This window comes from Gossypium raimondii, chromosome 8 (genome assembly GCF_025698545.1).
Source record: "Gossypium raimondii isolate GPD5lz chromosome 8, ASM2569854v1, whole genome shotgun sequence".
Lineage (NCBI taxonomy): Eukaryota > Viridiplantae > Streptophyta > Magnoliopsida > Malvales > Malvaceae > Gossypium > Gossypium raimondii.
The window spans coordinates 56,456,750-56,526,753 of record NC_068572.1 but is presented as its reverse complement, the minus strand read 5'-3'; the positions used below and the strand labels follow the sequence as shown (position 1 = coordinate 56,526,753).

Below are 70,004 nucleotides of genomic sequence, written 5' to 3'. Positions count from 1 at the left end.
TACATGAAGTATGTTAGGTCTTATATGCTGCATATTGGTTTTTATATTTTTATTTGAAGAATACATCTATAAGATATTCATTGTTGCCATTCACAGTGATCCAGATGCGCCTGGTGGGACACCTGTTATGCAGCAACCAATACCGGTATGCTATAATTATTGTTGTTTGGTTTTATGATTGCTCAGAGTGCTTTTCTAATTTCACTTTCCCCCTTTTTCTCATAATTTGTATCTTCTTGCAGAAGGACAAGCCTCAGAGACGTAAAGTAATGGAAAATCGCTTGAAAGATGAACGTGGCTTACGCAGAGAACGTGATAATCGAGCTAATGGTAGTGACAGATTTGATAGATCTGAGAACCCTCAATCAAGTGATTTTCCGTCCAACAATGATGGTCCTGATGGGGGGAATCATGATGATCCTATGTTTGACGCTTTTGGTGGACAAGGGATGCATGTTGCAGCTCCATTTTCTTCAGATATTGCACCTCCACCAGTATTGATGCCTGTTCCCGGTGCTGGGTAAGTCTTGTGCTGTTCTGCAGGGAGTGGTAGTTAGCTTATTATTTTTGTGATAACTTATATGTGTGTGATCGCAGTCCATTGGGGCCCTTCGTTCCAGCTCCACCTGAACTTGCAATGCAAGTGTTCAGAGAGCGGGGTGGTCCTCCTTTTGAAGGCAATAGTAGAAGTGGACGCCCTGGACCAAATTTAAGTGGACCAGCCCCCTTTCTTTTGCCTCCTGGCTTCCGACAAGATCCTCGGCGCTTACGAAGGTAAGCATGCTTACTACTGTTTCCAATCCAATAGGATGTTGCAGCCATTTAACTTGCAGAGCATAAACTTAACTAAAATTTATAATTTGATAAATTCAGAAAATGTATGTTTATCATAAATGGTGTTGGGATGTATGCTGTTATTCCAGCAGTGTTTTTTTCAAAAATAGGTGGGAAACTTGTTATTTATAAATTTCGAGGTGGCTCTAACTATGGAATACAAATGGCCTTATTAAATCTATATTCACATCGCAAGGGGCTCGCATAACTCCCCTCCCCTCTTCACTTTGACTCGTCGTTTCTTTCTCATAAAATCCGGTTACCTATACTGATCAATGCAACAAGAGCGATATCCATTTTGATTTGTTTTAGTTTGGAAAGAGAGAGGTACTATGTTAACTCTGCATCAGCTCAGATGAAGATTGTGCATGTTATTTTGGTTACAGTCAGATTAACAAACCTTCCCCTTTTTTTCTTTCATGCAGTTACCAAGACTTAGATGCACCTGAGGACGAAGTCACAGTTATAGACTATCGGAGTTTGTAGGTACAAGCAATGGAAGGAACGATGCACCTGACTGAATCAGCGAGTTAATTCGTCAAACAATCCAAGGTCAAATGCTGTTATTTCACGATTCAAATGCTGAATCAGCGAGTAGCATATTGACATTGCAGCATTTTCTTAAACTTCACCGGTGGGTGGGTAATATAGCTGTGCGATTAAGAGTAGTCCAAGTCTTGTCTGTAATTGCTGCGACCAATCTTATATATTTTTTTGTCCCATATTAACCTACTTGAAAAAAGAGATATATGAACAGTGGGATAGCGTGGGACATACAATGGTTAACAAATTTGTATTTGTTGTAAAATGAATTTTTTTTTCTTTTTTTTTTTTGAGCCGAGTAGGATTTCTCAGGTAGAGGTAGCTGCTTATTTGTTTGGTCTTTGGATCTTCGTAGTGTTTAAATAGAGGTGATCATTTTATATGCTTGATAATAAAATGGTTCCTGCCTTTGTTTATATTTTGCTGGCTGTTTCTTACTTTTTATGAAACTAAAATCTTAAATAAATGCATAATCACGATTCACAGTTCAGCTTCCCAAAATGGAAAAAAAACCTAATCCTTAAAGTAACGGTTGTATTCACTAAACTAGTTAAAGCAAAGATTAAACATTATGATTGATTCACCTTTTTTCTTGTTTTCTACATGTATGTTGTATGTTGCACAACGTGCTTACCCAAACAGGAACAAATTACAGAGAAAGGGCAAAAAAATTCCATTCAATACACAAGCAGGAGCACTCCCATTATCATCATCATCATCATCACCTTGCTGCTATCTATCACTGACGCACGATGGCATGGCATGTAGACGACCACTCATCCCCAACTTCATTGCCCTTTTTATTTCCTATGCTTCTTTGGTAGAGGCTCTGCTTGTGGCTCGCACTGCTAAAAAAAAAAAGGGTAAAAAATAGTTGAGATTATAATATGATGGTACATCAAGATTTAGTAAGGGCCGGAGGATCCTACAATGAAATAATACCACGTATCCATTGCGTCGTTTACCCCTATGAAATTATAGGGTAAATTGCAAGTAGTTAGAAAAAAAGAGGATGCTTACAACACTCGAAAGCTGCTCCCGGATGTATGCCATTGATCTCAACATTGCTCCTAATGTATCCCTGGACACCTGGAATTTAACCTCCGACTCTCCTGTACTAGTCTCGGTGTCTTGAAGCTGTAAGCAAAGATGAAATAAAGGAAATTCTAGTAAGCAATAAGACAAAGGATTATCAAGAAAACCATCTTTTGTTGTCCAAGGGACAAAGAATTTATGCACTAGAAGCAACAAAAGTAACAAATCTTCGAGACATGTTAATTGCCACTACATCATGAACAGAAATGTCAAAGCAAGACTCATATCGTAGATTCAACATAAATCTGTTTGAAACCCATAGATTAGTACACAGTACACAACACCAGAAAATGAATCGTAAAATATCATAATCATTATGGAAGATTATGGCTTAACTATGGATTAACATACCTTCAAATTGATGACGGCAACCCTGTTAGCTGGGGTAGAAAGCTGTTCACTGATATAAGCCATTGACCTCAACATGGGTTCTAAAGTAATCCTTGAGAGCTGAAACTTAACATCCATTTCAGCTGATGGACTATTGCTATAATCTTGCAACTGTATCAATTATATATCAGATATGCATAAGAAAATAGCTTGACACAAGTAAAAAATTAAGTTGCAACTCAGGATTTTATGTACTCACTGACTATTAGAATTCTACCATGCATATACCTTTAAAATAATGACTGCCAACCTATTTCCAGGTTTAGAATTCTTGTTCTCCATTAACCATCTCATTGACTTCAAACAAGGAAGAACCGGCTACATCAAAGATACCCATAAAGGTTTATTCAGTATACTGTTCTTCAATTCAAAACCAATGGATAAATGAATGACATTAAAGCAAAATGAATAATCAGTTATTGTACCATGTTATCAGGATGAGTATCATCCCGATGAAGGGAAACAGGTGCCATGCGTGGCAGATTCAAATCTGAGACAGATTGAGCTGGAGTACCAGTGTCATTAAGATTGAAATGACGTGTAATTTCATCTTGCTGTGGCCATAGCGAAGGGGCTGTATCTGGTGCTGATGTTGAGCTCTTCTTGTCATCATAGGCAGCACCAGTGGCCAGTGAGTCGGGAGGTGCAAGTTTTGCAACAGTTTTCTTTACAACAGAAACCTTCTTCCCAACTTCGTTAAGAGCCGCCATTGCAACATTGAAAGTCTCAGTAGCTATTGCCCCATCTTCTGCATATTTGATTGCTTCTTGACACAAACTATTATACCTTGATGTCAAGGACTCCTGACCATGCAAGTCGCCACCACATTCATCTGTTCCAACCCCAGACTTTGCATTTCGTGTCCATCGTTTCAGAATGTAATGCGGTGGTAATGTAAGTACATTTGTCACAGTGAAGACCGTTAAAATATGTCTACAAAGGATGCCAGAATACTCAAACATTTGGCAGCTACAATTAGCTCTTATTTCAGGGTAGTTTAATGTTACCATGTACACTTTGTTGACATCCTCATACTTTGCAACTCTGAATGTGCTGATAGCTCCATCACCTTCAATTCTATTAGCAGTGTAAACAAAAGTTTCAACTAGTTCTTCTTGAAATTTTGTGAAAATTTTCCTTGTATATAGATCAGCTGCCTGTTTCTCCATAGGTGATGGTGTCCGCAGGACTGGTGTGGTGCATATTGTGTCAAAATCAGCTTCAATCTCCCTTTCAAACCAGTTCTCTATTGCTAGTTCATACTGTCTAAAGAAGATAGGTAACGTGGTCTGTTGATTTACATATCCATCAAAAAAAGAGCCATCAAATCCTTGATTGGGAGTTATTGCAGCAAAAAAGGAATCCCGAAAATAAGCAGGGACCCATTGAGCTCGGGCATTATATAGTGAGTGAAGCCAATCATGTGCCCCAAGATTATACTTTTCAATAATAGAACTCCAAGATAATTCAAACTCCTCAATAGTTTCAGTCAAATTTATGCAATTATACAGTTCTGCCTGAAAATTAGGATGCACATGAAAAATATGTGCCAACTTCTCTGGGCCTTCTCTTAAAACATGCCACTTATTAATACAGTGCCGAACACCAGGAAACACCTGAGACATTGCTGTTTGTATGGCTCTGTCTTGATCAGTGATTAAGGAGACAGGTCGACGATCGTTCATTGCCGTAAGAAATGTCTTGAAAAGCCAAACAAAAGATGCCTCAGAGTCATCAAATAGTAATGCACAACCGAATAAAATCATCTGACCATGATGGTTCAGCCCTGTAAATGGAGCAAATGGCACCCTATACCGATTTACCCTGTAACTTGTATCCAGTTTAACAGCATCACCGAAATGCATGTAGGCTGTCCTTGACCTTGCATCGGCCCAAAACACATTAGCCATACGATTATCCTCATCCAGCTGTATTGCATAAAAGAAACCAGGGTTCTCAGCCTGCATTTTCTTGAAATAATCAAGCAGATTTTGAGCATCCCTCCCCAGCATTCTCTTTCTGTTAACTGGCCTAAGTGCATAGTTCAGTGTCCCAACATTCTTGCCTGAGCAATTTGCTTCTGCTGGAGGAGTTTTCCTAATGCCACGGTTGTTTGCATCCATGGAGACATGGCTTCCATCCATAGAAACATACATCATACCACTAGGTACAACTCCAACTCCTTGGTAACTATCAGCCATGGTCTTTGCAGCACCAGCAAAGTGCCTGCGGGGACGAAGGTAATGCACTTTCCTGGAAGTCATCACTGAATGGCTATGCTCCTTCACAAACTTTATAACAACCCACTTTTCTCCTTTTAACTCTATCCTAATCATTGCACTGCAGCTTTCAGCGGACCTTTTCAAACCCTCTCTGCCACAGACAAACTCCCTAGCAACTATTGTCCCATCAGTTTTATACTGTGAAGAAAAATGACCGGCTTTGGAGCTAAATCCCATACATCTAGCATACTCATCATAGAAAGTTCTAGCAGCATCTTCAGAATTAAATTCCATGCCCACATATGGTTCAGAAATCCCATCTTCTTCACAAGCTAAAGAATTCTCTACATGATTTGCTTCTCCACCTTCACCAGGTTCAGCATCCCCATCATCTGACATTCCATGATGGCTCAAGCCCCCTTCTGAATCAATCACATGGAAATCCATACTAATCCAGCATTTAACACTATCTCACCATAGTGCATTACATTATCCCTTGGCCCTTAGAATATTCTATTATTTTTTTAAGCATTCTTCATTTGTTTTCTGTCAGGCAATAAGAGGCAATTGAGAACAACATAATCAAAAGCCAGCCCTCTCACAAACACACACAAAGACACAAAACTAACATTTAATGCAAAACACTAAATGGGAACTCGCAATGAGTAACAGCTACCTAATCAACAAAATGGTATGAACGCAACTTTCAAATAGAATAATGGCCCTAAAGTATCACTAAAAAATTGTTCTGTGCATAACTATGATGCAAATGAACACCAGTATTCACATAAAATGTATGAAAACCAAGGAATTGATATTTTTTTATATAAAGTTCTTTCCTATTTACCAAAAAAAAAAAGTCCTTTCGTCATAAATAACAGCAAAGAAACCAATCAAAGTGCTGAAAACTGAAACTCCATGGATAAAGCATGAAAGCTAAATTCTGATGAAAACCCATTCATCAGAATCATCTACAACAAAAACCCACATCGAGAAAGAGCAGAAAGTTGATAAAATTTTCCATGGAAGGAAATGAAGAGCGTTAGGCAGTACCTGGAAATGTAAATCTCGAGAATCCTGAATGACAAAACTGTGAGTTGAAAGGGGAGAGGAAAGATCTTCAAGTACAAATAAAAATAAAAAAGGAGCCTTCGAAGGTTTGGGAGTGAAATTCTTTTTTCAAAGTTAGAAAACCCTAAACTCAGGCTTGTTTAAACATTTCAAATTTGCAAAAACAACCTCTAAGTTCTCTCGCAAAATTATAATGATATTGCTAAACAACCTTCAACAACAACAACAACAAAAAAAAAGCCCGTTATTCTCGACCCGGTACCTATCTTTCCGGATCATTCCTACCCGGTTGCATTGAGTTAAAAAAACAAGTTTTCTTGATGAGTGTACAACATTCCATTTGAGTCGTCCTATTCAGTGATGTTATTATAAGTTATTAAAAAAATTTAAAGCTGAAGAAGTCTTGGTATTGATGGAAACATGATTTTAAGCTGTGGTCTTCAAATGGTAGATTCAGTTAATACTCGACTCGAATTATTATTAATTGAATTATTTGAAATATAAAAGTTTTTAACCATTAATTGAATCGAAGTTTTTTTCAAATACATTAATCGAATCGAAATATTTTGATTAATTTAATCAGTTAATTGAATTAATCGAAATTGATATTTTTTGTCTTTTGATTAAAATAAGTATAAAAGATATAAAAATACACGCTAATATTCATTTTCTTTTTAATAGTTAAAAAAAACTTTAAAGAGGTGAAAACAACAAATATAACATTAGAAACACTATAAAATTTTGAAAGTTAACAACTAAGAAAAAGTTAATATTATATATAATATATATGATTTATTTTGGCTAATTACCCGATTTCAAACTAAATTAACCGATAACCGAAATTTCAAAAAGTCATTAATCAATCTCTGATCAAACTAAATTCGGCCACCGAAGGATTAACCGAATTAGATCAGTTCGGTTTTAACAGAATTGTGAACACCTTTAGAGCATGTTTGGTTGGGGGAATATGTATGCATTCCCCCCAATTCTGAAGGCCCACCACCAAACGGGCGTTTGGTTGACTATAATAACATTACAACCCGATTCAGTTCCGCCCCTATTACCCCCATTGGTTGTAATAGTCATTCCCCCCATTCAACGCCGATTAAGGATTCCATTCCCGTTTCTTATTTTCTATTCCATTTTTTGCCCTCATCAATTTTATCCTCTCAGACGTTTCTAATGCGGTCGTTGAAAGCACTAAAAATATCCTGTCCCTAATAAATAATGAAAAAGAATAGTAAAAGGGAAAAGAATAGTAAAAGAGAAGTAGGGTCAAATCCTCAGGGACTGGATTTGCACAATATCTTCTTCTGTGAAATCCCAGGCAGAATCTTGCCCAAGAAAACCTGCATTCCTGAAAAAAATAAGAAAATAACAGTATTAAAGGTTTGGATCTGGAAACGAAAAATAAAATAAAAACAGAATTAAGAATATTGAATCGAAAATTTGAGAAATTAAAAATAAAGTTGAGAGAAAGGAAATTCTTATGGGAGATTCCAGCCTCCAGTTGTCTCGTTTTGCCTTGGGTTCAATCCTCGGCTTTTAGATGATCCTTCCCAAACCGAATAAGCCAGTTATAGTGGAAGAGGACGCCTACGACCACCAGCTCCAAGGATTTAGACTTACGATTTGGTGAAACCTGACTCTAGCCAACAATCGTTTCAGTGGGATCGTCTTATGCTAGATCATCGCTTCTCAATGGCAAATCACACGCCATTTTGTCTCTTGGGCTCGCCAACCTCTAACGCAATAAGCTAACGAACCGACTATGCAACCTTCCCAAAACATACAAAGTAGCCGCCTTTGCATACATTGAAAAGCTTACTTCTTAAGGGACATGGACGGAAGCGTTAGCCCCGTAGTGCAGAGAAACGATGAATACTCGTTGAGAAGGCTAAGTATGGATTCTAAGCCTCATGAACCCTTTTGGGGATTTTCGACAACCTTTGGCTAAATGAGTTTAGTGGCTCATGGTTGTGGTAGAAAAGAAAATAAATAAAATAAAAATAGAAATTTTATTAAAAGGAAATATGAGAAGAACAAAAGCCTAAACTTTTGGGAAGAGAGTGTTTACAGAAAAAGAAAAGATGTGATCCATTTTAAGTTACTTCACCCCCTATTTATAGTGCTAAGGGAGATAGTCTAATCCTACTTAAACTCTCAAAAGATAAATACATTTAATTGAAGATAAATAAAGATAAATAAAATAAAATCCTAAAATTAGATAATCCTTAATAATTATCTTAATATTAATTATCCTAATATAATTAAAATAGATTTTGATAGAATAAAATCTCTTCTTTTTGCATTTCAACCCTTGTGTCCTCTATGCTTGCACTTTTGGTACCAACTTTTCTTTGTGTCGCTCATTGGCCTATTTTATCTCTAAATTCACACTTTTGGCCCTTAATTTTACTTTTGCCTCAAATTTAGTCCCTATGAGATAAAAGATCATAAATAGCTCAAATTAGTAGGATCATACTCAGAATAAATATATAATTAATACATAAAAATACATTATTCTAAAGTGTTATCAGTTTTCCTTCCATATTACAAGGTAATTTTTTTCTCTTCCATCGATTTCTGCTTCTTCTTCTCGTACGTTTCTTTTCTTCTCTTTACGTTTTTTTTTCTTTTCTCCATTTTATCAAGAACGAAAAATGCTCGCACTCTTTCCCTATTTTTCTTTTCTTTTCTGTAAAATCGATTTCATTTTTCTTTCTACTCCTAACTCTACAGCAGCCTGACAGGTCGTTACTATCACTCTTTTAGCAACTCGCACTCTTCCCCTGTTTATTTTATAGGTTAGTTTTCCTTTTGCTCAAATCTGCAATATTTGTTTTTGTTCTCCTAATTTTGATTCTTTTCTTATGATTTCCATTGGGCTTTTCTTTGACTGTTTCTATTGCATGTTCGATTGAACAGATGAAAAGTTTTTCAATGTGGTTCTATACTTGTTTATTCTATTGCATGTTTGATTGATTCTATTGTTTTCCGAATGGCTTGTGATTTTGACGAGTTGAGTTCTGTTTATTTTCATTTCTTGAAATTTCCTAATGTTAACATGGAGTTCATGTTTTAGGATATCTTTCTGGTTCTGGAGGTAGCATCCAGCTTACCTCTTGATTTTCAGTATTTCACTAGTTATTTTAGTGGATGTTTCCCAGTTTGATATGATGTGTTTGTAGTATCGTGAATTTAAGTTATTTTCTTGCTATTGAGTTACGGGTGCTTAAATTTTATAAAATTTTCAAGGTGAACTTGTTTCTTGATTCTAGGTTCAAATCAAACCTTCTGGACAAACTGATTCATGCGTGGTTACAATAAGTAATTTCAAGAACCTGTAGGGATTCCACTTCACTGTTGCTCTTATTCTTTTGAAAGTCCTTTCAGATGATAGATGTTTTTTCCCTTATGATGTTATGAAAGATAGAATCAAATTGTTTTATTATTTGATGTTGGGAGAAAATTTGAGGATTTTTTGAACTTGAAGATGTTGCATCTCTTGTTGTACTTAATATACTGATTTGTTGCTTTTCAAATATATACTGATTTTTGTTGAACTCTTCTAACAGATATTGGACAGTGACTCAACAAGTAGCACACCACACTGGGACCATTAGTGGGCCTGTATGTTTAGTACATTACCTTTCACTTTTATATCCTTTTTGTTTTGTATGTATGTATCTACCAATCCAAACACAAACATGCACAAGTAATGAATGTGTTTATGTGTTAGAAATTTCCCAACTTAATCAATTGCTCCTAGCCTCTGGTGTTCTTTCAATGCACTGAATAAGACAGCCAAATGGGTCTTTGGACATTACATTTGGCCATTCCCTGAGAAAAGCTCATTTAAACCAATTCTCTTAATTATTTATTGCAACTACCTTTAAAGCAAAGTATGAGATGGAAAAGTTGCATTGATTTTTTTTGGAAAACTAAGAGTTGATTTTTTATTGAATAGAATGGTTATGCTACTGAGAGTTGGGTTAAAAAGTGATGCATGTAATCCTTCCTAGAATATTCCAATATTTTTCTGTATTTATGTTAATTGCCTTGGATGAAGTGAAAAATAACTGAGAGTCAGTTCTGGTATAGTGTTGATCATGCTGCTTGTTTGGTATGCGAGTCACAATATGATGATTATTCTGTCATATTGCGTCTGATTTTTTTATTCTTCAAGCAATAACTATAACTGAGTCCGGTACTGTTTGCTTAAAGTTTAGCCTCTTATATTTTGGGCAGGAATGGGACAACTCGAAAATTCTTAAAAGATGGAGATGAAGTAATCTTCTTGTATTCCACGTGGTTTTTAAAACTAAGTTGCAAACTCATTTATCTCCCTATCATGCAATTTATAGATAGGCTCGAGTCTTTGGCCTTGAAGGAATTTTAAACAGCTGAAATGAAACCACAATATTTTAGGATATCTTTCTGGTTCTGGGTTATTGGTTGAAGTTTTGGTAGTGATGGGGTTTAAAATTATGGAATTTAGAAGCTTAGTATAGTGGGGTTTAGAATCTAAGGTTTGAGCTCAAGGAGAATTTAAATTTGTTTATCTCCAAATCCGTGCTGAAAGTGAAAGTTACTATATAGAATGTGGAGTCATTTGATGTTAAAGTCATGGTCATGTATTGTTTCCCAAAATCTTTTACCTCCAATAGGAGGAACAGGAACATGTGGAGTAGTATAGAGTGATTGATTTCTGAATTATAAATTGCATACAGGGAGATGGTTACAATGTTGGTTTTGGAACCTGTGCTGGTAAGATTATCCCACCACGCGATTGAGGAAACTTTTTTACTTTGGAGATAAAAGAAGATCACGTGCCACTCACTCAAGTCATCGTTGATTTAAGAGTGATCATATTGGAAATTCAGAGAGCTGACGAAATAGTGTGTTTGTTGTATATGTGTTGACTGATCTCTCCTACAATGTTAATATAGTTGTAGCACTTGATGGTATGCTGGAACTTGGGTTTGCCCATTAAGTAATAATATTTACTAGCTAGTAGAGCCAACTTTTTTATTTATTAATTTTGAAGGAAAACTAAGCACTTAAACACACTAGGGCCTTATACTACAGTTGAAGTTGAAGGACCTTTCGTTGGCTGGTTGATTCCATACCTCAACATGGCACATAAATTCGCAATGATCAAACCACTTTTACATCCCCTACATTGAAGTCTACCTTTGCACTTGAACCCTTTCCCATTTCATTTATTTGAATCCCACATCCACAGATCCAACGCAAATCCTACTTCTTTATGGTAACTAAATTTATAGAGTGAAATAATTAGTTACGCAAATTTTCACCAAATATTCCTGATTGATGGGTCATGGAGTTTATGATTTGGGAACAAAAATCCATTTTCCTTCATATATTTTCTAGGTCAAGTTGCGTAAAGTGTTCCATTAATCCTGAAAAGTGGAAACTAGATCATATAAATTGGAGTTGATTGAGAAGATTAATTAAGATGTAAAAAGAATTGGCAAATTACCAATAAAAGCCCTTGGCGACCAACTCAGTAGGAGTATTGCCTCCGATGTGGTAGTTCAACAAAAGTTAGAAGAATTTTAGGTTATCTGAGAAGAATCTATAAATTTATATCCAACATTATGTGAAATAGAATGTTTAACTGTGGATGAGCGCTATCGAGCATTGAGCAAAATTTCAGATCATCCAACTTAAATGTTCATTTTCTTCAGTTTACCTTCTTCTGTTCGATTGGAATGGGTCAGAAGATGTCTTGCTGACCATTAAAAATCGTGGTTCTGTTGATGATATTTTAGGGACTTTTTGTGTTTGTAATATATGGATTATGACATAAAAACTAATGAAGTCATGTAACCTTTTGTTAATATATGAATATTTATGTTTACGTAAAATTTAATTCTTAAGTTATTTATTACTTCTAATATTTTTAATTGTAGAATAATTAAATTATTTGTTTCATTAATGATATTTTAGCACATTAAATATGTATTACGGTTTAAAAATAATAAAGTAGGTTATATATTATTTTATATTATTATATATTATGATTTTAGTAAATTCATATAAGAATTATTATATTAAGAATTTTATTAAATTATATATTTTTATTAAATTATATTTAATAATAATTATGTTAAAATATGGTTAAAATATTTATTATTTATATTAATAATCTTATTATAATTTAATAACAATAACAATAATCATCTACATCATATGTAAGTAAAATCATGAAATCCTGTACCAAAGACCCTAATGTTCCCACCAATGCTGCACAGAGGAACAAAAAAATGAAAGAGGCAAGTGTGCCCAATATACTAGCTGATGCTATTAAAGCAGCCAGAAGACGGGAAGAACGAATAAGTGTTCTGAGACCCTAGCTGCTTCAAATGTTATGTCAAGTTGATCCTTAAAGAATTCATAAATGAACAGAAGATAAATGTGGGGTCATTTGGAGATCATAGAATTGATCAAAATTTTCACAATGCAGGCTTGTTTGGTTCAGTCTGCTATGTAGAGGAATTATAGTTGAAGGCCAACCCTTCTACCACAAGATGTTTGTCCAAGGCAAGCGTCTTAACTTTGGACCTGAATAGATTCAGATGGCATCAAAATTGTCATACTCCTAATCCGGTTGAACTTGATGAAACTGTAGACCAAACTGCAGCAGCCCTCACAGACAACCTTCATCCCACTTGGCCTGTAAAAGAAATTGTCAAGCATGCTTATTCTACCCCTCTAATCTTCCAAGTGTTAGTTCTCTCAAAATCCGAAGACAGTTAGAGCCAATGAACAACAAGAGAAACGAGTTCATATACTCAAGTGTTCTCGTAAGTGGCTTGAGGAAAACATGTCCTAAACGAGTAGCAAGAAGCTTCTGACCATGAAGAAAAACAACTTGCTGAAGAAGTTCTTCCCCCAAAAGTGTTCACTGCTACAGACACTACTCCTATGTCTAAGGGGATGAAAGCTAGAACCATTGTTAAACTCAGTGCCGCCATAGACTTCAATCAACAATTATGTGACAGACTACGAGCAGAGGCCAAAGCGGTCTGGGTGAATATAGACAAACAAAGGGCTCTTTTATCTGACCTACTAGCCCAGGATGATGAAAATTGATTTGACAGATTTGTTAAACAAAAAGGGGGAAGAGAAAGTTGAAGGGAAGGCTGGAATTCAGCGGGAGGAAGATATTTTTGTGAACACTCTTATTTTGGTTAGTTTTTTTATTACAGGTGCTGGATAATTGTATGTTGTTAATACTCTGATACCTTACCTTTCGCTATGATAGTTTTTGGAGCTAATATGGACTATCTTAATTTTGATGCTTAATGTTTTATCTCATATTTACTTAGTGATGCATCTTCATTAATAGTTAATTCACTAAGTTATTTGCCAACTAATAATGAGAACATGCTAGGGCGAGCAGCTAATTCATGTTGATATAATTTCTTGGATTGTATAAGTTTTGTTTAACAAATTGCCAAAGGGGGAGAATGTTGAAAAATATGAAATTGGCCAGCTTCCCAAGCATTAGAGTTGAGTGGCAATTTCCATATTTGAGTATTGACAATTTATTAAACAGTTTGAATGAATTGTGCTAATTGTTTAGAGGATGTATAAGCCAGCAATGATCATATTAGTTAAGAAATTCACATGGAAGATTAGATCGAATTAAATCACCCTCTTGCAACATAGAAATTTGGATTGGATTGACACGCAATGAAATTAGTTGCTAAGAGTCCATATTTGGTTTATTCTCTATTATTCTAAATATATTATTATATTATTGTTTAAATGGAATTGTTATAAACCTTTTACGTTAGCAAGTCTCAAACATAGATCTATTTAAGGGAGATTTGTATAGGTTTTTGTATTAAGAACTTTTAGCACTTATCTTATTTATGTTAGGGAACTTTTCTTCGAGTGCAAATTGTTAGTAAAATCGGTTGAGTTGTAATTTTACTTTTTGATTTCACTGGGATAAACTTAGTGGTGAAAGTATTGTTTTTCAAGATTCAAAAGTGAGAAGAATTATCACGGAATATGTGATAGATTAGATTTACTTCTTGTTACTGTTGGAGAGAATGAATATTTCTCACTAAATTAAGTTTCGCAATCATAGAGAAACCAAATTGTGTAAACAATTCTTATGTTCTTTGTGTTTTCGATTTCCAGATTTGGAGTCAAAAAAGTATTCACTATCCTGTCACTCTTCAAATATAAAATCACTGCCAACGATTTAATAATTACAATCTAGATTGCATTTTACATTTAATATTAAAAAATTGTACAAACTAACCTTTATAAGATAAATAAGTGTAAATTAATATTTTTATTAAATATTCCATCAATTTGTGTTTTTTAAAATAATGTGGAATTAAATGATGATTAAGATTGAAAATTTATATTTTCAATTACCCATTTATCTTTTTAAAAGATTTTTCCATAAAATGAAAAATTAGATTTAATTTTTTTCAAATAAAAATTAATTCAACCTTGAATATTACCTTTCATCATTGTTTAACAGTGAATTTTATTAACAAAAGAACTAATTTGCATTTTTCTTTCTAGCATACAAAAATGTAATCCTAAGCCTCCAAGTACATATAGCATGGAAATGGATCTTGCTCAAACAGAAAAGTAGGTAACATTGCTACAAACGAGTGGTAACCGATTATAATGGTTCTCAAGTAACCAATTTGATACTGAAATAAGCATATCGAGTCACACCTCTTTTCCAGTTATTTTCATCACTGGTGTATCATCTAATTTATACTCCACAAATCATTCCAAAAACGGATAACAAGTTTCAACACAATGTCTACTTTAAGGAATGCATTCACCAAACATATCTATGGAGCATCCACTAAGAAAGAAAATGCAAGAGCTACGAACAACAAGATGGGGAATGTGAGTTTAGAATAAAATTATCGAAAAAAGCTTGTCTTGGAAACCTCCCCAAATTCATTCCTTAAGCCAACTTTGGAGAGAAAACAAAACCTAAAACATCTGTGTGTCGTTGGCTTCTTCCTATTTTTGCAATCATCAGCTTATGCATCAGCAAATCTGGAAGTAAACAGAATAGATACTATCAGTACTTCTCATAAACAAAATTGAAATCAAGTACAACATAACTGAGCGTAGAGTAGAAATGAATGCAAAGATTACCCTAGCTCAGAGAGCTTCAGGTGAGCTTCAGTGTAATCAGCAAAGAAAGCATCCTCATCCTGCAAATAAGAGATGATAATCAGAATTAACATTTAACTTTTTAATTGGTGGTTGTATAAAAATCTTGATTCGTTGTAATGGAAAGAAAAGATGTCAGAAGGAAAGAGTTACGTACAGCCGCATATTTGTCGGCCAATGGACGGAAAACAGGGTCGGAAAGGAGAACTTTGTCAGTTGGCAACTGTAACAGGCCATCCTTCTCTCCAGTCAAGAGCTCCCTATAATATATTATCCGATTAGCATAAACTTAAATCGATTCTAGGACAAATTGTTCATCACAACACAAGAGAGAAACGCACAACTCATAAAAACAGAAACTCACTTGAAGTAAGAGTTGTCAAAGATAAGAGGGTTGGTAGTCCATGGTCCCTCAAATCCAGACCTCTCCTTGTGGCACCTTCCCTGCATCCAAAGCAAAGAAAACATATATCATTGTAAGTGGATAGGAAATTTCAACATTGCAAACTTCAAGAAAACAAGACGATTTGATATTTTAGAACAGACCAGGGTGTGGCCACCAGAAAGAGCAACAATGTCCTGGTCGCTAAGACCCATTTGATGACTAAACACCTGCCTCAAGTGATCAGCTCCTGCAAAATATTTTTCAAAAGATTAAACCAAGATCATTACAGACACTGAGCCGTGTTTTAATTCTCAATAGAACAACAACATTAAAAGACAAATCGTATAGACTAACCCTCAGTAGCATTGGGAAGACGACCCTCAGGTGGTGGGTAAGGCTTGTCCTGCATTTATTTCCAAACACCTTTAGGTAAATACAGTAACATTGAAATATACAGTTAAGAGTTGACTACACTATTAAGAACAATTGAACAACTCAATTAAAATCCATTCAAGTGTTGTTGCTCAAAAGAATAAACCATGCTCTAACATTTAACCATTTTATAATGAAGAAAATCTACAGAAACTAACTGACAAATCCCAAAACTAACTTTGATTCATTGTATAATGTGATACAAAAACATTGATTTGGAGCAACTGCATACAAAAAATTTTGGTACCATTTATCCAGTTACTTATGTGCCATCGTTTTATCATATGAACAAATAAGAATATTCATCCGACATGACAATAATTTATTTATTTGTCGTTTAAATGTCTATGCTCTATAATTAAATTAAAATCAAAGTTTTATGGGTATAACTACACCAAATCAAAAGTATCACATTGCATATTGAGTCGAAGATAATATGTAATTTGGGGATATATCCTAAAAGCACAGCATCATACACTAACCAGACCACATCATTGAATAATACATTAACTGTTGCTGAAAGTAGTGTGTATTAGAGATTAAGACTCACCACTCTTCCAGGATGGAATGGAATTTCAGGCCCACCGGTGATCTCAACAGCAACAACACCAGCAACCTACAAATTTTAAAACCCCAAAAAGAATACAGTCAAAACCAGTCAAACCCTCAAACATAAATCGGTTAAATCTGAAAGCAAGAACAGAAAATCCGATCAAGAGTTAGATACCTGATAGAAGTCAGCGTATGAAAGGATAGGGAACTGCTCCTTGATCGGCTCGAGAAGCCTGACTGCAATATCGAGACCGTTGTTAGCAGCATGAGCGAGCTCAGCAGGTTGCTTCATGGTTCCGAATGGACCTCCGGTCTTGGTCTTGACATCAAAAGTTCCAGCTGAGTGCCACCTGTCCCCACCCATCACCGTAAGGCCTATCAGCTTCACGGATCGCAATACCAAATTTCAAATCAGACGATAGAAAAAAAGAGAAGCTTACGCTAGACGGAGCATGAGTGGAGCACAGTTCTTCTCAGCGATGAGAGCTCTTAGCTTCCTCTTAGCCTTTTGAACGGCGTTTTGGTACTCCTCGCTAACGGTTGGGTAACACTTGGTCATTTTTCTCTGGTTTCTACAACAACAAAAAAAAAATTCAAATAAACAATAAAATTTCAAATCATATCAACAATTTCCAAAACAGGGTCCAAACTCAGATCGAAAACGAACCTTTCGTCGGAGAGTGTGAAGAAATGAAGATAGGAAAGCCACGCGATGGACACGAGTTGAGCACAAGCACACTCTGGTGAAAAGGAGGAGGATATCTATGGGGGAGTGAAGAGCGGAGATGGTGTTTGTTTTGAGAATGGACGGCTTTGATGTGGGTTGAAAATTAATGATGTACGGCTGTGATTGTGAGTTAGGTGGGCTGATTTTTGTTTTTTCTTTTTCTTATTCGAAAAGTTGATTGGTCAATATTTTTCCTTACAAAAAAACTATTTATTTTATTTGAAAATTCCGACGGGAATTAGGGAGAGCGAATTTAATACAACATACATAGATAACCCATTCAATTATCAATTTTTTTATTTTAGATATTCATTTTATACAGTTTATTTATTTTAGTATTTTTGTTAAAAGTTTTATCGAAAATATAAAATGATATTTTTTTATCACATAAACTAATAATTAACTACCTTATAAATGTTGTTTTACATTTTGAAGGACTAAAAGTCAATACTAATTATTAACCAAAATAAAAGGAAAAAAAAAAAAAGGAATTATCAGTGTGAACACATTCAACTAGAGAAGATGCCTTTGGAATTGAAGCGATGATTACAACACTGGTAGTAGGTACGCCAACATTTATGACCCATTTTTCTCTATGGTGGTAATATCTTGCAAATACATCGCGTTGAAAAAACTTATTTTTTTTAAAATCAATTCCATACAGTAAGAAATATTACTAATAGTTAATTTAGTATGGGTATTATTAGCAAGACTATATCAGTTTAAGTAATTCTTTGAACCAGAAATATTGAATCAATAATTAAAATAAAAATTTTAATTAGTATTTTTTTTATTTACTTTTTTTAATAAAAAATATTGACCAAACTTTTTGAAAACCAGCCCACCTAACTCACAGAGTCACAGTACAGCCATACAGCATTAACCAAACCGTCCTCTCCCAAAACAAACGCCGTCCTCTCACTCTTCACTCTCCCATTTATACTCCTCCCCTTGGCCAGAGTGTGCCATCAAATTTTCGGTTCAAGTCGTGTCCATCGTCAGGCCAAAAAGAAAAAAAAAGAACTCGTGTCCATCGCGTGGTTTTCCTATCTTCATTTCATTGCACCCTCCGTCGAAAGGTTCATTTTCGTTCCAAGTTTGGATCCTGTTTGGAAATTGTTAATATGATTTGAAATTTTATTGTTTATTTGACTTGTTTTTGGGTTGAAACCAGAGAAAATGACCAAGTGTTACCCAACTGTTAGCGAGGAGTACCAAAACGCCGTTCAGAAGGCTAAGAGGAAGCTAAGAGCTCTCATCGCTGAGAAGAACTGTGCTCCACTCATGCTCCGTCTAGCGTAAGCTTCTCTTTTTTCTATCGTCTGATTTGGAAGTTGGTATTGAGATCCGTGAAGTTGATAGGCCTTACGGTGATGGGTGGGGACAGGTGGCACTCAGCTGGAACTTTTGATGTCAAGACCAAGACCGGAGGTCCATTCGGAACCATGAAGCAACCTGCTGAGCTCGCTCATGCTGCTAACAACGGTCTCGATATTGCAGTCAGGCTTCTCGAGCCGATCAAGGAGCAGTTCCCTATACTTTCATACGCTGACTTCTATCAGGTATCGGATTTTCTGTTCTTGCTTTCAGATTTAACCGATTTATTTTTGAGGGTTTGACTGGTTTTGACTGTACTCTTTTTGGGGTTTTAAAATTTGTAGCTTGCTGGTGTTGCTGCTGTTGAGGTCACCGGTGGACCTGAAGTTCCCTTCCATCCTGGAAGAGAAGTGAGTCTTAATCTATGATACACACTACTTTCAGCATCGGTTAATGTATGATTCAATGATGTGGTCTGGATTGGTTAGTCTATAATGCTGTGCTTTTAGGATAAATCCCCAAATTACATATTATCTTCTACTCAATATGCAATGTGATACTGACAACTTTGTTTTGGTGTTGTACACATAAAACTTTGATTTTAATTTAATTACAGACATTTAAACGACAAATAAATAAATTATTGTCATGTCGGATGAATATTATTATTTGTTTACATGGTAAAACGATGGCACATAGGTAACTGGATAAATGGTACCTAAATTTTATGAATGCAGTTGCTCCAAATCAATGTTTTTGTATCACATTGTACATTGAATCAAATTTTAGTTTTGGGATTTGCCAGTTAGTTTCTATAGATTTTCTTCATTATAAAATGGTTAAATGTTGGAGCATGGTTTATTGTTTTGAGCAACAACACTTAAATGAATTTTAATTGAGTTGTTGAATTGTTCTTAAGAGTGTTGTCAACTCTTAACTGTATATATCAATGTTACTGTATTTACCTAAAGGTGTTTGGAAATAAATGCAGGACAAGCCTCACCCACCACCTGAGGGTCGTCTTCCCAATGCTACTAAGGGTTAGTCTATACGATTTGTCTTCTAATGTTGTTGTTCTATTGAGAATTAAAACACGGCTCAGTGTCGGTGATGATCTTGGTTTAATCTTTTGAAAAATATTTTGCAGGAGCTGATCACTTGAGGCAGGTGTTTAGTAATCAAATGGGTCTTAGCGACCAGGACATTGTTGCTCTTTCTGGTGGCCACACCCTGGTCTGTTCTAAAATATCAAATTGTCTTGTTTTCTTGAAGTTTGAAATGTTAAAATTTCCTTTCCACTTACAACGATATGTATTTTCTTTGCATTCGATGCAGGGAAGGTGCCACAAGGAGAGGTCTGGATTTGAGGGACCATGGACTACCAACCCTCTTATCTTCGACAACTCTTACTTCAAGTGAGTTTCTGTTTTTATGAGTTGTGTGTATCCGTCATTGTTCCAAATACAAATCCATTGAGTTGTGATGAGCAATTGTCCCAAAATCGATTTAAGTTTATGCTAATTGGATAATACGTTATAGGGAGCTCTTGACTGGAGAGAAGGACCGCTTGTTGCAGTTGCCAACTGACAAAGTTCTCCTTTCTGACCCTGTTTTCCGTCCATTGGTTGACAAATACGCGGCTGTACATAACTCTTTCTTTCCGACCTTTTTTCTTTTCATTCAACGAATCAAGATTTTGATACAATCACCAATTGGAAAAGTCAAATGTTAATTCTGAATATCATCTCTTATTTGCAGGATGAGGATGCTTTCTTTGCTGATTATGCTGAAGCTCACCTGAAGCTCTCTGAGCTAGGGTAATCTTTGCATTCATTTCTACTCAGACGCTCAGTTATGTTGTACTTGATTTCAATTTTGTTTATGAGAAGTACTGATAGTATCAATTCCGTCTACTTCCAGATTTGCTGATGCATAAGCTGATGATTGCAAAAGAGGAAAGCCAAATACACATGCCTACACAGATGTTTTAGGTTTTGTTTTCTCTCTAAAGTTGGCTAAGGAATGAATTTGGGTGGTTTTATTTGGGGAGATTTCCGAGACAAGCTTTTTTGGATAATTTCATCTAAACTCACATTCCCCATCTTGGTCATTTATCGTTGTTCGTAGCTCTTCCATTGATATGTTTGGTGAATGCATTCCTAAACTTGTCATCCGTTGTTGGAATGATTTAAGGAATATAAATTAGATGATACACAATTGATGAAAATAACTGGAAAAGAGGTCAGTGACTTGATATGCTTATTTCAACATCAAATTGGTAATTAGAGAGCCATTACAATCGGTTACCGCCCGTTTCTAGCCGTGTTACCTACTTTTTTGCTTGAACAAAATCCATTCCCATTTTCATGCAAATTTGGAGTATAGCGAATGAAAAGAAAAAGTGCCCACCTAACGTAAATTTGCAAGTGAAAATTGAAGGAAAAATGGAGAGAAGTAAAAAATCTAAGGTCTCTTTTTGCGGTCTTTTTTATCTTAAAAATACAAAAAATATATATTTATCAAAATGCTATCAATTTAGAATTATTTACTGAAATAATACAAAAGGAATAATGTTTCTCGAGTCTTATGCTGTATTGTTTTCGACAGAAGCGATTTACTTTTATTTTCCTTGTCGATTTTCAGATATCGACAAGTCACATTGTCAAAAAAATTCTATATCTTAGAAACATTAAATTACTGCTGGTTACATATTTTAACATTTTTGTAATGTTTTTAAAGAGATCGTCATTTCCCTCTTCTTCTTTTTTTTTAAGATAAACATTCATATCGCAAGAAAAGGCTCCAGTAGAAACCGCCAAAAGATGCTAAAAAAAATACAAGCATGAAAATCTGGCATTAGAGGCTCTTATCACTACTATGCATGTGAACTTAGGAGGGAAATCAAACTCAAGGTTTGTCAGCCATGGGAATCCATTCGTTGTTTTCGGCTCCCCTAAGGGGTCCTTAGTTCACTAGAGATGGTGAGGCACAAATGATCGTCCGATCCACAACAAAAGAAAGAAAACTAAATGCTATAGACTAGTCTACTAAAGGTGGGCTTTAAAAGCGAATGCCAATAATTGTCAACTCCGAGGCGTTTATCATCTCATGTGATCATACATACTTCGAGGAGCCCTAAATATGTTCCCCAGACTTGTAGATTTCAACAATGCGAGACATTTCATCTAATTCTAAAGTGGGATTCCGGGTATTGAGATGATGAGAAGATTCTTTGAAACTTGTCCAAAAGTTGTGGGAAGTGAGGTCAATTCTGAATTTCCCTTTCTGGAGTAGATTCACTCGACTATGACTCTTGCCTATTAGTAGGGTCTCTCACTCTGTGAAGAGGCTTGAGTCACTTGACAGGGTTTCCATTAGAATAAGGCCTTCAATGGCCACCTCTGTGATCGTTCCATGCTTAGGAAACTTGGTGCTACCCATTACTGCTCGCCACACTGTACCAAACACCCACTTTCCACATCAAGCTTGGATTTTCTTTTCACAACCTTAGTTCGGCCTCCAACTTCCCCTGGGCTTATTAGGCGTTTAAGGCCCATTCAGATTATTACCTCGTCTTGATCCTGAGTGGGCTCAAGTGCCCGCGACCCACATCTCTTCCATAAATGCTTGGCATGCTTGACTTCCCTTTAGTTGGACTAAGAAGATTTTCCACGGATGTAATGTTTGCATTAATTACTCTAGAATTGGTAGTTGGCTCGTGTATAAGAGATTTAAAAGTCTCTTGATTTTTTGCTGTGTGCACCTTTACTTGCGTCTTTATCCTCTTCTTCAATAAGAAAATTTCCTTTTTTCCAATTCCATTTCCTTGATGTTACAATTTTCTCGTAACCTGCTTTTGCTTTTGTCCTCAATCAGGGTCCAAATATCTTAGCATCTTTTCCATCTAATTTGACAAGCATTTTCATTCATCATATCCTAGGCGACCACAAATATGGTAAAAGTTCGAGAGCCTCTCGTATTGAAACGAGATGTTGATGCATAGATCCGAAGCCAACCTTAAGTGGTTCGTCAAATGGATTGCCACTTTAATACTTATGACTCCTCCACGTTTGACATTCTTGAAGTTATCAACGTCTGTTTCAATGAGTTAAGGAAAAAATTCACCGATCTTGTAGAGTATGCTTCACATTTTGGTCAAATTAGGGCACAAACAGAGAGTGACGTCGCAACGAGGAAGAGCTCTTCATTCTGATGAGCTGCCGAAGTCACAACAAGAAGAAGACCGTCATCTTGACGACACAATGCCACCTCGTTCCAACAATGCGAATTTCACATCACGACGTGGTGACGTGTCATGCAATTTTTTTGATTTTCTTCTTCTAGTTAAACTCTATTATTTCTTCCAGTAGAACTTCGATTAATATAAATTACTTTAATATTATTTAGCCTACAAATAAGCTTTTTTCTACCTTAGATAGATTGAACCCATTACACATTTAAATTTTGTGTTTACGTTTTGAAGATTATTATTTTCAGGGTTTAGTTTTATCTTCATTTTTGTACTATTCGTTTTTGCCACGACAGTGAAATTATCTTTGCTAGTGATTTTTTATCCTCTTCGAAAGAATTTTTCCACGTAAAATATATAGATTCGTTCTTCTCCACTTTTATTATCTCGTATACATGTCGATCCCAACATATCCTAATAGCATTCTCATTTAAAATCATCTAAATAGGGATATTGTTAATGAAAACCCAAAACTTGGAGGTCGAAAAAAACTCTCTTCAAGTGTAGCTCCTACCAACTATTCTTTGAAAAGGTGGGATGGTTCATATTTTGGTAAAATTTTAGGCCTATATTTTAGGTTGGATTGAATTTAGACAAATAAAAAATATGTTAATATTATATTTAAGTCTGGCCCGAATCTAACCCAACTCGGTCCATGAGCACCTTGTGTATCAGATATTTAAACATCTCTTGATTTTTTGTTGTGTGCACCTTTATGTGTGTCTTTATTGTCTTCTTCCATAAGAAATTTTCCTTTTTCCAATTCCATTTCCCTGATGTCACAATTTTCTGGTAACTTGCATTTGCCCTCAACCCTGGTCCAAATATCTTATCACCTTTTCCATCTAATTTGACAAGCATTTTCGTTCATTATATCCTAGCGGCCACAAATATAATAAAAGTGTGAGAGCCTCTCATATTGAAACGAGATGTTGATACATAGATCCAAAGCCAACCATAAGTGGTTCGTCGAATGGATTGTCATTTTAATACTTATAACTCCTCTACATTTGACATTCTTCAAGTTATCAACATTTATTTCAATGAGTTAAGAAAAGAATTGGCCGATCTTAATAGCATTCTCATTTGAAATTATCTAGATAGGGATATTGTTAATGAAAATCCAGAACTCAAGTGTAACTCCTACCGACTATTCTAAATCATTAATTTATCCACTTTCATTGAACCTTGAAAGGGCTAAGCTTTAGAAAGGATCGCCTTGAATGGACCAATCCTAACATGTTTCTCTGCAATGACTTTCCCCACCAAGGAGAGTTCTTTTATTTTTTAAGATCCATTCATTAAGACGGAGTTCCAACATTTCCATGTCAAAGAAAAATATATTGTTTTCCGTGGTTGCTACTTGGGTAGACTTGTTCAATGCTCATGCTTTCTTAGAGATGCTTAAATACCTTTTGAATTCTCAACAAAGAAATCCAGGCAAAATATTATGAGAGAGAAAGTTGTAAAAACCTTTAAAATCTTAAACCATAAAAGTGACTGATCCTGTAACAATAGAGAAAGACATCAACAAAGAAGCAAGATGACAATGGAAAATGTGAGATCTCTCTTAGACTTGAACTCTTACGGATTCAGATTTTTCTCTAACTTGAGTTTTTATGGATTCTAGCTTTTTTCGAGATAAAAAAGTGTTATTGTCTCAGGCTTTCTTTGACTTTGATCATCACAGGCAAGCTTTTGGCTCGGGTGTATTTTGATAGCTTTAGAAATTAACCCTCAACATTTATAATTTTTTTTAATTTCGTCTTGATTTTAAAAGAATTAAAAAAACTCACGAAAACCAAACAAAAAATAGTGATTTGGTCATACCCACTAACGGCGAAGCAACTAGTTATGACAATCGATTTTCGCCTCATTGGAACTTCGTACGTTGCTGTCGGAGCTTACCTTTCTGATACGAGCCAAGGAGGTGACACTCAAAGGGTTGTCTTTCCTAGTGGTCCAATCACTCGAAGCAAGGCACGACAATTAAAATCAAAGATGAATGCTTTTGTCTAAGACTTTGTTGCGACAAATTTAATTCATCATGTTCGTGACATTGATAAATACGGGAATGCAATTCACTGGACCAATCTTGGAATAGTAAAAGCCCATAAATTGGTGGATTAATTTTTTATGTATCTTATTATTATTATTATTTACTTAATTCTCATTGGTTGGGACACATCATTTATGAGTTAAGTAATTTTATTGGTTAGGTTATTATTTATTTATTTTCTTAGATAATTTTAAAGAGTTTTATTAGGATTCAATTACTCTTTAAAGAGTTTTTATTAGGATTCAATTACTCTTGAAAGAGTTTTATTAGGATTCAATTACTCTTGTAATTTGCCTATAAATAGACTTGTTTTCTACACATTGAAGGGGAATAAAAGAAGAGTATTTGTTTTCTTTCAAATTTGTGTGAGGCAAATTTTTTTAGAGTAGAGTGATTCTTCTCTTGCTATTTAGTTTGGAGTTTGTTACTTTTCGAGGGTATTTCAGAGTTGCAAATATTCAAATTTCTTTCCCGTTCATCGGTGTTTCTAGAGGTTCTTCTTCTAGGGGTTTCGTAGGGAGCCGCTCAATCATTGGCGTTTTTGGTTACAAGTTAACCAAGGGTTCCATAGGGCAAATCTATCCTTTTTATTTATTTATTTATTTATTTATTTATTATTTAAATAATTTTATTTATTCTCGTTTTATTTCTAATTTGTGTTTCTCTTGTGTCTAGATCCGGGTTTCGCATCGGTTGGTATCGATTCAGCCATTCGATTGTTATTTTGAAGCTAAAATCAAATCCGAAACGAGTCAAAATACCTAAAACACTTTTCATCGGTTTCTTCGATTCTCTTTTTTGTGAAGTTTGTGTTTATTCTCCTCTTATTCTTTAAAAAAAAAAAAGCAAAAAAGCGCAAAAAAAATAGAGTAAAAAGCGCAAAAAAAAAAGCAAAAAGCAAAAAAAAACGCAAAAAAAAAGTTGCCTACCTTTCATACGTAGGTTTCTTCTTTTCCTATTATTGTTATTATTTTTATTTTATTTTTCCCAAAATTGATTTTTTTCCCCTTCTTTCTTGACTCAAGTATAATTAAAGCTTCAATTTTTGAAAATCTTAAGACACCAAACGTTTCCGATTTTTTGTTTTCCTTTAAATTGGGTAGAGTTTTCTTAAGTTTTCTTCTTATTAAAGCTTTTTTTTGACTCTAGAGTTAGGGATCGTTGCAGGTCTACGTTTTTTTTTTGTTTCTCTTACGTTTTCTAACACTTTGTTTCTTCTTGTGTTAGCAGATATTAAAGGCACGCACAATTCCTTCATCCGTGTAGCCTCCATTACAAATTGCTTCGTCAAGTTTATTGGCCTCTTAAAGCAATTAGGATCTTCATTGTTTCTTTGAAGTTTGCACCTCCATTATTTGATCTTGATTAGTAACTCTCCAAACATATTTACAAGTTTTGAATCATTCGAGAGTTATTCTTTTGAGAGCTAACGAGTGAGATTATTATTATTTTTCTTGTTCTGTTTGTGTGATTTTTCACAGATACCATGCCGATCACTAGATCTCAAACTAGTAAAATGAAGAGGATGAGCAAAAAAGAGATAACGATCATTTGGTCGAGTTGTTACAAAAAGAGATGAAAAAGTTGCAAACTCAAGTCGAACATCGCATGACCCAGATGATACAAGAGCAAAGGGAGTATCTTGATGCAAAACTTACAACTCAAGAGAGATACATTGCTGATAATTACAAGAAGTTGAACGAAGCCTTTATAAGCCGATCAAATTCGCGCGATCGAACTTTTAAACGAAGGGAGGACCATGTTTTTTATGATAACTTTGAGTCTGAGTATGTACCTAGAGAAAGGGTGGAACGAAACAATGACACCCCCAAACCAAAATTTCCTTCTTTCTCATGGAAGAATGATCCTGATGCTTACCTTGATTGGGAGGAAAAGATGGAAGAAATCTTTGCTTGTTACAATTACTCTGATGAGAAAAAGGTAACATACGCTGTCGCTGAGTTCATTAATTATGCACTAACATGGTAGAATCAATTATGTAAAAGCAGGATTCTTTATAGAGAGCAACCTGTTACTACTTGGGTTGAAATGAAGCGCATCTTACTAAAACGGTTTGTTCCACCATACTATTATCGAGAACTCCATCAAAGACTCCAACATCTTGTTCAAGGAGATAGATCTGTGGATGACTACTACAAAGAGATGGAGACTATTCAAATTAGAGCCAATCTTGTTGAAGAGGCTGAGGTGACTATGGCTAGATTCCTTGCGGCCTAAAGCACGAGATTGCAAATCGAGTTGAGTTACAACACTACATGGATGTTGAAGAGATGCTTCAAACCGCACTCACCATTGAAAAGCAATTACGAAAGCATGGGACATCGAGGGGTGCTAGTTCAGTTTCTAATCCTGCTTGGAAAGAAAATTGGCAAAAACAAGATGATAGATTGTGGAATGGGAGAGATGCACGGTTCAAGCCAAATGAGCCTAAAACTTACTCCAAAGACAGAGGTATGCCTAATTCATTTAAAGGTTCTATTTCTACTAATCGAGCTCCATCTTCTTCTTCTACTTCTCCTAGTGCCATTAAGCAGCCAAAAGATATTACCTGCTTCAAATGCCAAGGAAAGGGTCACATGCTCGAGAATGCCCTAATAAAAAGTCTTTGGTGATTCGAGAAGATGGCGAGGTTGATTTTGAGTCTGATAACGAAGATGAGATGCCTCCTTTGGAAGATGCTGATGATGTGCATACTCATGATGAATATGAAGAATACTTGGAGTATGGTGAGAAAACTCTTGTTGCTCGAAGGGCTTTAAATGTCCAGTTTAAAGAGGAAGGGCGCGAACAAAGAAATAACATTTTCCACACGAGATGTCTGATTGGTGGTCAACCTAGTTCATTAATCATTGATAGTGGAAGTTGCACCAATGTGGTGAGTTCTTCCCTTGTTGAGAAACTTGGCCTACCTTGTGTGAAGCATCCAAGGTCATACCGCTTGCAATGGCTAAATGATAGTGGGGAGGTAAAAGTATCTAAACAATGCTTAGTTTCATTTTCCATTGGTAGATACTCTGATAAAGTTTTGTGTGATGTTGTTCCAATGTAAGCTAGGCACATATTACTTGGACGGCCATGGCAGTTTGATCGACGAGTAAATCATGATGGGTTCCTTAACCAATATACCTTTGTGTTCCTTGGAAAGAAGTTTACTTTGGCTCCACTTCCTCCTCAAGAAGTCTACAATGATCAACTCAAACTTGCTAGTGAGATGGGTAAGGGAAGTGAGGTAAAATCATTGAAAAAGGCTGAGAGTAAAGAGGCCATTAGTGTTAAAAACCAACTTAAAGGCCCAACATTGGTGAGTGATTGCACACACAAGTCACGAGATGAGAAAGTGAGTTTATTCGCTAGGTTTTGAGATATCAAATTTGCTCTTTGTACAAAACAAACATTTGTAATAATTAGGTTTAGGAAAACTTTGTTTTGACTAACCCTAATACACATTTGCCTAGTTGTTTTGTTGATCTTTTGCAGATTTTGAGGATGTATTTCCTACGAAATGCCTAAGGATTACCTCCTTTACGAGGATTGAACATCAAATAGATTTTGTGCACGGTTCGAGTATTAGAATAGACCCGTCTATCGAAGCAATCTGAAGAAACTAAGGAGTTGCAAAGACAAGTTGAAGATCTCTTAGAGAAAGGGTTGATTCGTGAGAGTCTAAGCCCTTGTGCGGTTCCTGTACTTCTCGTCCCAAAAAAAGATGGTTCTTGGAGAATGTGTGTTGATTGTCGTGCTATCAACAAGATTACGGTAAAGTATCGATATCCAATTCCTCGATTAGATGACATGTTGGATGAGCTTAATGGTGTATGCATTTTCTCTAAAATTGACTTAAAAAGTGGTTACCATCAAATAAGAATGAAACAATGTGATGAATGGAAAACTGCTTTTAAGACTAAGTATGGCCTGTATGAGTGGTTAGTCATGCCATTTGGCTTAACTAATGCTCCTAGCACATTCATGAGATTAATGAACCACATACTTAGACCTTTTTTAGGAAAATTTGTCGTTGTGTATTTTGATGATATACTGATTTATAGCAAAACTTTGAATGATCATGTTAGGCATGTTAAATTAGTATTGGATGTGTTAAGGCATGAACGACTCTTTGCTAATCTTGAAAAATGCACATTTTGTATGGATAAGCTTGTTTTTTTGGGTTTTGTGATAAGTTCTATAGGAATCCATGTGGATGATGAGAAAGTAAAGGCAATTAAAGAATGGCCTATCCCTAAAACTGTTTCTGAGGTAAGGTCTTTCCTTGGGTTAGCCGGTTTCTACAGCAGGTTTGTTCGTAACTTTTCCACAATTGCTTCACCTTTGATTGCACTTATTAAAACGAATGTATCTTTTCATTGGACAGATAAGCAAGAATTAGCATTTAATGAACTTAAAGATAAATTGTGTAATGCTCCTATTCTTATTTTACCTAATTTTGAAAAGACCTTTGAGATTGACTGTGATGCTTCTGGTGTAGGTATAGGTGTCGTCCTCATGCAATATAGTAAACCACTAGCCTACTTTAGTGAGAAACTTGGTGGAGCACATTTGAACTATTCGACCTATGATAAAGAGTTGTATGCCTTGGTAAGGGCATTAGAAGTTTGGCAACATTACCTTTTACCAAAGGAGTTTGTGATTCACACTGACCATGAATCACTTAAGCACTTAAAGGGACAAGGTAAGTTGAACAAGCGACATGCGATGTGGGTTGAATTCATTGAATCTTTTCCTTATGTTATAAGGTATAAGAAAGGTAAAGATAATATTGTGGCTGATGCTCTATCAAGGAGGTACACTTTACTTAGTACTTTGCACACTAAGTTATTAGGTTTTGAGTATCTTAAAGATTTATATGCCACTGACTCTGATTTTGCAAGCATTTATGACGCATGTGAACATGGTGCATTTCATAAATTTTATAAGCATGATGGCTATCTTTTTTGAAATAATAGACTATGCTTACCAAAGTGTTCAATGCGAGAATTGTTGGTTCGAGAGGCTCATAGTGGTGGTCTTATGGGTCATTTTGAAGTCACTAAGACTTATGATATTTTACATGAGCATTTTTATTGGCCTAACATGCGAAAACTTGTTGAGAAAATTTGCTCTACTTGCATTACTTGTAAACAAGCTAAATCCACTGTGATGCCTCATGGTCTATATACTCTTCTTCCTGTTCCTAGTTCACCTTGGACTGACATTTCAATGGATTTTATAATAGGTTTACCAAGGACAAAGCGTGGACGAGATAGCATCTTTGTGGTTGTGGATCGATTCTCTAAAATGGCTCATTTTATTCCATGCCATAAGACTGATGATGTAACCCATATTGCCGATCTATTTTTCCGTGAAGTTGTGAGATTACATGGAATCCCAAGGACTATCGTTTCCGATAGAGATGCAAAATTTCTTAGTCACTTTTGGAAGGTGTTATGGGGTAAGTTAGGTACTAAATTACTTTACTCTACTACATGCCACCCTCAAACTGATGGTCAAACCGAGGTGGTAAATCGAGTTTTGGGATCTTTGCTTAGAGCCATAATAGGTAAGAATGTTAAATCTTGGGAAGAATGGATACCCTATGTTGAGTTTGCTTATAATCGTTCTGTTCATTCTTCCACAAGTTTTACTCCTTTTGAGATTGTATATGGCTTTAATCCATTTACTGTTTTAGATTTGCTTCCTTTACCTTTGAATGAGATTGCTAATTTAGATGGTGAAAGGAAAGCTGATTTAGTGAAAGAGATCCATGAGAAGGCTCATAAAGCCATTGAGAAAAAAAATGAGTCCAATGCACATCGAGTTAATAAAGGGCGAAAGCAAGTCTTGTTTGAACCTGGAGATTGGGTCTGGGTGCATATGAGGAAGGAACGATTTCCTTCTAAGAGAAAGAATAAACTTGAAGCACGAGGGGATGGACCATTCCAAGTACTCGAGAAAATAAATGACAATGCTTATCGCATTGATCTTCCTGGTGAGTATAGTGTTAGTGCTACTTTCAATGTTTCTGATCTTTCTCCTTTTGAATTTGATGTAGGTTCAGATTCGAGGACGAATCTTCTTGAAGAGGGGGAGAATGATACGAGCCAAGGAGGTGACACTCAAAGGGTTGTCTTTCCTAGTGGTCCAATCACTCGAAGCAAGGCACGACAATTAAAATCAAAGATGAATGCTTTTGTTCAAGACTTTGTTGCGACAAATTTAATTCATCATGTTCGTGACATTGATAAATACGGGAATGCAATTCACTGGACCAATCTTGGAATAGTAAAAGCCCATAAATTGGTGGATAAATTTTTTATGTATCTTATTATTATTATTATTTACTTAATTCTCATTAGTTGGGACACATCATTTATGAGTTAAGTAATTTTATTGGTTAGGTTATTATTTATTTATTTTCTTAGATAATTTTAAAGAGTTTTATTAGGATTCAATTACTCTTTAAAGAGTTTTTATTAGATTCAATTACTCTTGAAAGAGTTTTATTAGGATTCAATTACTCCTGTAATTTGCCTTTAAATAGGCTTGTTTTCTACACATTGAAGGGGAATAAAAGAAGAGTATTTGTTTTCTTTCAAATTTGTGTGAGGCAAATTTTTTAGAGTAGAGTGATTCTTCTCTTGCTATTTAGTTTGGAGTTTGTTACTTTTCGAGGTATTTGAGTTGCAAATATTCAAATTTCTTTCCGTTCATCGGTGTTTCTAGAGTTTTTCTTCTAGGGTTTCGTGAGGAGCCGCTCAATCATTGGCGTTTTTGGTTACAAGTTAACCAAGGGTTCCATAGGGCAAATCTATCCTTTTTATTTATTTATTTATTATTTAACTAATTTTATTTATTCTCGTTTTATTTCTAATTTGTGTTTCTCTTGTGTCTAGATCCGGGTTTCTGCATCACTTTCCTTCGTAAGTATCGGCCCTTAACAAGAACGCACTAAAGTTTGTAGCCAATCTGTTGTGATTTGAAATTTGAAAGAAGAGAAGAAGAGAAAAATAGAGAGAAGAAGAATTTGAATTCGGAGAATAAGAGAAAAGAGATAAAGAAGAAGAAATTGTTCTGTAATTTTCATAACCAACTCATCCTCCTTCAACGATACAAAATGGAAAAAGTAACGGCCAATACAATCTGTCATGCTGTTAGCCAACAACTATTCAAAACGAACCGTTTCATTATAGAACTAAAACACAAACAGACATGTGCACCATTTTGACCAAACTGCTATTACTACTAAACACAACGTTTTAGCTAATTACATTTAAAGAAAAAAATTAAAACAAAACAGAATTAATTACATTTTAAGTTCCAACGGTAAACTAAACTATTCCATAACAATACCCTACCCCCGAACGAGATCATTGTCCTCAAGGATCAAACTGTGGATATTCTTGATGGAGATCACTCCAGTTCTCTCATGTGGAATCTTCTGGAAATATATCAGCCCATTCCACAAGTACTTCAGTCATAGTTGAGTTTCCCCTTTTAATCATTCTCCTATCTAAGATTCGAATTGGTTTTTTTAGCATGGAACCATCTGCATTAGTAGTTGGTAGAACAACTACAGCCACAGTTGAACCAATATGCTTCTTAATTTGCGAGACATGGAAGGTATGTTGTATCTTAGCAGCAGCAGGTAAGGTCAATTTGTAGGCAACCCTTGCCAACTCGAGCCTCCACAGGAAAAGGGCTAACTTATCTTGGAGCAAGTTTTTAGTTTCAAAACTGCCTCATGGAATGTTGTCTGTATGGTTGCAATTTGACATACACTCAATTGCCCACCTCAAATTCCTTATCAGATCTCTTCTTGTCAACTATCTGTTTCATTCGTTCTTGTGATCTTTTAAGATAAAATCACAACAGACTTCTCAAAGCCTCTCTATATTAAAGACTCATATCCACCCCAGCCACTCTAGAAACTTCTGTTAAATAAGGTAAGTGAACTAGTGGTTCATGTCCATATAGGGCCTCGTATGGAGTCATGTGAATCACAGAATGGTAAATGGTATTGTACCACCACTCTGCTAGAGGCAACCAAGCAACCCATTTGGAAGGCTTCTCTCTAGACATACACCACAGGTAGCTCTCAATACATTTATTTAGAGCTTCAGTTTGTCAATCTATTTGAGGGTAATAAGCAGTAGACAAATACAGTTGTGTACCTAGATATTTGAACAGATCCTACCAAAAATGGTTCAAAAATACCTTATCCCTATCAGAGACAATGCATTCAGGAGCACCATGGAGTTTGTAAATTTGTTGGAAGAACTCATAGGCCACTGATGCAGTAGTGAAGGGATGCTGCAATGCCATGAAATGACCATATTTGGTCAATTTATCCACCACTACTAAGATAGTACTCTTACTTCGAGAGACTGGTAATCCTTCCACAAAGTTCATACTTATGTCTGAACAGGCCTTTGTATGAATGGGTAAGGGATGTAATAGTCTAGGATAGGCTGAAGTATCTCATTTACACCTTTGGTAGACTTCACATTCTCTAGTCTATCTTCAAACATCTTTAGATAACCTCTTCCAATATACAATGCTAGCCAACATGTGTCTAGTAGCCTGAGTTCCAGAATGTCCACGAATAACTTTTCCATGAAATAGATCAAAAAAGGTCCTTCTTAGTGTTGTGTTACTGCCCACCACTACCTTCCCTTTCATTTGAAGAAGAATTTCATCCCAAGAAAATTTAGGATGTACTTGTGGATGTGACTGAAGTTTTTGGCATAGTTTTTGAACTTGTGGATCTTGAGTGTATAACTCTAGAATCTGAGACCAAATGTTTGCCCAAGTGAGGTTGGCATAGCCTAAGTATTGAAACAATTGGCCCTCCAGCACATGAGGTCTTCGAGACAGAGCATCAACCATAATATTCTGAGTTCCCTTCTTATAAGTAATGAAAAAATCATATCCAATCATATTAGCCACTCACTTTTGCTGATAAGGTGTAATGGTATGTTGATCTGATAGGAATCAAAGGCTTTGTTGATCAATTTTGATCTGAAAGTGTCGACCCACCAAATAAAGATGCCACTTTCTAACTGCCATAATTACTACCATCATCTCTTTATCATAAATCGACAATGCTTGGTGTCTAACACCTAAAAGTTTTGTGGAAATAGGCTATAGGTCTCCCTTTTTGTTGCAGCACTGGCCCAACACCTTGTCCACTTGCATCAGTTTTTACACAAAACTTTTCTTGAAAACCAAGCAACACTAACATAGGTGTCTTGCAAATAGCTTCTTTAAGTTGCTAGAATGAAGATTGAACAATTTTATCCCACTTCCAAGGAGTTTTTTTCTTGAGAAGACCAGTTAGAAGAACAGCCAAAATACCATATCCTTTAATAAATCTCTCGTAATACCCCGAGAGTCCTAAGAAACCTCTCAATTCATTCACTGATTGAGGTGTTGGCCAAGATAAAACTCCTTCTACCTTAGTTCTATCCATAGTAACAGTTTTAGTAGCAATGGTATAGCCCAAATACTCCACTTGTGTTGTGCCAAAACTACATTTAGACTTTTTGGCATAAAACTAATTATCCTTCAGCAATGTAAGAACCTCTCTTAAATGTTTCAAGTGGTCTTACCAATCTCTAGAGTAGATGAGAATGTCATCAAAGAAGACCATGACTAATCTTCTCAGTAATGGCTTAAACATTTGGTTCATTAAGGATTTAAAACTAAAGGGAGTATTGGTCAAGCCAAAAGGCATAATCATAAACTCATAATGTCCCTCATATATTCTAAAAATAGTTTTGTAGATGTCTGGCTCTCACACTCTGATTTGGTGGTACCCTGATCTAAGATCTAGCTTACTGAAGAAATTGGCTTTTCCTAGCTCATCCAGAAGTTCCTCAATCACAAGAATATGAAACTTATATTTGATGGTGAGTTAATTTAGTTGTCTATAATCAACACACATTCTCCAGCTCCCATTTTTCTTTTCCACCATGACAATTGGTGATGCAAAAGGACCAGTGTTATTCCTGATCACCCCTGCTTGCAACATTTCCTGAAACAACTTCTCAATATTAGTTTTCTGAACAGCGGAGTACCTGTAAGGCTTGATTCTCACCATTTGGTTCTCATTCAGTAAAGGTATCATGTGGTCATGTGATCTGTTAGTGTTGGAATCCCTATAATTAAGGATAGAAATCTGATGGTATTGGAATCCCTATAATTAAGGATAGAAATCTGTTGCAATCCCTTGTAAATAGAAACTAATCTCGATTCTTGATTCTTAGGAAATTAGGATATCAATTCTCGATTCTTAGGAATTAGGATTTATTTCCTTTAAAATGATTATTTTCTCTTTATAAAGTCGTAAACTAAAACAGTAGCAATATAATGTAATTTTTCCTTTGAGTGTTTTTCATGGCATCGAGGCTATAGGATTCATTCGATCCTATTTTTTCTCTAATTTCCTTACTAAAAATTTACGTGGTTTAGTCCTCCAATGGGTGATATCAATGAGAATTTCTCGGCGAGACATCACAAATAACTCGAATATCAATCGGGAATCACTCAAGGTGAAATTAATTCCTCCCTTATAATCACCAATCATCGACTAAATGGGAAGAACTTCTCGCAATGGTCTCAATCGGTTCTTATGGTGATTCGTGGTCGTGGCAAATTATGGTACATCAATGGAGAAATCCCACGACCAACCATGGCTGATCCTACTTATGCCACTTGGGAACTCAACAATTCAATTGTAATGGCTTGGCTAATCAATTCGATGGAAGGCCATATAAGCCGCACCTATCTTTTTTCAAAGCGCAAAAGACATGTGGGATGCGTCAAAGAAAACTACTCGAGATCTTGGAAACGCCTCCCAAGTATTTGAGATCAAGCTTAAGTTAAAGGACATCCGACAAGGAACACTCGAGGTAACTCACTACTATAACAATTTGAAAATTTTGTGGCAAGAACTGGATATGTATTATGAGGCAGATTGGGGTGAAGGCTTAGAACACAACAGTTTATGATTCATCTCAACAATGAACGTCTTTATGAGTTTTTAGCAGATGAATCGTGAGTTAGATGAGGTCCGTGGCGAATTCAGGTAGATCACCTCTTCCAACGATCGGTGAAGCATTTGCAGAAGTTAGAAGAGAAGAAAAGCGTCGTCTTGTCATGATGGGAGATTCAAAGGAACCTAAACCTATGACTCAAATTTCTAATCGTCCTACTGAAACCTCTGCTCTCATCTCCAAAGATCCACAGCCACAAAAACAACATGCTGGAAATGATTCTGGATCAACAAGACCATGGTGTAGTCACTGCAATCGTGTTGGTCATACAAAAGAAAAAGGTTTCAAACTCCATGGCTATCCTGAAAAAAAACAGAAGGATAATAAGACTGCCATGTTATCCTCCACTACTGCTGATGATGTTCTTGATGTTCGCTTAACCAACATAGCTTGAGACTCTCCATAAGATACTTGGTACTCCCACTACTCATGGATCTCTAGCAACTCAAGGTACTACCCTCAACATTACTTTTGAATCTAATAATCAATCTCCTTGGATACTTGATTTGGGCGCCTCTGATCACATGACAGGTGACTCTACGTTGTTTCACACCTACACTCCTTGTCATAACAAATCCCGAATCCGCATAGCTGACGGTTCTTACTCACTTGTGGCTGGAATAGGAGAAGTACAAATGACAGGGAATTTTTCTCTCGATAAAGTCCTACATGTTCCAAACTTGTCCTGTAATTTACTTTCAATTAGTAAACTTACTAAGGATGATAAAGTTCTTGCTGAATTTTCTGCAATTGGTTGTGTGATACAGGAACAGAAATTGGAGAGGATGATTGACACTACTAAAGTTTATGATGGACTATATATTTGGAATAAAAACAGTATACAAGGGGGATTGGCTCTATCCACTGCAAAAGATGACACTATTATGTTATGGCACCGTAAGTTAGGACATCCAAACTTTGTGTATTTGAAAAAACATCTTCCGCTGTTATTTCGAAATAAAAGTATTAATTCCTTGAAGTGTGAAATTTGCCAATTATCTAAACATACCCGTGTGCCATACCTATTAAAACCACATATTCAGTCCCAACCTTTTTCGTTAATCCATAGTGACCTATGGGGAGCCAAGTAGAGTGAAAAATATTACGAGGGCTAGATGGTTTATAACATTCATTGATGATCATACTAGGTCATTGGGTCTATCTACTCAAAGAAAATCAAACACCCAAAGTATTCCAATATTTTCACTCAATGGTTTGAACCCAATTCAACTCTACCATACATACCCTCGTCTCGACAATGGGAGAGAATACTTCAACTCTGTCTTAAGTCCATACCTTTCTGACCAAGGCATTATACACCAAAGCTCTTGTCCTGACACTCCTCAACAAAACGGGATCTCTGAGAGGAAAAATCGTCATCTTTTTGATGTGGCTCGAACCATAATATTCACTATGAATGTTCCAAAATACTTGTGGGGAGAAGCTGTCCTTACTGCCTGCTATCTCATAAACCGAATGCTATCAAAGATCCTCAATTTCCAAACACCTCTAAATACTCTTTTAAATGCCTTCCCTCTATTTCATGTCCCTAATCTTCCAGCCAAAATATTCGGCTGTAAAGCTTTTGTCCATAACCATCAACCAAATTAATCCAAACTTAATCCTCGAGCCCACACCTGTATCTTCATTGGATATTCCCCTACACAAAAAGGCTATAAGTGTTACTCACCAACATTGCGCCGAATGTTTGTCTCTTGGGATGTTACCTTCTTTGAAAATGAACCATACTTTGCAGCATCTCATCTTCAGGGGGAGATTTTTAATGAAGATGAGACCCTTAATACTCTCCTCATTATACCGCCTGATCCTACTACTACTATCACAGACAAACCTATCCCAGATTTAGTTGTTGTTTCCCCTATACAGCAAGAATTTAACACCGTCCTTCCCAATGACAATACCTCCATCAAGTACAATGACCACTTGATCAAGGAAAACAAAAATCTGAGTTTACTCCGACGAAATCATTCTCCTGAAACCGTCTGATGGTGCCAATTACATCTCCAACCGGGACATGCTCAAGCGAAGTCCCACCTCCGTCACCATCCATCTATCTTCTAATTGCGATTCGAAGGGTACAAGGACACGCACTCAACATCCTATTTCTCGGTTTGTATCCTATGGAAATTTATCTAAGTCTTACAAAGCTTTTGTGACTAATGTTGATTCTGTAAAAATTTTAAAAAATATAGAAGAGGCTCTTGAATCAGCTGAGTGGAGACAAGCCGTGATGGAAGAAATGAAGGCCCTCAAAAACAATGAAACATGGGAAGTGTCGGATCTGCCTAAAGGAAAAAAACCGTAGGGTGCAAATGGATTTTTACTACAAAATTTAAACTCGATGGCCGTATTGACCAATACAAAGCTCGACTTGTGGCTAAGGGATTCACCCAAACTTATGGTTTCGACTACAACGAAACGTTTGCACCGGTTGCCAAGCTAAACACCGTTTGGGTCCTGCTATCTCTTGCTGCCAACCTTGATTGGCACTTGACTCAATTGGATGTAAAAAATGATTTTCTCAACGGGGAATTAAATGAGGAGGTGTATATGGATTTCCCACCAGGGTTTGAAGAAAACAAAGACCAAGTGTGTAAGTTGAAGAAGTCCTTATATGGGCTGAAACAATCTCCACGAGCGTGGTTCAGCCGATTTGCAAAAGTTATGACTAGCAGAAATTACATTCAAGGACAGACAGACCACACCATGTTCTACAAGCACTCGGAAGAGGGTAAATGCCGCATCCTTATCGTTTATGTTGACGATATAATAATAACAGGAAATGGCTCGAGCGAAATTTTGAGATTGAAAGAATTTCTTGGTACAGAGTTTGAACTTAAAGACTTGGGAAGTCTTAAATATTTTCTTGGTATGGAGGTAGCAAGGTCGAAAAAAGGTATCTTCATTTCCCAAAGGAAATATGTTCTTGATCTCTTGTCGGAAGTTAGTTTGATGGGCAAGAAACCGGTAAAACTCCTATGGAGTTTAACCTCAAATTGGGAACTAATGAGGATGGAGAAAAAATCGACGGGGAGATATCAACGTCTAGTAGGAAGGCTCATCTACCTATCTCACACCCGTCCGGACATAGCCTTGATGTGAGTGTTATTAGCCAAGATATGCATGCCCAGGAGAAGCACTTGGAAGTGCATATAGAATACTAAGATATCTAAAAGGAACTCTGGTAAAGGCACATACTTCAAGAAAACTATCAACCAAGCATGGAAGTCTACACCGATACAGACTAGGCGAGTTACATTAATGATAGACGCCTACAAGCGGCTATTGTAGTTATGTTTGGGGTAATCTCGTGGACGTGGAGGAGCAAAAAAGCGATCGGTGGTACGCATAGCTGCAGAGGCGAGTATCGAGCTCTATCTCATGGTATATGCGAAGGAGTTTGGATACAAAGACTTATGGGAGAATTAAAAGTGCCTTTTATCGGACCTATGAAGATGTCTTTGTGACAACCAGTGTCATTGTCAAGATAGCACATAATCCTGCATCATGATCGGACCAAACACGTGGAAATAGATCGTCACTTTATAAAAGAAAAAGTACACTCGAGAAGTATGCATCACCTACCTACCTACTAGACAACAAGTTGCGACATGTTAACCAAAAGTTTGAGCGAAGCATGTTTGAAGAACTTAGTGGCAAGTCGGGTTTGATTAACATCTACACTCCAAACTTGATGGGGAGTGTTGGAATCCTATAATTAATGATAGAAATCGATGGTATTGGAATCCCTATAATTAATGATAGAAATCATTGGAATCCTTGTAAATAGAAACTAATCTCGATTACCGATTCTTAGGAAATTAGGATATCAATTACTAATTCTTAGGAATTAGGATTTATTTCCTTTAAAATGATTTTTTTTCTCTTTATAAAGCTGTAAACTAAAGTAGTAGCAATATAACATAATTTTTCTTCTGAGTATTTTTTCAGTTAGGAGTGAGGCCCTTAAGAGTTTAGAAAACATCATCAAATTCGTTCAACAGGTCTTCTAACTCCTGAGGCAGATTACCTTAAGGAAGAGATAAAGCTACGTGAGTGCATATAGAAAACAACATATGATAAATACCATTTTCTACCAAACTGGAGTATTTAGAAAACTGGTCACTAGGGAAAGTTGAAGAGATTCTAGTGGAATTTTACTAAGGTTACTTTGGTGACCCTGGACTGAAACTACATAATTAAGAAGTTGAAATTCCATATTATAGACCCTAAGGAAGATAGCCATTGAATACCAATGATGAGATCACATCATTTAACAAGAAGTACTAAGAAGTTGGTAGTGAACTGATACCTCTGAACTTCCCAAATAACAACCCTACAAATGCCTTGAGTGAACATACTCCCTCCATTAGCAATCATTACCTTCATCTTATCAACTATTTCCACTGATAAGTGTAACTTTTTGGCCAATTTGGAGTCAATAAAATTGTGTGTAGCCCTTGAGTCAATCAACATAATTACCTCTAAAAATTGATTCGAGTTGCCAACCTCATAGTTTGATGCCCCTGTGTCTTTTTCAGTGCATGAAGAGATAAAGGAGGTCTGTTTTCACTGCTTTCATAGTCAAGTTGCTTAAGACAATCCCGAAAGTTCTCAACAGTAGGACAGTATCATCCAATCAACAAAAGGCTCAATCACAAGCTGGTACATCTGTTCTTTGTTACACTTGTGACCTGAAGTGTACTTAGAGGTACACTAGAAACAAAGCCCATTTTTCCTCTTATCATGATTTGAACCCTTGATAAGGTTGCTTAACAAACCCCACGCTGCCCTCTTGTGAGTTTGGAAACAAGGTTTTATAATGTCCTACCCCACCACTAGAACCCATGTGTTTCCTAGGATTGCCCCCAACTACGTTTTCTACTTGCTTAACTATCAAATAACCATCAATTAAATTCTGAGGTTTAAACAGCCTAAGGTATTGACCAATCTCAGCTCGTAAGTTACTAATGAATATACTCAAAGCATAAGATTCAGGGAGGTGAATTTGATTTAGTAAACTCACAAATTGGTCATGAAAGTGTTCCACGGTTCCACATTGCTTGAGAGACCACCTTAAGCCCTTTAGCATAAGTTTCCCAGGATAATTAGTAAAGACCACCTTGCCTCTGAGTGAAAAAATGGTGCCAGTCTAAGGCCTTCCCTTCCAAATGAAGCATAACCATACACACCTTAGCTTGATCCCCTATACCCTTAGCCTCAAAATATTGCTCTAACTTCGACCACCATCCTAAAAAATCCAACCTATCGAAATGGGGACAATCAAACTTAACCTGTTTGACAGTGGACTCTACACTACTAACACGAGAGTATGATCCTAGATCTAATTATGGTGACAATATAATTGGCTCTTTAGGAGGAAAACTAGGTAGAGGTTCCCTTAAAATGCCCTTACCCTTGCTCTGTCCGAAATTGGTAGCGCCTGAAGTTTGTGGCTTCCCCAATAATTGTTCCAAAAGAGAATAAAATTCAGTTCGCATATCATTCTTGAAACTTTACTGAAAATCCTTAAATCTTCCATCCATCTTCACTTCAATATCCACCCTGAACTGAGACATTTTCTATTGCAACCGAGCCATGTCTTTTTGTAGTCGAGTAGTAACTCCTTCGCTGGCCATAAGGAATGTAGCAACTCTGATACCCTTATTGTGATTCGAAATTTGAAAGAAGAGAAGAAGAGAAAAATAAAGAAAAAAAGAAGTAGAAGAATTCAAATTTAGAGAATAAGAGAGAAGAGAGAAAAAAGTAGAATCTATTATGTAATTTTTATAACCAACTCATCTTCCTCCAGCGGTACAAAAAGGAAAAAGTAACGGCCAGTACAGCCCGTCACGCTGTTAGCCAACAACTGTTCAAAACGAATCGTTTCACTATAGAACTAAAACACAAACAGAAATGTGCACTGTTTTGACCAAGCTGCTATTACTACTAAACATAACGTTTTGGCTAATTGCACTTAAAGAACAGAATTAAAACAAAACATAGCTAATTGCACTTAAAGAACAGAATTAAAACAAAACATAATTAACGACATTTTAAATTCCAACGGTAAACTAAACTATTCCATAACACAATACGTTAAAGACTGGCTTCAAAAGATGCTCGACAATTAATCGCCACTCAAATAAGAAAAAAGACCCAAGAGAGTAAGGAAAAATATAATCATGAATTTTGACTTGATTTGTAAAAAAAAATGAAGATTTGGGTTTTTTTTTTGGCTTTTACTGCACGGTAAATGTTAGTGGTTAATGTGAGGAATTTTTATTTAAGTCTTTTGATTGGTTCATAGATTTATATCTGGTTTCAAATTAGATAGAAAAAATATATTTTTTCCCTAAAACTATCATTTGAGATCAAAAATTTTTAGAAGAGGATAGTCGTTCGAGTATTCTCATGGAATCAAGTAATAACTAGTTTTTCTTAAGGTTTGCGTATTTCATTTTTACTTTTTCTAAAAGAAGTTCAACAAATCCTAAATCTACGACAAAAACTTGAAAGTTTCGCCGTCTTCCACCGCTCAAAAGGTAACCACTGCAGTATATGAAATTCATCCACACCGACCACATTTCCATCTCATTCATCTTTGTCTCTACCTCTGCCAACGCATTATCCCCTCCCCTTGTCGCCTCGACTTTTCCTTCTATTCGATTTTGTAAATTTTGCAGGTTTTTTTAAAATTTTTTTCGTCATATACATTTTAGTTTTTTTTTATGTATATTGTATGACGTTTTATACTATTTTTTTATAATTTAATTATTAAGTGCTAAATACATTATTATATAAATTTTAAAACTGCCGCACCATCAATTTATCATAAACTTAAACGATGAATTTAATTTTTTCAAATTTTTATAATTAAGTGAATACCAATACCGTTTACTTATTTTAAAATCAAACTCGCAGTAGTTAATAGACAAAATCACCTTATTACAAGCTACTATTGAACTTTTAGTTGCTTTTTATGCCACCACGTTTAGTTTGACCACTAAATTATCACTTTTCATGCAACCATATTTTAAATATCTCATATTTAATATTTCTTTTCATATACTATAAACATACTTTTCAGTTTTTTCTTAATTTAGAATAATTAAAAATAAAAATTGAATATATCAAACTAAATTGGTTTTTAAAAATAATTTTTTTATTTCTTAATATTTTAACAGAACAAATCTAATCTAATCATTAAATTTTTTTTATTTTATAAACTCATTAAATGAATAGATAGTGGCCACAAACGTGATTTATTTGCGAGATATTAAAATCATATCTTAGAAATAGATGGGTCATAAACGTTGGCGTACCTAGCCCGCTGTTGTAATAATCGCTTCAATTCAAAAGGCATCTTCTTTATTTCAAGGTGTTCACACTGAGTGTGAGTACATATCTATATATATATATATATTTTTAAATCCAGATGTTTCTATTAAATTCGCTCTCCCTAAATCCCGTCGAATTTTCCAAATAAAATAAATAGTTTTTTTTTCTGAGAAAAAATATTGACCAATCTTTTTCTTCGAAAGTGAAAAAGAAAAAACAAAAATCAGCCCACCTAACCCACAATCACAGCCGTACATCAATAATTTTCAACCCACATCAAAGCCGTCCATTCTCAAAACAAACACCATTTCCGCTCTTCACTCCCCCATATATATCCTCCTCCTTTTCACCAGAGTGTGCTTGTGCTCAACTCGTGTACATCGCGTGGCTTTCCTATCTTCATTTCATAGCACTCTCCGACGAAAGGTTCGTTTTCGCTCTGAGTTTGGAACCTGTTTTGGAGATTGTTGATATGATTTGAATTTTTTTTTTCGTAGAAACCAGAGAAAAATGACCAAGTGTTACCCAACCGTTAGCGAGGAGTACCAAAACGCCGTTCAAAAGGCTAAGAGGAAGCTAAGAGGTCTCATCGCTGAGAAGAACTGTGCTCCACTCATGCTCCGTCTAGCGTAAGCTTCTCTTTTTTCTATCGTCTGATTTGAAATTTGGTATTGAGATCCGTGAAGCTGATAGGCCTTACGGTGATGGTTGGGGACAGGTGGCACTCAGCTGGAACTTTTGATGTCAAGACCAAGACCGGAGGTCCATTCGGAACCATGAAGCAACCTGCTGAGCTCGCTCATGCTGCTAACAACGGTCTCGATATTGCAGTCAGGCTTCTCGAGCCGATCAAGGAGCAGTTCCCTATCCTTTCATACGCTGACTTCTATCAGGTATCTAACTCTTGATCGGATTTTCTGTTCTTGCTTTCAGATTTAACCGATTTATGTTTGAGGGTTTGACTGGTTTTGACTGTATTCTTTTTGGCGTTTTAAAATTTGTAGCTTGCTGGTGTTGTTGCTGTTGAGATCACCGGTGGGCCTGAAGTTCCATTCCATCCTGGAAGAGAGGTGAGTCTTAATCTCTAATGTATGATTCAATGATGTGGTCTGGTTAGTGTATAATGCTGTGCTTTTAGGATATATCCCCAAATTACATATTATCTTCGACTCAATCTGCAATGTGATACTTCTGATTTGGTGTAGTTATACGCTTAAAACTTTGATTTTAATTTAATTATAGAGCATAGACATTTAAACGACAAATAAATAAATTATTATTATGTCGGATGAATATTATTATTTGTTCATATGATAAAACGATGGCACATAAGTAACTGGATAAATGGTACCAAAATTTTTTGTATGCAGTTGCTCCAAATCAATGTTTTTGTATCGCATTATACAATGAATCAAAGTTTAGTTTTGGGATTTGTCAGTTAGTTTCTGTAGATTTTCTTCATTATAAAATGGTTAAATGTTAGAGCATGTTGTTCAATTGTTCTTAATAGTGTTGTCAACTCTTAACTGTGTATTTCAATGTTACTGTATTTACCTAGAGGTGTTTGGAAATAAATGCAGGACAAGCCTCACCCACCACCTGAGGGTCGTCTTCCCAATGCTACTGAGGGTTAGTCTATACGATTTGTCTTCTAATGTTGTTGTTCTATTGAGAATTAAAACACGGCTCAGTGTCTGTAATGATCTTGGTTTAATCTTTTGAAAAATATTTTGCAGGAGCTGATCACTTGAGGCAGGTGTTTAGTCATCAAATGGGTCTTAGCGACCAGGACATTGTTGCTCTTTCTGGTGGCCACACCCTGGTCTGTTCTAAAATATTAAATTGTCTTGTTTTCTTGAAGTTTGCAATGTTGAAATTTCCTATCCACTTACAATGATATATGTTTTCTTTGCTTTCGATGCAGGGAAGGTGCCACAAGGAGAGGTCTGGATTTGAGGGACCATGGACTACCAACCCTCTTATCTTTGACAACTCTTACTTCAAGTGAGTTTCTGTTTTTATGAGTTGTGGGTTTCTCCCTTGAGTTGTGATGAACAATTTGTCCTAGAATTGATTTAAGTTTATGCTAATCGGATAATATATTATAGGGAGCTCTTGACTGGAGAGAAGGACGGCCTGTTACAGCTGCCAACTGACAAAGTTCTCCTTTCCGACCCTGTTTTCCGTCCATTGGTCGACAAATATGCGGCTGTACATAACTCCTTCCTTCTGACATCTTTTCTTTCCATTACAACGAATCAAGATTTTGATACAATCACCAATTAAGAAGTTAAATGTTAATTCTGATTATCATCTCTTCTTTGCAGGATGAGGATGCTTTCTTTGCTGATTACACTGAAGCTCACCTGAAGCTCTCTGAGCTAGGGTAATCTTTGCATTCATTTCTACTCGACGCTCAGTTATGTTGTACTTGATTTCAATTTTGTTTATGAGAAGTACTGATAGTATCTATTCCGTCTACTTCCAGATTTGCTGATGCATAAGCTGATGATTGCATAAGAGGAAGAAGCCAACAACACAATCCTACAAAGACGTTTTAGGTTTTGTTTTCTCTCTAAAGTTGGCTTAAGGAATGAATTTGGGTGGTTTTATTTGGGGAGATTCCGGAGACAAGTTATTCTCGACAATTTCTTCTAAAGTCACATTCCCCATCTTGGTCATTAATCGTTGTTTGTAGCTCTTGCATTTGCTTTCTTCCACCATTGTGGACAATTATTAAATTTGATATTAGCTCTTCATCATTTAAACTTTAAAGATTATCAAATTTAACTTTGAACAAGTTAAGGATGTTTCTTTGAGAATTTACCTCTCTTTGAATGAGCAAACTCACCAAATTCCTCTATTTAACCAGTCCAAGACTTACCTTGTTCAAAGTTCCACCATCTACGCATATCGATTCTTTTTCTTTAAAACATATAACACATAATACCCATAATCATGTTCATGAAGGAATCTTGTAAACTAACCTTAAATAACCATTTTAGGGATGACAAAAATGCATTTTCTTACTTCATTCTTCACTTCTTCACGCTAGCTCAAGCCTTTTTTCACTAGCTCATGAAAACCCTTACTTCCAATGGTAAAGATGATGATGGAACCATGCTGGGAAATGAGTTTTCTACAAGATATTAACAAGAAAATAACTTGGGTTGTGTAGATTTTTGGTTGGATTAGTGAGAAGAAATGAGAAGAGAAAATTTTATCTTCTTCCATGCGAAGGGCCAGCAAAGAGTGAGGAAAAAGATGAGCACTTCTCATCTTTTCTTTCTTTTATTTACACTACAAAGAAATTGTTATATACTGACGCTACAAACACGTCGCTAAAGATAAAAAGCTGTCTCTTTAAGTTCAGAAATCACGGTCAAAAAGGCTACGCCGATGAAAATTACCCGTTGGTAGATGTACCATCAGTTTACACTTTTGTTGACAGAAAATGTGATCGTCAGAATAGGTTTAATGACCCATACTGACAACAGTAGCGCCACTAAAATAGAAACTGTCAGTATAGGTACTGTCTGCCATTGGTGATATGCGCATATATATAGTTACAAACATGTCCGTCTAATGACAGTCTGGACCGTCAGTTAAGAATCTTGTTAATATAGATATTCTGACTGTTTATCTGTTTAGGGTTAAATTCTAAATTTATCCTTAAGTATATAGCAACAGTATAACTTGTTAGGATCCAATGGTTAATTTTGTAATCTCAATTAATAATAATAATTTATTTATATTTTTTGCTCAAGATACTTCATATAAAAACCAACTAAATCAGAAACATCATAAAAACATAATCATAACATAAACCTGATGCATAACCCAAACCAACTAGTCACTAATCATCAACTAAACCAAATACATGGTCGAAATTCAAGATCCAAACAAAGTCGAAATGGTCCTACACATTCCTATGAACCATCACTTGTACAAAAAAAAAAAAGTGCTAATGAAATCAATATAAAATAATAAAGAACTGAGAGAAAACATAAATTTTGACCCTTATATTATTTGGTATTTGATGTGATTTGAAGTATATAGAGACAGAACCAAGCAGAAGCTTTGAACAGTGGTGCTAATATTAGAGAGGTCATCTCTTTTGGTTCAATAAAAGCACCATTTTGTATAAAGGAGTCCACATACTTGGTTAGACCCAGAGCTCATATGGGTTTGCTAGTAGAGGGTATTCTTCTCTCCGGAGGTTGAGCAATGCAGTTTCAATACCACAACTTTAATCCATCACATTCGACGTGGTCTTTTACTAGACTTCTCCATCGAATTTGATGATTCCATCAGCGCACCTATGCAGGGCAAGCTGAAGCCTTCACCGTCAGCTGCCAAACACCATTGCGTGTTTCCTTCTTGAAGGTAAGCTTTATTTTTATCAGCTAAAGTTGAATTCAAGAACTCACCATCTTCTTTTTTGGTGATGTATTGATTTTGAATCCAGTTCGAGTTATTAGTTGCCTCTGGCTCTGCTAATAACTCACCAAACAACGATCTGCTATATAATCCATCGTTATATAACAATTCCTGAAACATGGACAAAAATAGGTTAGTTCTTTGCATTTTTTATTTTTACATTTTGCACCGATAAATGATTACTAGAGATAGATTTTACTGTTGAAATTGTGTCTTCTTCAACGAGATACTTTAGGTTAGAAGGCATTTCGAAGCCCTCATCCACATCAACTATATTATGTTGATTGCTTCTTTCATTAGCGACAGTTTCATCATAGCTAATGACAGACATTTCGGTGCCCTCTTCTATAACAACTATATTATGTTGATTGCTTCTTTCATTAGTAACGGTTTCATCATAGCTAATGATAGGCGTTTCGATGCCCTTTTCCGCAACAACTATATTATGTTGATTGCTACTTTCATTAGTGATGGTTTCGTCAAAGCTAGTGATAATTAAGTTGCAAGACTCGTCATCTTGTTCAATGGTGCTATACAGATCTTGAACCCAATTATTGTCCTCAAGTCCATTTTGATACACCTTAAAAATGTGCGAAGGTACCTGAAGGAGAGAAATACGAATTAGTTTTAGATAGTCATCTTCAACATCATCCACATGGATAATCGATTCACGCATCTTACTTCTGGGATTGCATCCTCTGCAACATGGTTTACGAAATTAGTTGATATATTTGGGCCTTCATCTTCATCAACTATATTATGTTGATTGCTTCTTTCATCACCATATGTATCGACGGTGCGGCAAAGGTTATGAACATCGTTATGGTTGTTAGATGCTTCCGGCTCACTTGACCCGTTAGGATCTAGGATGTCCTGACCGTAGGAAAAGAAATGGCGATTGTGAATATCCGCATCATAATCGAGATTGGAAACTGAATGAAGAAAAGAAACATAAAGAATCTAAGTTCTAACCTCTAATGGTGCATTGATTGCTACATGATTTTCTAAATCAGAAAGAGAATACTGATCTAATTGACCGGCTTCTTTACTGGAAATGTTTGTCTTTTTCTTCAGTTTACAAAGTTTGAAAGTCTTCTACACAAATTGGAGGACAAAAATATATGTATTGGTGAAATGAAAGCTCATGAATGAATATAAAAGACAACTATATAGATATTGCTGAGAGGAGACCAACTTTTTTCGAAGAAGTTTTTGAGAGCTGATGGATCTCTCAACGGATTGATATTATTCTTAATCAGAGTTTTATCTCTCAACTCTATAGAGTGCCCGAAGCGGGCAAGCGGTAGGTTTAATAGAGTAAGAGCTCTTTATCAGATCAGACCGTGTGTGGTACAAAACCACCTATCAAGAAGATGTGAGCCCATGTTCTTAAATGGTATCAATAATCAATTGGTTGTATATTTGCCCATTAATGCTATTTAAGGATTTGGGTTCAAACTCTACTAAGATGGCTCCTCGGTGAGCCACAGCTCGATCCAATAAATTGCTCCTATTTTATTGGACATGCAGCTTTAAATGAATAATATTGACCTGTTGAGAAATTAATCGGCTCCCAATGACGATACTTCAAAAGCTTCTCTAACAAGTCGACCCCTTAACACACACACAGCAGTGGGAAAGATTACTTACTTGATGAGAATTAGTTGAGTCAAGCATAGCTTTGAGTTCATACTCATGCATAACCCAACAAGTATTATTTCTGATTTTATCATTGCATTGGCCTTTATAGAAAAGCAAAGTCTTCTTGTTTCCAATCTCCATTCCGGTTTCAGAGTTAACTATCTTACGAGCTTTGCCGGTAATCTTCCAATACCCCTCCAGAGTGGTCCGGCTAACTAGTTTACTATTCCGATACTTATATTTTGGTGGGTACATAAAGTACCACAATCGATCCCCTGTCTGCAACACTGAACGCCCTGAAAAACAACCGCACACACACACGCTTATTCTTTTTAAAGATTTTCATATCTTGAACATGAATATTTCGAAGAAGAGATTATATACCGGGTAATTCCCAAGGCTCGAACTCGCAGATATCCGGGATTTCGGCAATAACTTGGACTAGAGAATCACGGTTGAAGGTTTTGATTTGCAGGTATTCAATGAGTTCTTCATCAGTTGGGTGGAATCTGAATCCCTTCACCATATTCATTCTTTTTCATGAGATTGCTAAATGAAACTCAAAAAAACAAAGAAAAGGGTTGAAGAAGATGATGAAACAAAGGATGAGTTTAAGAGAGCATAGGGGTGCATGTATATATAGCGAGAGAGCTAGATATAGAAACCACTCCTTGGCTCCTTGCTTGCTAAGTTGCAGTACAATAGAAACGTATCTCAACTTTTTTTTATTGGGTTTAGTCCCTCTATTATGTTAATTTTAAAATTTGAGATTTAATCTATTTTGATATAATTTTGATCTATTATATTATTAGCAGGTCCAAATTCATAAGTTGTCAATGAAAAATAAAGTGGATGATACTTTTATCATTATTCATTCGCATAATCAAGGGTCATTTGGTGATTAAATCAATGATAAATTTAAATATTAATAGAGTGTTTAAAGCTATTTAATAAATAAATAAATTATCACTTCAGTGATAGCAACTAATGGCGTTATTAATTTGGACTTGCTCATAAAATTATAAAATTAAAAGATCAAATTATGAATAATTAAAGTAAAGAAAATGAATTAAAAGAGGGACTAAATCCATAATTAGACCTTGAATTTTATGTCAGAAAGCATAGGTCATCACTACTTACTTAGTGATAACATAGCATAAATTTTATTTATTTACGTTGAAGCATTTTCATAACAAAATATATTCTATGGAAGAAATATGTAAAAGTTCGTAACAAGATATAATTTCGCGCGGAAGTAGTACTTTTTAAGTCAAGTCAAACTATGAGCAAAAGAAAGGAAGATTCTAGACCACCTATACTTTTTTCGAAAAAAAATTAGCCCCTATATTTTTATTTTGTGAAATTTAAATTTTTATTTTTAAATTAAAATTTAAGTCTAACTATTAATACTATTAATTTTTTTGTTAAATTTATTACTATGACATTTTTATTAAAAATAATCACTAAAAATGACTTGTAATTAGCTCAAATTTAATAAAAATATAACAGTTTTAATAATTAATTTTAAATTTTAAATCTGAAAAATAAAAAATAAAATTCTATATAATAAAAATACTAAGACTAAATTCTCAATTTTGAAAAATACAAAATCTTATGATATATTTTAAATTTTTTTATTAATTAGTCTTAATTCTTTTCTTACTTTGACTATTGATATTCAATTTTTAGTTATATTATGATAAAAAATAGTTAAATTATTATTTTTAAATAATTAAATCGTTAAATTTTTTATGGAACTGATACTTGACAGTTCATATATAATTCGTTGCTAGCATGAATACTTAATTGACGAAAAATTTTGAATTATTAATATAATAAAATTTGCAGAATTGGTTCTGAATGTTGTTCAAATTACTTTGATTAACTAAATTCTGTAATTCGTTTATTTTGTTGAATTTTCTTGTCATAAATTTAATTCATTTATTTTAAAAAAATTCATAAGAAAATATATTCTATCAAATATTATATAAAATCATAACAAAATATAACTTTGTGAATAAGTATTACTTTTGAGTGAATTCAACGATGTGCAAGGAATGGATGATTCTAGACCATCCTTTGTTTTGTAGTCGTTAATGGAGAGAAATTTTTTAAGGTCAAAATGTGCTTATAGTCCCTGTATTTTTAAAATTGAGAATTTAGCCTTTTATTTTCTAAATTTTAAATTTTAGGTCTGATGTTAAGTAAGATTAAAATTTTGTAAAATTGATTCCTGTGGCATTTTGAAATTAAAAAAAGACTTCTCACTTCATAGCCACGTAATTAACTTGAATTTAACAAAAAAAGTTCGAATTTTGAAATCTAAAAAGTAAAGACATTAAATGCCTAAAACTACAAATACAAAGACTAAATTCCTAAAATTTAAAAAGTAAAGAGACTATAGGTATATTTTAACCTTTCTTTATAGTTTAGTTTTAATTTTTTTTTGTTGATTCTTAACCTTCAATTTAAAATCAAATTGTTTTTCTATGAAAAGTTGATTAAATTATAGCTTGATAGTTCATACATAATGAACATGAATAATTATTTAAAGGATTTTTTAATTTTTAAAATTTTAATAACTCAATAAACTTTTTTTTAATTTTATTAATGTTGACATGTTGTTAATATTATTACAATTTGTTAATAGTCGTAACTCGTAATGTAATTGTAAGAATTAGATTGATAGTTAAATCAATTAAATATCGATTTAATCAATTGAATCAATTTGTTTAAACATGATAAAATTGATTGAGAGAAATCTAAAACTTATTTTTAAAAATAAAGAAATTTATTAGAAATTAACAACAAAATTCATATATGATTCTCGAACCATATAAAACATTTTCTAAAAATTAAATATACTTACACATGTGCATCTCTCGGTAATAAGTTTGTTACAAGGTAATTCTCAAAAGGATGTCAACAATGAAATATAAGTTACAAAATGATTCGTAAAATATCTCAATATTTTCCTTTTAAAAATCAAAATAATTTAATTTCTATTAATTTTGAAAGTGAACAACTAAATTAATCACAATAATATTTTCTATCAATTGTACATGATTTTGATTAGTATAATAATGAATTTAACCTTAAAGTTTACATATTCTGTCAATTTAATCATAATTTAACAAATTTATCCTGCAATGTTTGTGTAAATATGTAAATGTTACAGCTGAATTTGTTGAACTCTTTAGAATTAAAGTCAAAATATATAAATATTGAAAGTTAAATTTGTTACTATACCAATCAAAATTATGCATAATTAACAAAAACATTAATACCGTAATAAATTATCTTTAGTTGCTCACTTTCGAAATTGACTCGGGCCAATTTCAGATTAGAGAAATTTTTTATGGTTTATAACAAGCATTCTTTCATTGCCACCATAAAATATTGGGATTCATTTACACAACAAGCCAGTTAAAGTGCTCAAACTGGGTGACCCTCAAGAAAAAAAGAATATTAACATCAATTTCTACCCAAACAGAACATGTAGGCTAAGATGATGAAACATTACCTTACGAAAGCAAAGAAACGAGAGAGACCAACTCCAGGATTATCCGACCCTTGGATCTCGTGTTGATGACAAAGTGTTCCGGGTATTTTCTTAATAACATTAGCAGATTGTACCATGGTTTTCCTTCGATTCAGGACCCAGCCAGTCCTCGAATGTTAGATACCTTCTAACATGGCTGTGATGCCAGATGTTACCGAACTGTTCAACTAACTGAAGAAGAAAAACGAAGTTATAGTAAGTAAGCAATCTTGTAAAATCCTAAAACTCGAAAAACCACAGGGCTGTGGTAAACAAAATGAGAGAAAGAATGATTGTGGCCTTTCTCGGGTAAGTGTATGTTATAATTCCGGCATGGTAAATATCGAAAACCATTTTCGCATTAAGTATTTAAAAGCATGGTAAAGCTTATCGATAAGGGAAGAATCAAAATAAAGCATAAGGACAACTATTGTCAAGTAGGCAGGGGTGTCCGAAGCACAAAATGGAAATAGTTTGAGATTTACGTCACGCTAAGGTTAAAACTAATCTCAGCATGGAGTTTCTCCATCGCCATCCATTCTCCAGGACCACAAATATCAGAAAGCACAGTTGCCACAGATGTCACCACATCCTTTTCTTCCAACTGCATAAGTTGTTGATTATTGGATTCACGGTCAACACTTGATCTTCCTTCTCCTTTCTTCTCTACCGGAACTGCAGACATCATAATACCAGACGGGACAGAACTTATTATCCATTATGTAAATAAGAAAGACTGTACTTTTCTTTACATCAGGTAAAATATAGAGAGAAAATGTTGACAGAATCGAAAGTTCATGCCGCAGTGGTGAGAAAGAGCATCAGAAAGCAATACTGTTCCATGAGATCCTACAAATCATTTTGCAGCTATAAAATCCGAAGGAACATATTGAAACCAAACATAAATTCTATGCCTAAAGCCTCATAAACTACATGATAACCATATTGTATGTTCCACAGCACAAACAATGGCAATTCTGAGGAGTATCTTTAACAACCACCAAAGAATGAAATGACTCGGGACCGTGTTAAACCAATGGATAGTGCGAATTCTCAAAAATCAGATCACTCAAAAGATAAAAAAGGATACCCACCGGCAGAATAAAGCATGACTTTAGTTAGATATAACCAAATAATGTCAAGATAAGAATTTGCCATACGATATACATTTTCTACTTTTATCTACGGCATTAAAGAACCTAAAGAATTCAGTATGGCTCAGCTAACGGTGTAACAAGAAGCAACTCTGGAACAAGAAAAACAGTACAAACCAGAATACGATATGATATTAACATCTAAACGTAGCGGCAGAGATTGAAATTCTAGAGACATTTGTAATAATATATGGAACACAACGGGACACTCCTACAAGATGATGACCGTTTAAACCATCAAATCGACAATGGCAACACCTGGCAATACATTTTGAATGCTGCAAATCACAAGATTCAGCAATGCCGGCAACTATAATACCGAAAAACCGAGAATGAAAAATTTTCTTCCTATAATGCCACAATAATCCCAAAAAACAACAGTAGATATCCAATTCACAATGTATACCTAATCACTAAATGCTTAACAATCATTAACTTTACACAGCAATTATAAAATAATGGCAAATTTTCTTCATATATTTCTATAATCATAACTACTGAAAACATAAAAGAAAGGGCAAAATTGATCAAAAAATTTCATAAATGTTGCTAACCTAATACTCCCGCCAAAGCTGCCTTTCCCCCGGCGCCGGCCTCTACGCTGCTATACCATTCTTCCCTTCTAACCTTCTTCCCGCCACTTCCAACGTCCTCTTCTTTGCCGTAATCTTCATAATATTCTCTTCCCCTCCCTTTCTTTGCCGCCACCGCAGAACTTGCCACGGAACCCACTGATCTCCCCGTCCTCGTTCCGCCATGGTAACCATGATGCGGCGGTCGGAGTCTGGTAAATCGACGCGTGATGCCTAGGCGCAAGTGTCCCCCGAGAATACTCCTTACAGGGAGAAGGAAGTAGAATTCTTTATCGCCGATTTGGAGGTCTGGAAAATCAAGCTTGACGGGGGGTTCCGGGGAGGTGGAGTACGCCTTCGACGAGGCAACCGTTTTTTCCGAGGACTTCGAGTGCGAAACGGTGCCGCGCGATGTCGTAGAAGATGCGGGCGTGGTGGCGGGAAATGTTCATGCCGCCACCGAGGCTGGCTAAGTCGACGTCGACGATGGATTTCTTGGAGTTGCGACCGAGCATTATGGAGTAGGTTTCCATGTAGTATTCGAAGTCTTCACCTTGTAGCTTTGCGAAGCCCGCCTCCACGTCGCTACCACCCGCCGTCTCCATCGTTGATTTTGGGTTTCGAATTGAATTATTATTGATTAATCGAATGGTCGAAGGTTGTTTCTGAAATAATGAAAAATAGAAAAGGTGTCGGAATTTGGAGAAAGGTTACTTGAAATTATCCTTTTTCTTCTTCTGATCTTCCATGGCCATGAGGGGATGTTTGGTTACAAAGAAAATTTGGTGCTGTTTGATGGTTTTAATTTTTTATATTCGAAACAACTAATTTAGTAAGTTTAGCGTTATTTAATTTTAAAAAGTTATAATATTATTATAAAATTATTCTTCTATAATTTTTTTTATTGTCATCGCTTGCATAAACCTTTCCTTCTTTCTCTTTTATAATTTTTTCATCAAATAGTTTTAAAATTTTACGAATTTATGAATTAAAATTTAAATAATTCCTTTTAAAATTTTTACATTAATTATCAAATTAATTTTGATTTAAGATATATTCTTTACTCGTCACTTAAAGCTTGTTAACCAGTTTTTAAAATAAAACTTAAATTTTAAATAAAACTTTGAATAGTTCAATGGTCATTTTATAACTTTTTGAAGTTGAGCGACCAAAACCTAAACTTACTAATAGTTTAGCAACTTTAAGAATATTTTAGCTTATTAATGAAATATAATATTTTGGTTTATTTTGGAACCTACCTATAAGAGATTGTATTTTGATTTTTATTGAATTATTCAAAAGTTTTATTTAAGTCATTAAGTCGTTAAGTTTTTTAAGTTTAATTAGTGAGCTTCAGCGACAATTTAATGATCAATACAATAAATTAATATCTATCAACGAGTAGAATAATATACTTTAGATCCAAGTCGATTCGACAGCCAATGTTAAAGATTAGAGAAGAAAGTTGTTTGGATTTTGATTCGTAGAATTGTGATGTTTAAAGTTGTTTCATGAGAAAAATTGAATCGTCGAAGAGAGAAAAAAATGAGAGCTTTCAATTGGTGTAGGCGGTGCAAGAGACAACCATATAATAACGATTTTAAAAGTTCAACTTAAAAGAAAACTTTCAAATAGTTAATTGACTATTTTGTAACTTTTTAAAGTTGAGTGACTAAAACGTAAATTTATTAATAGTTTGGTGATATTAGATGTAATTTACCCTGAGTAATATCCCATCAACCCTTTGGAAATTAGGTTAAAGGTTTCTTGTTTTGTTTTCCTTGCTCACTTTTCTATGGTTGCCGCCTCCTTCGACTATTCTCCTCTAAAGTATTCTCTTTTATCAGTCTGTTTATTCCTTTTCTGCTATGATTGTTAAAAAGTCTTAACTTTGATACTGCCAAGTGATGATTTTTGGGAAAATTGCGCAAGGGCTTTGAGTTCCTTCGTTGCGAAACCAAAATGGGACTTTGAAAAAAAAAATTACACATTCCCTCTGATGGCAACTTATATAGTTTTAATCCATTTGAGCTGTTTTTCATTATATGTGTGTGTTTGTGTGTGTGTGTGTGTGTGTGTTTTATCATTTAAATGGGTTTTAGGCTCTTAGCTCAAGAACTTAGATTTGAGATACGGTTGATACCTTTACATGGGTCTTTTGCCAAGTGATGTTTGGGACATTTTGTATGCATATGTTTTTATTGTATGACCACGCCTTAAATTCTGTTATAATACTGCTTTTGTGTGCCAAATGATGATTTTTGGGGGAATTTGTGCAAGGGCTTTGAGTTCCCTACATGCAAAAGAAAAATGGAACCTTGATATATGTATATGGCATATTCCCTCTAATGGCAGTCTATTGGATTCAATTCATGGTTTTAGGCATTTAACTAAATAACTTAGATTTGAGAAATGGGTTAGGTTGCCAATGAGGCCTTGCCGTCTTGGCACAGTTGGCAAAGGCGGAGACCTTGAGTCTGGAGTATATAGGTTCAAGATTCACCATGCACAATTATATGTGTGTCTGTCTCATTGTGTGCTATTTCCATGTGTGAGTTTCAAGATAGGTTAGTCAGCTCTGGTCTAGATTGTTGCAGTTCTTTGTTTGTGATGTAATTGTTTGATTCTATATTCTGAACGTCTTTTGTATTAGTTTGATTCTACATTTTGTGGTTGCTTGGAGATGTAGTTGTAATTTGTAGTTTGAATATACTTCTAAACTTTCGAAAAATAGAAATGGATTAGGTTTACAGCTAGTGTTTATGATTGGTCTTTGAATTCCATTCTCATGGAATAGTATAATGTAATATCATTTCTGCTTTACCTCTTCTTATGACTGTAAATACTTTGATTTGTTTCATTTTTATGACTGTTTTAGTTTCTTTTTCACATTTTGTTGTATGACCATTATATATGTCCTTTTTAGTAGGGAATGATGAACCTAATAAGTTCAAAGATTTAAACTTTGTTACTACTGATTTTTTTTATGCCAAGTGATGAGTTCCGGGAAATTTGCGCAAGGGCTTTGAGTTCCTTTTATGTAAAAGCAAATTGGGACTTTGAAAAGAATACATATGTTCCCACTGATGGCACTTTATAGCTTGTTAAAAATTTTATCCATTTTTACTGTTAGAAACTAGTTCTTGTATGTTAGAATGAGGTATATGGATTATTTTGTAACAGTTCAATTTTAGTGAAATTAAAATAGTGGTTTCGGGACCATAAATTCGAGTCCGGAAGAAAATTTATTTTAATATTATTTTATGGTCTGTATTATGATTAAAATTTTGTAAAGAAATTTTGTCGGTTACATGGAAAGGGCCAAATAGTTATGGAATTTAAAATTAAAGGTCCTTGAGGAGTTAGTAGATAAGTATAATTAGTCATCAGTGGAAAATTAAATAAAAAAGATTAAATTGGAAAGTAAAAGATTAAAAGATGATAAATTTAATCATTTTATCATTTTTTATATAAAAGACATGGAAACCTTAGTTTGGAGAGCTTGAAGTTAGCAAACTATTTTGGCTTAATTAGGTATTTATTCTTATCTCATTTTAATAATTTTTATATTTTTGAGATTGTAATAGTTTAATCTAGCTATCTCGAAAATTAATTTTTATAGTTATCAAAGTATTAGAGTTTTGCCATAAATGAATATAGTTGAATTATGATGTTTTATAGTAGAAATTGAAAGTTGTTAATAGATAAACAACTTTTATAAAAAGAATTTTGATGAATTTATGATTTAGGAATTAAATTAAAAATATATAAAATTAATGGAAAATTTTAAATCTTATGAAATACATGGACTGCTATTGTGATATATAAAAATTAGTTAGGTTTGGAATAAAAATTAAATTGCATGAATTTTATTTTTCGAGCTTAGAGACGAAATCGTAATTAATTAAAAATATAGGGGTAAAATGATAATTTTGTCAAAGATGTGAATTGGATTGAATTGAATATAATTTAATGTTAAATTTATTCAGTATAGATTTGAATAGATTAAATATGAAGGTAAATCGAGGGAAAGAGAAAGTAATAGATTAGTAGTTTTGTGTACACGAACATTGTCGAGGTAAGTTCGTATAACTAAATTATATATTTATGTGTTTGAATTGAATGTTGTGTATGTGATTGTATTATTGTCATATATATGAAATTAATCACATATCCGATGATGACCGACAAGTTTTAAGTCTCGTTTGAATAAATGAAATTTTATAGATACAGGGTTTCTGTATTGGTTGTGATCCTGCATGTGTTGTGGACAAACCACAGTTCGAAAGAGCGTCTCGTTATTAGATCTCATGAACTTTTCGTTAAATGGTTCTTGCGAGTTTCTCGTTAATAGCTCTTCGGAGCTTTCTGATTTAAAAGTTTTTTTATGAGCTTCCCGATTTAAAGGTTCTTTTATGAGTTTCCCGATATTGACTCGCTCGAATTTCTCGATATTGGCTCCCTTGAACTTCCCGATTATGGCTCGGATGAGCTTCCCGTTATATAGCTTGAAAGAGTTTCCTGTTTATATGTTTACATGAGCATTCATGTATATGAATTGACGGATTATAATTTTGTACACCTTATGTGTACTACCCGTGTATCCATCAATATTTTAAATGATTCAATGGTAAAATCCTGACATGAGAAAATATATGAATTGGAAATGAATTGTTATCCGTATTTACTTGAAATACATGAAATTTTGATATTTGATGAGCTCATACATATTTCTTGATATTCATGTGAAATAAATAACTAATATTTATGATGAAGTTGTGTGTTTAGGCTACTAGCCAATTTGCTTAGGTTTTATTTTTGTATGCTAAGCTTGAATTTAAACGTGTGCTAGGCCATGTGAGCATACTGACTTGTAATTAACTTATCATTTATTTAAATTCAAGCTTAGCATACAAAAATAAAACCAAATTGTGGCTTGGCCGTGTGACCCAAGTCAAAGAGCACCTTATTTTGGACATAGGTTGGGACACGGCCGCGTATCTCTATTTCGAATGTGCACCTGACTTAAGACACGGGCATGTCTCTTGACCGTGTAGCTCACATGGCCTGGGCATACGTGCGTTTGTCTCCTGCACCTTGAAAAAGTTTTGATATTTTACGAAAAATTTTCTGAGTTCCTGTTTGTTGTTGATTTCTCCGACTTGGTTTTTCTAGTTTAGCTTCTGGTCTGATGTGTTTCTCGTATTTGTATATTTCTTCGTATATTTGGTCGCTTCATAAACATCACAGACAATGTTCACATGCTCATGAATTGGCATGATCCATATTCTTATTTGACACTCACAGCACTAGGTTGTATTCATTTCGGGTTATGTCTACACGTATCCCTATTTGAAACTCGAGACTTTGTAAGCTAATTATTGTAATCAGGGCAATGAAGCATGTTTTGAAGATAAATTCTCTATTTCTGCACTTTTGGGTTGGCCTCTTTCATGCATCCATACCATAACACCACAAACTCATACATTTCCACTTGACACTATATACATACACACATATATATAAATTGTTCAGCACTGCCAAATTCGAAATGATTCAAAGTAGAAAATGATTTAAACTCTAAGATGATGTAATTTGAAAAAAGTTTGACAGCCCAACTCAAAAGATTCGAATTTATTATGGAAGTTTCTGTATTAAGAGATAAATTAAAGTCTTTTTTACTAAAAAAATGAACAAGTTGGTTTTTGTATGTTAAATGAAAATTTGAACCTTTGTCCATTTGCACCATTGAAAATTGGTTTTTGTTGGTATAATAAATGAATGAAATTTTAATAGATTGAACTGGTTTATTATTTGATTTAATGTATTATAAATTTATTTATTTATTTGAGCGAAGGAGATAAAATGTAATTTGACTCATAATATAGAGATATTTTGGGTACTTATACTTATAAAACAGGATTTAACTTTAAATCACTTACTAAATCTTGGAAGCTTAAATTTACTTGACTAGCTTCGAGGTTAAAGTATATTGTAAGTTTTGTATTACAAAAATGGGATTAAATTAGTTCATCTATTATTAAATGGATTAATTTAGTCATTATATTATTAAAAATCAAACAAGTTTAAATTGTAATAGAGTTAACAATGTTTTAAAAATTATTTTTTATTGTTGTAGTTTAATTCTAAATAAAATATTATATAATATTTTTAAATAATAAATATTAATAATATTTTAATTGAACTTTATTTAATTTTTTAATAGTATAGAAATTAAATTCATATTTGATAAGGGCAATTTCGATGATTAAATACAATTATGATCAGTGAACTTTATTATTATTATTATTATTAGTAGTAGTATTATTCTATAATTAACCTACGATAGAAACAATTTAGAAGAATTTGTAGGATTTGATATTATTTTAATATATTAAAAGTAGAAAATTGTATTATTATTAATTTTGGTATTTAATATAGTATTTTGATATAATTTAAAATTACCAAAATTGTTTGAACTGACGGGTAAATGATTCCAAAATTAATTGAATCAAGTTTTGAATATTTTAATTTTGATAATTTATTTATTTAAATTAAATCGTTTAATTTAATAGCTGATCTAATTTTGAAAATTAGAGTAAAAATATAAAAATCAAAATCAGTCAGAGATCACGTGTAAATTATTACAACTTTCAAAGCTAACAAACAACGCACGAAAAGACAAACGAAGCACGACTCACGACAAAATTATGACGCGCATCAAATCTTACATGCTATTTGTTTCTAATATTTCTGTCCTTAACTTATCACATTTTCACTTCAATTTTTTTTCTTATAATTTATTATGAATAAAATTAAGTCATATTTTTGGAATACTTTATTTAAAATAATTAAACTTTTTAAAATCCACAGTGACATTTATTGACATTTTGTTAAAGATTGTAATTTAAGATCTAATGTGTGACTCGTGAATTTTAAGATCTGTCTAGGTTTTAGATTAATAAATTTAGTTTTAATGATTATAATTTTTGTGAATAAGAGTACTAATGGTGTTTGTGAACGAGAATATTAATTAAAATACTAAATTTTAAGCATTACAGCTTGTTAGATAATCTATATATATTTCAGGTTAATTTTTAAAATTTTATGAATTTATTTTTAAAATTAATTTTTATAATTTTAAAATATTTGTTGACGTGATATACAAGATAAATAATGTTATGTTAACATGATGCATATGAACTCTCATTCAAGTTGCCACACCAACAACGTTAAAATTTAATTTTTACAGATCATTTCCATTAAAAATAATTTGACTCTTTTTAAAATATAAAAATTAAATTTAGCTCAAAAAATAAAAGCCAAATTAATGGGAAATATAAACGTGAAGATTAAATTTATCATTATACTAATTTTATTTTGTAGTTATTTGGAATTACATTTGTAATCATATTATAGTTGTATTTGTAATAGTAATAACTTGGGAAAAAGTAAAAAGTAAAAATATGGTTTTGGTTCCATCTTATTTTGAGTAAAATTGTAATTCAAACTTAAGCTGTTTTTAAGATAAGTGAATATTTAATCAATAGATAGCAACTTGGGTTCATAGTTTTGATGAGTAAAAGTAGAGTTTTAATCTTTATATTTATATTGTATTTTAATTTGATATAATTTGAATTTTTATTTTTATAATGTTATTAATTAATTTAAATAATTAATATGTAATTTTTTATTATAAGTATCATTTTTATCGTAAAGAGTTTTTTTTAAATCATTTCAACAGTTTAATCCAATTAATTAAAGATAATAATTAATAGATAAAATAGCTTTTAAATTATGCCAAAATTTTAATTTTAGCCTAAAAGAGACTAATACCTTAATTTAGCCAAATAAAACATATAATAATTGTTGAACATGAATTACGTGTGACAAATGGTAATGTCGTAATTTATGTGCAAATCCAGTGTCAGTTATAAACCAACCCTATTAGTAAATTTACGTTTTAGTTACTTAACTTTAAAAAGTTATACAATGGTCACTAAACTATTCAAAACTTATCATTTAAATCACTGAGCTATTAAAATCGTTATTATATGACTTTTATTCTTACCATTTGCACCAATCGAAAGCTTTTTTCCCCTTCTCTTTTATACTCTTTTATAGTTCAATTTTTTTTCATAAAATAGCTTAGAACATTATGAATTTACGAACCAAAATCCAAGTAATTTTCTTCTCCGATCTCCATCATCGATTGTTAGATCAACTTGAATCTAAGATGTATTCTTCTACTCGTTAATGGGTATTAATCCACCATACCGATTGTTTGGAGCTCACTAGCCGGACTATTTCTAAAAACAACTTAACAGTCCAATAGCTTAAATAAAAATTTCGAATAATTTAGTGATCATATTGTAAGTTTTTGAAATTAAGTGATCAAAACTTAAACATACTAATAGTTTAGTGACCTTGGGTGAAATTTACCCTAAATAAAATAAATCTGAACCTAAAGGTCTCTACTGTGTTGCCAAAAAAGCAAAGCCGAGAGAGACGGAGGAGAGATGTTGAAGTTTTCTTATTGCAATGCGACGGACCTAAATCAGGCCTTGGTTCAATGTAGATTCGCGGGTTCATTTGGTCCACTCTCTTCTCGCCGGCGTAGCCCACGCGCCGCCGTCTCCTGCTCTCGCTCCAACCTGACGCCGATTCAAGCCGTTCTGTCGTGTCAGCAACAGGTCGGGTCAGATCCGGTGGAATCTGAGTTGGGGAGTTTGGCTGACCGGCTCCGGTTAGGTGGGTTGACTGAAGATGGGTTGTCTTATAAAGAGAAGTTTATTATTAGGTGTTATGAGGTTGGGATTAACAAAACTGCCACTATTGAAACCATTGCTAATCTCTTGCAGGTAACCCTTTCTTTTATTTACAAAGTCTGGTTTTTGGATTTATTTTTATATATTTGCATGCAATTAGAGATTCTTTTATAAGTTTCAATTTTGGGGATTAGCGATTTGGGATTTGAGGCTGTTGTGTATGCTATGTTACCTTTATTTATTTACATGCCATTGCCAATATTTGAACTTTTTATACTTAGTACTGCTTATTGCTTCGAGTCGAGTGGTAAAGAGTTTAATAACGGTTCCAGTTCGAGTCATAGAGAATAGCACCGGAAGAGCGTTATCCCGTTTAGGGGTCTGATTTGATTTTGAACTTAATCGACGTTCAATATGGCTATCCGATAGACTTCATTCTTGGAAAATGTTTTTACAATTCATATAGCAAAAGAAATCCGAATCCAAATTTTTTAATACTTGTTTCTGGCCTTTAATGGTGGGGGGTTTCCATATATATATTTTGTTACCTGCACATTGTCTGTTTAATCTATTTATACCTTGGTGAAAAGTGCAGCTGTGTGTAATGAATGAAACCTTACCACATTTTCATATATATATATATATCTATGCATGCAGGAGGTTGGAGGTAACCATGCTCAAAGTGTTGGATTTTCAAGAGATGGGTTTGCTACCAGTCCCACTATGCGAAAATTGCATCTCATATGGGTGACCGCACGCATGCATATCGAAGTATACAAGTACCCTGCTTGGTGGGCATTTTTTACCTTAACTTACACAACATTTATTCGGGTTTTCCATTGACAGTTAGGTGTTGGTTTTGTGGTGTAGGAGTGACGTGATCGAAATAGAAACATGGTGCCAAAACGAGGGAAGAATCGGAACCAGAAGGGATTGGATCCTAAAGGATGTCGCTACTGGTGAAGTTATAGGAAGAGCTACAAGGTTCATCTTTATCCCCTTTTTTGCCTTTTCTCTGCATATTAGAAGATTTATAACATGAAAAGACTAATGCTTTTGCCCATCTATGTAAATACAGTTCTTGTCTGGCATATTACGTACATCTGATTTAAGGTCTACATCACGAATGCCATTTTGAATTTTGTTCTCGTTTGTCCTCTATCTGTGCTGATCAGGAATCAATGCGTGCTTATATATTTCTTAGGATTAGATGTATTTTGAAACTTAATCTCATATGGTATGATTTCAGCAAGTGGGTGATGATGAACGAGGACACGAGACGGTTGCAGAAAGTTAGCGATGATGTCAAAGAAGAATATCTTGTCTTCTGTCCACGAGAACCTCGGTACGTGTTTTCCCTGTCCCATAGGACTAAATTATATCACTTTTTATTGTGTATCTTTAGTTTCATAAGAACCTTGGTAAGTGTTTTCCCTGGCCCGGAGCTTGTATTGGTTTCATTAGTGTGACATTACATTTTCCCTGTTCTCATTTATGCTATTCATTTTGAGCAATATATCGATTCTCCCGTGGTGTTTACAGATTAGCGTTTCCGGAGGAGAACAATAAGAGTTTGAAAAAAATTTCTAAATTAGAAGATCCTGTTCAGTATTCCAGGCTAGGACTTATGGTAAGTTTTCCTGATTTATCTAATAAATGTGTATTCGTTGAAAGTCTAATGTTCATTTAAAATTTCGCAGCCAAGACGAGCCGATCTTGATATGAACCAGCATGTCAATAACGTAACCTACATTGGATGGGTTCTCGAGGTCAGTGAAAACGACATTGTAAAATTCTTCCTTTCCCTAGACTTTCAATGGTTCAAAACTGTGTCGACTTTTATAAGCTAACAATTATGCGTGTCTGTACGGCAGAGCATGCCAGAAGAGATCATTGATACGCATGAACTGCAAACTATAACTTTGGATTACCGACGGGAATGCCAACGAGATGATGTTGTTGATTCGCTTACTGGTCCGGAACTAGTGGAGGGTTCCAAAATTCACGGAACAAATGGATCTGCAACTGCAATTACAAGAGAGGACGATCTCGACTGCCATCAGTTTTTGCATCTCTTGAGATTGTCTAGTGATGGGCAGGAAATAAACCGAGGCCGTACCGAATGGAGAAAAAAACCAACTTGATGAGGCTGCTGAGTCTTCGAATTCAGTCGATAAATCGCATGGGGATCGATACCATTAATTATAAATTCTGGACTGTGAATTATTAAAAAAAGAAAAACAGAATTGTGGTCTGCTATTTTGCCCTATTTGAAAAATCTTGAACTTCAAATTTTTGGATCGAGTATGAAAGACAATTAAATTAGGTCAGGTTTTGAATAATATCTTTCACAAATTGCGCTGCGTCAGTTTTTTTTATGTTTGTTGAGGAGCAAAATTTGATTTGATTTGAAAAAATAAAAATAAAAATAAAATATTAAATTTTGAGTTAATTGAATCGAGTTATTCAATTTTGAGTTAACTTGTATAAGCAATTCGACTTTTGAGTTTGAGTTGGATTTTACAATTGAATAACTCGATTAATTTAAATAATAGATTGGTGTAGATATTTATTCGGTTCTAGTTAATTTTGAAAATGAGTAAATTAGTTCTTCTCGACAAAATTATATAAAAAGGTTAAATTAATTTTAAAATTTAAAATATTTATAAAAATTTAAAATTTATATTTTTAAAGTAATTTTAAAGAATATATAAAGAAATTTTAATTTTTTAAAATAATAATTAATGATTTAAGTTTATCATACTAAAAGTATTTTTTTCAAAATTTTAATTTTACATTTTTTATTTTTTTAATTTAACTCAAACAAATTGTAACGACCCGATAGTTACGGGTGTCGAAAAGTACTTTTCTGAGACTCTGTTACCGTAAATTAGACTCGTAAATATTTTTAAAAAATATTTACTAAGTTAATTATGTAGTTAATTAGGTTTTGGTTTGGTGAAATTACATGAATTAAGAGTAATTAAGTAAATGAGCTAAATTATATAAAATGTCAAAGTTGAATTATAGATAAAAAAATTTTAAATGACCAAAAGGAGTAATTATGCCAACGGTCATAATTGAGGCGGCATAAGTGTATATATTATAAATATTTAAAGTTAAAATATATATTATAATATTATAATATTAAAAGTTAAAAGTTTAAGTATATATATTATTATATTATAATTATAAAGTAAAAGAAAAAGAAAAGAAGGAGAGAAAGAAACGAAACAGAGAAGGAAAGAAAGAAAGAAAAAAAGAAAGAAAAAGGACAAAAGTTAGGATTTCAAGGGTTTAAAATTTAATTAGTTAATTTAGTTTTTTTGTAATTTTTATATTTTTGGAATCTCGATATTAAATACTATCCGACCCATGTCAAAATTTTAGAAATTATTAAGTTTTTAAGTGATGTTTATGTTGAATAATTTTAGTATTAGGGATTAAATTGATAGATTTTTAAGTTAGAAATGAAAAAGGATTGAATTGTAGAATAAATTGTAAATTTTGAGTATTAGGGATTAAATTGTGAAAAATTAAAATTTAGGGATTTAAGTGAAATTAGGAGTTAAATCTAGTCTAAGGTGGAATTATATGAAAATATAAGATTGATTGTGAATAAATAAAATTAGTCTCGGTTTAGGGACTAAATTAGAATTTAGGAAAATATTAAGTAAAAATTGAAATATTAAATATGAGATTGAATTGTCTTGTATTGATAAATTTTAATTGTTTTAATTTCGTAGCTAACATCATACCGGAATCCTCAACTAAAAAGGGAAAAGATAAAGTTGACGAGGAATAGCTCGGAACTTCTGGTTTGTATTTCTATAATCCGAATCTAATGATTAATTATTGTATTTTGATTAAATGTTATGGTAAGTGATTAATGTGAGAATTATTGTATTTTACAATTGAAATGGATTGATTTAGTATGTGATGAATTTATTGAATTTATATTGATTGAATTGGTATATATATGGAATATATTTATAATTTGAATTGAAATGAATATCGGTTGTATTTGAAAAGTGAATTGGAACCCTATTAACTGTATCGGGCTAAGTCGGATATAGATGACATGCCATAGGATTGGAAGAGTTCAAGATTTATTCGACTTCGAGTCGATGAGACACTGGGTGCCAATTTACTTCGGTTTAATCGATGAAACACTGAGTGTTATATACATATAAATATGTGTTTATGTTTGAGGTCATATTATGGCAAGTTTAAGTTAATGTTTAAATAAACATGAAATAGGTAAAATAGATTGAATTTGGAATGTTTACAAATTGGATTTGAATGATGTTTTATTGGAATGTTTTGATGATATAATTGTGATACCTATGAGGATACATTGGTTAGAAACCTAAGATGATTGTTTTGACATATTTTGGATGTGTTTGATTGTGTTTTGAATTTGTTAAACGAACGATTTTTGAGTTGCTTATTGTTTAAGCTTGCAGGGAATGGTAAACTTATTGTTAAAGGTACATTTTGAGTCCACACGGCCAGACACACGGGCGTGTGACTGAACTGTGTGAGATACATGGCCTGACCACACAGGCGTGTGAACCCTGCAGCTTTGAAAATTTTTAATATTTTACAAAAAATTCTCTGAGCCTCCGAATTAGTCTTGATTTGTTTTTAACACGTATTTTGGGCCTCGAGGGCTCAAATAAGTGACATTATGTATGAATTTAATTGGTTTTTTACCTGAATATTATGTGATATCAATGTATAAATTTATGTCTGTTTGATCGATAAGTTTCGGTAATGTTTCGAAACCTTATTCTAGCGACGGATGTGGGTTAGGGGGTGTTACAATTTCACTTAATTTGACTCGACTTAAATTTTATTTCACTCGACTCAATTTGAAAATTTACAAAATAAGGCTTATCAACTCGATTGGCTCAAAAAATTTTCACTCAATTCAGTCTGGCACTCACTCCTAGTTTATATAATTTAGTATAGGTAAAATACAACCAATGCCATTTATATTTTTGGTCATTTAATTTTAAAAAGTTACAACAAAATCATTGAATTGTTAAGGTTTTTTTTAAAGTCCAATTAATGAGTTTCGAGTGATGATTCGGCAATCGGATGAATCAATATTCATCAATGAAAAAAAACATATCTTAAATTCAAGTTGATATGATAATTAATTTTAAAGATTAGAGAAAAAAATTTTGAATTTTAGTTCATAAGTTCATGACGATGCGAATAAAAGAAACCATACAACAATGATTTTAGCAGTTTGGGAATTTAAATAAAAATTTTGAATAATCATTTTATAATTTTTAAAGTTCAATGATTAAAACGTAAATTTACTAACAATATTTAATATAATATTTAATATATTAAAATGGAGAAATAAATTGGTATTTAATATAATATTAATTTTAAAATTACAAAAATACAAAATCAATCACGTGTAACTTCAGACCACCTTCAGCTAACAAACAAAGCACGAAAAAAACGACTCACGACAAAACTATGACTACGTGAATCAAATCTTATATTATATTCCTTCACAATATTATTACATAATGATTTGATGATGTTATTTATATTGTTTTTAGTTAGTTTAAATGATTAATTTTTTTAGTTATATATTAGCGTTGATTTTTTTAAAATTATTATTCATCTTAAAATATTAATGTCAGTATAATGAGTTAGAATGGGGCATTTTAAAATATTTATTTCAAAATAGTTTGGCTGCTTTTTGATCGAATTAATTAATTATATTATAAAATTGAATATATTAATTATGATTCTATTTTTAAAAATTTATTATTGCCTTAAAAATTGGATTTGCCCTAATTAAATATTGAATTTAAATTATATCATATGTTTGATACATTAATTAAAATTAAGTACAAATTATAATTAAATTATTTAATAAATATAAAATTTATTATTATAAAAAGTATACTTTAAAATTAATTGAAAATATGCTTTATTAAGTAATAAGTGATAAGTAACTCACTATTTACTTATCATTTTTATATTTTTATAAAAATTCTATCATGTGATTTCTTATTGTAGATTATTTAATATGTATTAAAATTAAATTGTTAAAATATTAATTTTAATTAATTTAATTTTGTCAATAACCCATCAAATATGGCTTAAATTTTAAATTTTAGCATATGGGAGAGACTAACATCATAATTTTGCCAAAACAAAATAATAATTGTTTCATGAACATGGATTATGTGTGACAAATGGTAATGCCGTAATTTATATGCAAGCCTAATGTCAATTATAAACCACTGACTAGATCCCTAGTCCCATAAGTATCAAATAAATAAGGTTAAAATATGCCATAGGTTCTTGTACTCTACATAAATTAATAATTTAGTCTTTATACTTTTATTTCTGTGAAT

General features: G+C 34.0%; 8 protein-coding genes and 1 pseudogene across 12 annotated transcripts in view; 5 read left to right on the top strand and 4 right to left on the bottom strand.

Moving 5' to 3' along the window:
- The window catches only part of LOC105792365 (serrate RNA effector molecule), a 5,571-nt gene extending 3,778 nt beyond the window's left edge, over positions 1–1,793 (top strand). Inside the window, exons 8-12 of the mRNA XM_012620908.2 lie at positions 1–8; positions 97–145; positions 243–520; positions 598–774; positions 1,260–1,793. The exon at positions 1–8 is cut by the window's left edge and continues 796 nt beyond it. Coding sequence (XP_012476362.1) covers positions 1–8; positions 97–145; positions 243–520; positions 598–774; positions 1,260–1,320 — 573 coding nt within the window. The 3' untranslated portion in view covers positions 1,321–1,793. The remainder of the gene's footprint in view (positions 9–96; positions 146–242; positions 521–597; positions 775–1,259) is intronic.
- A 134-nt stretch (positions 1,794–1,927) lies between these two features.
- On the bottom strand, positions 1,928–6,462 carry LOC105792364 (protein FAR1-RELATED SEQUENCE 3). Of its 2 annotated transcripts, none has more exons than XM_012620906.2 (6): positions 6,138–6,462; positions 3,288–5,630; positions 3,091–3,180; positions 2,824–2,973; positions 2,398–2,514; positions 1,928–2,222 (listed from the first exon to the last, which is right to left on the bottom strand). In XM_012620906.2, the coding sequence occupies exons 2-6, from the start codon at positions 5,529–5,531 to the stop codon at positions 2,178–2,180; spliced, it is 2,646 nt and encodes an 881-aa protein (XP_012476360.1). In that variant the 5' UTR covers positions 5,532–5,630; positions 6,138–6,462; the 3' UTR covers positions 1,928–2,177. The 2 variants fall into 2 exon arrangements, with proteins under 2 accessions (XP_012476360.1, XP_012476358.1); XM_012620904.2 differs by having other exon boundaries at positions 1,928–2,225; positions 6,138–6,459.
- Positions 6,463–14,828: 8,366 nt separating this feature from the next.
- LOC105792371 (L-ascorbate peroxidase, cytosolic) lies at positions 14,829–17,551 on the bottom strand. Its single transcript, XM_012620916.2, has 10 exons — positions 17,384–17,551; positions 17,157–17,288; positions 16,892–17,066; positions 16,715–16,780; positions 16,087–16,135; positions 15,894–15,979; positions 15,712–15,791; positions 15,505–15,607; positions 15,330–15,388; positions 14,829–15,227 (listed from the first exon to the last, which is right to left on the bottom strand). Exons 2-10 carry the CDS (start codon positions 17,273–17,275, stop codon positions 15,212–15,214), a joined length of 753 nt encoding a protein of 250 aa, XP_012476370.1. The 5' UTR covers positions 17,276–17,288; positions 17,384–17,551; the 3' UTR covers positions 14,829–15,211.
- Positions 17,552–18,287: 736 nt separating this feature from the next.
- Positions 18,288–20,990, top strand: LOC105792368 (L-ascorbate peroxidase, cytosolic). Its single transcript, XM_012620913.2, has 10 exons — positions 18,288–18,522; positions 18,618–18,741; positions 18,831–19,005; positions 19,105–19,170; positions 19,752–19,800; positions 19,908–19,993; positions 20,096–20,175; positions 20,300–20,402; positions 20,519–20,577; positions 20,681–20,990. The coding sequence occupies exons 2-10, from the start codon at positions 18,623–18,625 to the stop codon at positions 20,694–20,696; spliced, it is 753 nt and encodes a 250-aa protein (XP_012476367.1). The 5' UTR covers positions 18,288–18,522; positions 18,618–18,622; the 3' UTR covers positions 20,697–20,990.
- A 15,671-nt stretch (positions 20,991–36,661) lies between these two features.
- LOC128043074 (uncharacterized) lies at positions 36,662–38,144 on the top strand. The gene is made up of 2 exons (XM_052634893.1): positions 36,662–37,034; positions 37,894–38,144. Exons 1-2 carry the CDS (start codon positions 36,662–36,664, stop codon positions 38,142–38,144), a joined length of 624 nt encoding a protein of 207 aa, XP_052490853.1.
- A 5,613-nt stretch (positions 38,145–43,757) lies between these two features.
- On the top strand, positions 43,758–46,321 carry LOC105792370 (L-ascorbate peroxidase, cytosolic). 2 transcript variants are annotated; one of them, XM_012620914.2, is made up of 10 exons: positions 43,758–43,925; positions 43,997–44,128; positions 44,218–44,392; positions 44,504–44,569; positions 45,080–45,128; positions 45,236–45,321; positions 45,424–45,503; positions 45,608–45,710; positions 45,827–45,885; positions 45,988–46,321. In XM_012620914.2, the coding sequence occupies exons 2-10, from the start codon at positions 44,010–44,012 to the stop codon at positions 46,001–46,003; spliced, it is 753 nt and encodes a 250-aa protein (XP_012476368.1). In that variant the 5' UTR covers positions 43,758–43,925; positions 43,997–44,009; the 3' UTR covers positions 46,004–46,321. The 2 variants fall into 2 exon arrangements, with proteins under 2 accessions (XP_012476368.1, XP_012476369.1); XM_012620915.2 differs by having other exon boundaries at positions 43,762–43,925; positions 44,004–44,128.
- Positions 46,322–47,291: 970 nt separating this feature from the next.
- On the bottom strand, positions 47,292–50,262 carry LOC105792366 (NAC domain-containing protein 1). 3 transcript variants are annotated; one of them, XM_012620910.2, is made up of 6 exons: positions 49,965–50,262; positions 49,590–49,876; positions 48,912–49,031; positions 48,621–48,812; positions 48,139–48,540; positions 47,292–48,050 (listed from the first exon to the last, which is right to left on the bottom strand). In XM_012620910.2, the coding sequence occupies exons 1-6, from the start codon at positions 50,110–50,112 to the stop codon at positions 47,757–47,759; spliced, it is 1,443 nt and encodes a 480-aa protein (XP_012476364.1). In that variant the 5' UTR covers positions 50,113–50,262; the 3' UTR covers positions 47,292–47,756. The 3 variants fall into 3 exon arrangements, with proteins under 3 accessions (XP_012476364.1, XP_012476363.1, XP_012476365.1); XM_012620909.2 differs by having other exon boundaries at positions 48,912–49,034; positions 49,965–50,261; XM_012620911.2 differs by lacking the exon at positions 48,912–49,031 and having other exon boundaries at positions 49,965–50,260.
- A 2,479-nt stretch (positions 50,263–52,741) lies between these two features.
- Positions 52,742–55,652, bottom strand: LOC105792367 (FHA domain-containing protein FHA2-like; annotated as a pseudogene).
- A 7,666-nt stretch (positions 55,653–63,318) lies between these two features.
- LOC105792362 (oleoyl-acyl carrier protein thioesterase 1, chloroplastic) lies at positions 63,319–65,970 on the top strand. The gene is made up of 7 exons (XM_012620901.2): positions 63,319–63,708; positions 64,273–64,406; positions 64,486–64,599; positions 64,865–64,960; positions 65,158–65,245; positions 65,316–65,384; positions 65,490–65,970. Exons 1-7 carry the CDS (start codon positions 63,367–63,369, stop codon positions 65,757–65,759), a joined length of 1,113 nt encoding a protein of 370 aa, XP_012476355.1. The 5' UTR covers positions 63,319–63,366; the 3' UTR covers positions 65,760–65,970.
- The last annotated feature ends 4,034 nt before the right edge of the window (positions 65,971–70,004 follow it).

Coding starts and splice junctions, on each gene's coding strand:
- LOC105792368 (XM_012620913.2), top strand. CDS start 18,623: ATGACCAAGTGTTACCCAACTGTTAGCGAGGAGTACCAAAACGCCGTT. Junction 18,742..18,830: donor CCACTCATGCTCCGTCTAGC/GTAAGCTTCTCT, acceptor GGGTGGGGACAG/GTGGCACTCAGCTGGAACTT. Junction 19,171..19,751: donor CCTTCCATCCTGGAAGAGAA/GTGAGTCTTAAT, acceptor AAATAAATGCAG/GACAAGCCTCACCCACCACC.
- LOC105792362 (XM_012620901.2), top strand. CDS start 63,367: ATGTTGAAGTTTTCTTATTGCAATGCGACGGACCTAAATCAGGCCTTG. Junction 64,407..64,485: donor GTATACAAGTACCCTGCTTG/GTGGGCATTTTT, acceptor TTTGTGGTGTAG/GAGTGACGTGATCGAAATAG. Junction 65,246..65,315: donor ATTCCAGGCTAGGACTTATG/GTAAGTTTTCCT, acceptor AAAATTTCGCAG/CCAAGACGAGCCGATCTTGA.
- LOC128043074 (XM_052634893.1), top strand. CDS start 36,662: ATGACAGGTGACTCTACGTTGTTTCACACCTACACTCCTTGTCATAAC. Junction 37,035..37,893: donor CACTATTATGTTATGGCACC/GTAAGTTAGGAC, acceptor CATACTTTGCAG/CATCTCATCTTCAGGGGGAG.
- LOC105792366 (XM_012620909.2), bottom strand. CDS start 50,112: ATGAATATGGTGAAGGGATTCAGATTCCACCCAACTGATGAAGAACTC. Junction 49,035..49,589: donor ACTCAACTAATTCTCATCAA/GTAAGTAATCTT, acceptor CAATTTGTGTAG/AAGACTTTCAAACTTTGTAA. Junction 48,541..48,620: donor CAGAGGATGCAATCCCAGAA/GTAAGATGCGTG, acceptor TCTCTCCTTCAG/GTACCTTCGCACATTTTTAA.
- LOC105792371 (XM_012620916.2), bottom strand. CDS start 17,275: ATGACCAAGTGTTACCCAACCGTTAGCGAGGAGTACCAAAACGCCGTT. Junction 16,781..16,891: donor CATACGCTGACTTCTATCAG/GTATCTAACTCT, acceptor TAAAATTTGTAG/GTTGCTGGTGTTGTTGCTGT. Junction 15,980..16,086: donor TCTTCCCAATGCTACTGAGG/GTTAGTCTATAC, acceptor AATATTTTGCAG/GAGCTGATCACTTGAGGCAG.
- LOC105792364 (XM_012620904.2), bottom strand. CDS start 5,531: ATGGATTTCCATGTGATTGATTCAGAAGGGGGCTTGAGCCATCATGGA. Junction 3,181..3,287: donor ATACTCATCCTGATAACATG/GTACAATAACTG, acceptor TCTTTGATGTAG/CCGGTTCTTCCTTGTTTGAA. Junction 2,974..3,090: donor TGGCAGTCATTATTTTAAAG/GTATATGCATGG, acceptor TAATTGATACAG/TTGCAAGATTATAGCAATAG.
- LOC105792370 (XM_012620914.2), top strand. CDS start 44,010: ATGACCAAGTGTTACCCAACCGTTAGCGAGGAGTACCAAAACGCCGTT. Junction 44,129..44,217: donor CCACTCATGCTCCGTCTAGC/GTAAGCTTCTCT, acceptor GGTTGGGGACAG/GTGGCACTCAGCTGGAACTT. Junction 44,570..45,079: donor CATTCCATCCTGGAAGAGAG/GTGAGTCTTAAT, acceptor AAATAAATGCAG/GACAAGCCTCACCCACCACC.